The sequence below is a fragment of the Ursus maritimus genome, unplaced genomic scaffold, assembly GCF_017311325.1.
Source record: "Ursus maritimus isolate PB19 unplaced genomic scaffold, ASM1731132v1 scaffold_15, whole genome shotgun sequence".
Lineage (NCBI taxonomy): Eukaryota > Metazoa > Chordata > Mammalia > Carnivora > Ursidae > Ursus > Ursus maritimus.
The window spans coordinates 23,299,729-23,371,817 of NW_024423897.1; the positions used below are offsets into that span (position 1 = coordinate 23,299,729).

A 72,089-nucleotide genomic window follows, 5' to 3' on the forward strand; every position below is an offset into this window, starting at 1 on the left:
CCTGGGATCCAGCCCCACAATGGGCTCCCTGCTCAGCGGGGAACCTGCTTCTCCTTCTCCCCCCTGCTTGTGCTCTCTCTCTTGCTATCTCTCTCTCTCTCTAACAAATAAATAAAATCTTAAAAAAAAAAAAAGCACCCTAGCTTCACTCAAACTCTTGACACTTGCCCAGCCCCTCAAATGTTATTCTAAGTTACCTGACTCCAGCCCTTTCCTGGGCATTTTACGTTTGTTCAGATTCTGCAGAGTAATTCTGGCCGTACACTATGCTAGGCTACAGAAAAGGGCTAACGTAATAGAAAATGAATACATCCACAAGGTGGCAGTATTGTATAACTATTGAAAAGCATGATGCAGCATGGGCTCCTGAACATCCCCTTTTGTGGCCTATTCTGTGATCTCTTAAGCGAATGGCTGTTTTTATATCTTCACTTAATCTTGAAATAAATGAGCAATTTCCTTCCCAGGATGTTTTACAGTTCTCAGGTGCATGGACTGGAGAAATAAAAAAGCAGGGTTTTTTGGAATCAGAAAAGTCTGAGTTCAAGTGCAAGATGCACCCTTGGCTTATTTAGTGCCCTTGGACAAGCTAACCGAGAACTCCGATTCACAGATCTGCCTCAGCTGCCCTATCTAAAAATTTAGAACAATTGGAGTCAACTGGCTGGCTCAATGGGTACAGCATGCGACTCTTGATCTTGGGGTCCTTAGGTTCAAGCCCCATGCTGGGTGTAGAGCTTATTTTTAAAAAATAAAAATGTAAAACAATGAAGGGCACCTAGGTGCCTTAGTCGTTTAAGAGTCCGGCTCTTGATTTCGGCTCAAATCCTGATCTCAGGGTCCTGATCTCAGGGTCATGATCTCTGGGGTTGTGAGATTGAGCCCTGCGTCAGGCTCTACACTCGGCGGGGAGTCAGTCTGCTTAAGATTCTCTGTCTCCCTCTCCCTCTGCCCCTCCACCCCCTCAAATAAAAAAAACAAAACACAATGAAATTACTTCCTCCATGAAATCTTTTTTATGACATAAGATAATACAGGTAAGAGGGGCGCCTGGGTGGCATAGCGGTTAAGCGTCTGCCTTCGGCTCAGGGCATGATCCCGGCGTCATGGGATCGAGCCCCACATCAGGCTCCTCCGCTATGAGCCTGCTTCTTCCTCTCCCACTCCCCCTGCTTGTGTTCCCTCTCTCGCTGGCTGTCTCTATCTCTGTCGAATAAATAAATAAAAAATCTTTAAAAAAAAAAAGATAATACAGGTAAGAATACTACTCTATAAAATGCCTTATAAATGTTAAAAGTAATTATTATCTTAGCACTGGAGACTCAATTAGGGTGGATGTCATCTGAAAACTCAGTATCTTTAGGTTGATTCAAAGAAAGGTTCTGAGACCTTTAGATTAGCCTAGAATATTTCATTTCTGTTTCCTGTGATACATCTTAGCCTGCGGTGACCTTGTCAAAAGTAATCATCTACATAGAGATCAGTTGTGGTACTGTCATAGTTATTACACTTCTCTTATTTTTGGCTTTGGACAAGAATTGTGAAGTTCCTATTTCAGCTGACAGCCTATCTCCTTCCACCAGGAAGGTTAGCAAAAGTCACCTCTGGCTTGAATTACCTAATAATAACAGCAGCAGGGTATATCTGTACGAGGTTTATGGCTTAAACGGAGTGCTTTTACATATCCTATTTCAACTAGGGCAGAAGCTATGGCAATCAATGATACAGTGTGAGACAAGAAAATAATAGGCTAAGAAGGTCAATCAGATTTGAAATTCTAAGCAGCAAAAGAAAATATAAAAATAATTGAGTCTTGGGGCACCTGGCTGACTCTGTCAGAAGAGCATATGGCGCTTGATTCTTAGGGTCATGAATTCGAGCCCCACGTTGGGTGTAGAGATTACTTAAATAAACGAACTTAAAATATATACATTAGAAGGAGCCAGAAGGTAAATAGAAAGGGTCTTATGTCTATCATTTGCCTAGCATAGAGAACACAGAAAAGAAACAGTCATGGGAGTTCAGCTCAGGTTCAGGGTCCAACAGAAGGTAAGGAGGGGCTGGAAAGTCTGGTAGATAGCTAAGATTTAAGTCAACTGGCTTGAAAATCTGAAAGGGAAAGAGGCAGAAGAAATTAACACAGGAATTAGGCAGGAAAATACTGTTGTTTAAAAGGGATGGCTGGTGGGGAGGAGGATGGAGGTAAATAATTGAAATCAAGTAGCCAAGATCAAGGAACCAGCTAGAGAGCCAGGGACTACCGCGCCCGCGCCCGGAGGACGTGGATGTCAGCCTTCAAAAGGGTGGGAGTTCAGGCTCCGCTGAAAGTCAGAAACCAGACCCTGATAGAGCACCAAGTTGCAGAACTTCAACATGGAGAGATTCATTGAGCTGCAGATGGGCCGGGCCCACCTGCTGGAGGCAAGGATTTCAGTCAGAGGGGGGTCTACTGAGGTAGGACTGCTCCCTGCTGCCTATTCAGATGTAGAGCAGGCTCCAGGGTTTGGACCCGCCACGCAGACTGTGGAAGCGAACAGGCATGCATCATTGAACAGTGGTGTGGATTGTGGGGGGTTCTCAAAGGCTGGTGGTCTTGGGTACATCACCAGAGCTTCACCTTCCTCACACACGAGGTAAATGTAACAATAGCTGCTCTGATACAGGTCATGAAAAGCACACGTTAGTGCATCACCAAGGGCTATATAAATATGATTTGACTTGCTTTGCCCTACAATCCAGAGTTCTTTTTTTGCCCCATCAGGCCCCTGGCTCTGCTTACTGCAGCGGCGCTGGGCTTGGCCAGGAGCAAATGGAGCAGCGACGCCATTTTCTGTGATCAGTATCAGTACTTTCTGGCATTAACATGGGGAGCTGAGAGTTAACAGGATGTGTTTTAGGACCCACTCTCCTCAGGAATGGCAACTCAAGCATCTTCCAAATTTAGTCCCACAAAGGAGAGTAGATTACTAGAGTGAGTAATAATGAGTCACTGGGAGCACAGTTTCTGCCCTTGCCAATAAACAATGCAGAGGAAGAGAGCAGGGGCTGAGAAAAGGAAGGGACATAGAAATGGCCGAAACTCCAAAACACAAAATTCTTCCAAATAAAAGTAGCCAACACAAATATCCCCAAATGTCATGCATGACAGCACATTTCCAGGAATTAATGGTTTGTGTGATTAAAAGAGAAATTTTGATGCAACAAAGTAGATGGAACTAGAGGGTATTATGCTAAGTGAAATAAGTCAATCAGAGAAAGACAATTATCATATGATCTCACTGATGTGTGGAATTTGAGAAACAAGGCAGAGGATCATAGGGGAAGAGAGGAAAAACTGAAACAAGAAGAAACCAGAGAGGGGGACAAACCATAAAAGACTCTTAACTTCAGGAAACAAACTGAAACTTGCTGGAGTGGAGGGGGGTGGGAGGGATGGGGCGGCTGGGTGATGGACACTGGACAGGGTATGTGTTGTGAGCGCTGTGTATTGTGTAAGACTGATCAATCACAGACCTGGACCCCTGAAACAAACATTGTACGTTAATAATAATTTTTTAAAAATAAAAATAAAAAAATAAAAGAGAAATTTTGAAATGTAATTTGATTATCAAAATATTGCCAGGCCAGACCCACTGGACCAGAACGAGATAAGTCGGGTGGAACGGGGAATGCGAGGGAAACTCGGGCATTTCATCTCTTCAAGTCCTGCCCTTAGTATGGTTTCCAACCAGTACATGGAACATCAGTGATTTGAATTTCCTCCCTGTCAGGACATATCCCTGGCATTTAGATATGACACTGCAGAATGTTCATTGCAGACAAATGAGTTACAGCCTCAGGCATTATTTCAAAGCAAATCGGAGAGGAAGGGGCGGAGCTAGTGGAAACGGTATTTTAGGAAGACAGGAAACAAGCTTTGCTTGATTTTCACTGTTGAATCTCATTCCTTGCCAAGAATAAGACTGTGTTGAAGAGTAAAATCATTTAATGATTTCCTTGTATGAGAATCTAAGTAAGGACTTTTTTTAGGCCCCCCCCCTAAAAAAACAAAAAAAACCCACACAACCCAAAAATCAAAAACCAAAAGCCCCTACACCTACGGAGGTCATTTCACTGAGGCCCCTCCCCCACCACTAGGGAGAGCTATACCTAAAACTAAGATTTAATTATTACCCTTCTTAAATACTTTAAAAAGAAGATATTTCCCAGTCTCTGATTTGGAAGCCTCCTCTAATTTCCAACTATGTATCTATTGCTATGTTTCACTGTTAGAGAATCGGACTTTATTGACAAGTGTTAGGGAGCATGGGTAAGGACCCATCGGAATTTTATGTATTAAATGAATTTTAAGAAGCTGTAAAAGAAAAAGAGCATGTAAATTTCCTTCTCCTTCAAAATGTAGGAGTCATTTTCAGTAAATAGCACAATATATTTAAAGATAGAAAGATGAGAATCTGACTTTTCTTTCAAAAGATTGTGTCATTGAAGACTAGGAAAATATTTAAGGTAGAGTCACAACTAAAATTCAGATTTCTCTGACTAGATAGGTCAGGATACATTTCCTCATATCATTTAACCTAGTCCTTAAACACCCTACTTTTGTTTCTCCTCTCCCACTCCAACTACTTTTTAAGTATAAAATTAATTTCCATTATTCTACTATTGTTTCCATGGGCTTTTTTTTTTTTTTTTGGATTTTATTTATTTATTTGACAGATAGAGAGCACATGTAGGGGGTGCCACAGGCAGAGGGAGAGAGAGAAGCAGACTCTCTGCTGAACAGAGAGCCAGATGTGGGGCTCAATCCCAGGACCTGAGCAGAAGGCAGACACTTAACTGACTGAGCCACCCAGAAGCCCCATTTCCATAGGCTTTTGCTTAAAGTTAGGGAAACTTCCAGGTCCTCTACTACTCTAAATATAGATGGCAACAATTTACCTACATAGGTGAAGGACACATTCTCATTTAACCAAGAGCACTGAAATGCCTAACTTAATCAGTTAAAAGATTTCTGTAGTAAACTCTAGGTTAATCTAAGTTTTAGAACACTGATGAGTTGAACTCTTCCCCATCTCTAAGACCTTGCACACTAATTTTTGTGGGAATACTTGAGCTCATGCAAAATATGGGAGATATGAAAACATATGAGATTATTCTGTTTTTCCTATTTGGTTAACTGCAGTCTTGATTTTGAGAGGATTTTGACTTCATTCCTCTTACTGGAAACTAATCTTCCCTTCTCTTCAACTAAATCTAGATAGCTGTAGAATGCAATTGCTTCACTAATGGCCAACAAATGTGTCTTGTTAGCTGTGTCCATAATAGGTCCATTTTCAATTGTATGAGCACATCCTTGTAAACCACAGACTTGCAAAATTCTTGAGATTTTGAAATGGGTGGGGAAGGGAATAGGAGAGCTGCAAAGAAAAGATATCTTCTAATTAAATTTATTAGGTTTTACAACATCAGGTGGTCAGAAAAGAAAACCTAACAACCTCTTTTAAGGATAGACTGAAAAAATTAAGATTAAAATTTGTAAGGATAAATATAAGAAATAGGGGATAGCTCATGAATATGGGTTTAATCATCACAAACTATACCAAAACAGAAGATTTTATGATAGAAGGGGTTTTAAGACTCATAGCATTTCTAGACATATATCATAACCAATTAATTTTGGATGTGAGCAAATTTTGGATATAGGTACACAAATATTCATTAAAGCATTGTTTATACTAGCAAAAGTTTGGAAATAACCAGAATACTCAATTGAGATTGGTCAAATGTTGGTCCATCAGTACAATACATATTTGTAGGTTTACATTAAAAATGATTTTTGGGGGGAATCTGGGTGGCTCACTTGGTTAAGTGTCTAGACTCTCGATCTCAGGGTTGTGAGTTCAAGCCCTACGCTGGACTCCACCCTGGGCATGGAGCCTACTTAAAATAAATAAGTAAAATAAAATAAAATAAATAAAAATGATTCTTTGGAAGATTACTTAGTTACATGTGTTAAAAAACAAAAGTCAGCCCAGTAAATTTGAAGATATAATTGGCTTTATTAAATGACTCATGAATTGGGTGGCATCTCACGTAGCAAGTACAGGGCAACTCCGAGCAGTTGTACCAGATGGAAGGCTTTTATAGGAATGAGGGTGGGGCAAGAAAATTACAAGCAAAAGAAAGGAAAGGACTGTTTCAGGAGGGATCATCTTCCCTGAGGGGGAGAGTGAGGGGTCTTATTATACAGATTACCTCACCTTCCTTTGAGTGATAGAGGAGGTCCAAGAGACAGGTTATCTCCTTGGTGGTGATCAGAAAATTCCTGACTGACCAGTTAAGACTTACATTTCTGAGGGAGGTTGAAACTACAATTAGATTAGATATTAAGCCCTGGTCTACTGATTTGGGGACTTCACTCAAGAGAGGCTATTTTGGGCCTGTGGTTTTCCTTTTAACCTATGGAAATGTGTCCCAACAAATTATTAAGTGAAAAAAAAAAAACAGGTCTCAAAACTGAATGTGCATTGACTACTTGTTGTAAATTTTAAGAAATAAAATTAAATATATGTATACACATATTTGATAGATACACGTAACACACACACATACAATATGCATAGAAAAAGACTGGATAGTTATACACGGCAAAATATTAACATTTGGTGATTAAGTCTCAAGAGATTTTTGTTTTCTTTTTTTTCTGATTTATCTAAATTTTCTGAATTTTTCAAATGAATATTTGTCACTTATTAAAGTTTTTATTTAGTAATTTATTTAGAGAGCATGTGTAGGGGTGGGGCAGGGGGAGAGGGAGAGAGAGAGAATCCTAAGCAGGCTCCAAGCTCAGCACAAAGCCTGATGGCGGGCCCAATCTGTCGAACCTGAGATCATGACCTGACCTGAAATCAAGAGTCAGAGGTTTAACCAACTGAGCCACCCAGGTGCCCCAAATATTTGCCACTTATAAGAAAAAGAACAGTAAATGTTTTATACGTATATATGATCATTAAAAAGTCATTGAGTAGCATAAAATGAAACTTATCAATCTTCAGAATCTTGAAGCCACATGGATGGAAAGCATAAATAAGTTCAAAGAATGAAATTAATTGAAATAAATTTATGTTTAATGACTCCATCGAAAGAACAAAATGTTCACAGAATGTCTCAAATGTGGTTGAGTAGCTATTGTAGATAGCTATCGTAGACGGCTACTTCATAGCTATCAGACGTGCAGCAAACCACTTGTACATAACCTCATCAACAATGAGGAGGGGGGAAAAGGAACTGAGACAAGAAAGGAACACAGAAATTGCTGTCATTGTCAAAGACTAGAAAAGAGCCTAAATGGATTATGACTCAGATCCAACAGGACATTTCTGATGGTCTTGCTTTCAACCAGTCCACTAAGTCACTTATCTGATACTGATTGTGCACAAGGCAGTACAACAGTTGAACAACACCTAAGACAGTGGTTGACATCTTCTAAGACATTCCATTTTTTCTATTTGTACCAAACAACTCCGAGATAGGCAGACCACCCTTGTTTTCATTTTCCTCCTTACAGCATTTTTCTATAATTGTTGTGCTTGTCTTTATCATTTTACTCAAAATGCACTCTGGTTACCAGTGAATTTTCCTTGGGTGAATACTGCGGCTTTACAAAAAATGTTTTCAATTCATCTCGACCTCTCTAAGAACATAGAGGTAATCACTAGGGTATGATTGTCCCAATTTTCATTCCACCCCTTTTTCTAACTCCTTTGGTTAGAGGTTGGGGTTCTACTCCTTTTTTTGCCGCTAAGACCTGTGTGATCTTGGACAGACCTCTTGTGTCCTTGCAGACACAATTGGTACGTGCGAAGCCACTCTGTATATTGCAAAGCATCTAAAAATATGATTATTGAAGTAGATGACCTCTAAATTTCCCTCAAGGTCTAAAATTTTTAGTCTACATTTTTGGTTATATTTTTAGTGAATTCATGTGATCCAAGAATTGCATTTTGGCACATTTTAGAAGATTCCTTCCATTACACCAAAGCTGCTGCTGATTCAATAAGTACAGAATGATTTGTAGCTTTAATAGTAGCACCAAAAACAGGTAATACTTCAATTGCTGAGGTTGAAAATTACCAGAAATGATGCATGATTTTAAGGAAAAGGCTGAGTCATAGTCAACGCCTAAAAACTTCATTTTCTACGTTAACCCCCCAACTTTTGCATTTCTTAAATCTGACAAATTTAAATCTCTCTCTCTTTTTTTTTTGACAAATTTAAATCTTAAGATGGAAGCAACTGAAATCACATTCGAAAAGGGGACGGCTATTCATACAGCAGTTGGAGCATTTTGCTGGGTATTATCAGTGCTGGAATAGTGACTACAAGAGGCAGGAAACCAATGAGGTGTTTATATATATATATATATATATATATATATATATACACATACATATACACACACACACACACACACACATATATATATATAAAATCATCATCAAATCTTAGAGTTGGAAGGTCTTCTAAAAGTCATTTAGACTGGTGGTTCCCGGAGTGTTTGATTTCAAAAGCTTATAAAAGTTCAAAATAAACAGCAACAACAAAAAAAGGAGGGCAAACGTGAAAATGTCAGTGTTTAACTTTGACAAATAAGGATATAAACAAAAGAACAAAACAACCGTCTACCATCAGCACCATCTTATAAAAAAGGTCACTTTAATGACATGTGTAGGATGATAAAAATCTCAGAATAAAGTACAATTTGAAATTAAATAAATGAAGAAAAAAATGCATTATACTGCTTTTATTTTTCTAATATCTTTATGGAAAACTGTTAGACTTGCCCCTGTCCATACACAGACCTTTGTGAATCTCTAATCTAGTCCATTCCATGCACACCTCTACCCCCTACCCCATCCCATCTCCCACAATGGAGCAATTGTATCTTCACCACGCCGAAAAATCCCTTTAAATGTATACCCCACCTACTGTAGGGAACTCCTCAAGCTGCGGAATCCATTAAGGTTTGGAGTCTGTGATAGAAAATCAGCATAAGAGCTGCTGTCTCTGGGAACTTCAAGATGCTTACACTTGGCTTTTTTTTTTTAGACCAGAATCTAACAGCAGAGAATTTTAAGTAGGCCAAACGTGCTTTACAGTCACTAAACGAAAATGTCTAATAGTGCCGATTTGGGAGTCAGGCAGCCCGAGTTTTGGTAGTGCATCAGAACTTCATTCTAAACCTCAGGGGATCTGTTTTCACGTTCGACACATTTGGATCAGAGCTTTATGAAAAGAAGTATTTAAGTCATAATTAGAGTAACATGGAGGAATTTTAGTTAAGATATCTTTCGGGATGAACTCCATTACTAATTACTTGATCAGCTTTCAACGTTGCAGTTAAGTCTAGATTTTTTTTCCGTTTCTATTTTAATGAAATTATTTTGAGAGATTTCGTTTAAATTTTTACAACTGAGGTTTGATTCATTCATCAGGGTTTGATTCATATCACAGATGACAGCATCAACTAGGGAGCTTTCTTTTGTGATCATTACTACCAAGTCGTTTCCTCGGTCAAATTATGAAAACCAAAATGTGATCAAGATTTGATTTTTTTAATCAATCTTTAGTAAAAATTCTACTGTATAAAGGTTAACAATAACATTAACGTTTACTGTTTTAAACGCTATCAATTTTATTTTGTACTAGTTATTTACACCCTGTGTTTTTTGGGTCAGTAGTGCAGTTTTCAACATAATCAAGATATGACCAAGAAGTTTTTTTTGGGGGGGGGGATAAACACTTCTATGTGCAATTTTTTCAGGGTTGTAAATATTTTCCGTTGACGCGTCTGCCACTGTAATTATGAATCGGGTATTAGGGTTTTTTTTCCGTGGGGACCAAATGTATCAGTGGAGCAAGAACACAAAGACAGGATAATTCCTGCTTTCCCTCTTTTCCCTTCCTGTAAAAACGAGATTCTCCAACACTCCGTAGAGCGCAGAATCCTAATCCTTAAAACTTCATCAGGTAAAACGGGGAGTCCTGACCAAACCCAGCCCCGCCAGAGCTGCTTTTCTCTTCGTTTCCACCAGAGGCGATAGCCTCTCGCAAAACAGAATTGGGCAGGAATAGGCCGGAATGAGGGAGTGGCCCAGGGAAAGATCAAAGGTTAAAAAAAAAAAAACCCAAAATCTCCCCAAAGAGCAAAGGTCAAAACTCCCAAGGAAGCCAGAAGTTCCGAACTTCCACGAAGAAAGAAGGTGACTCCACCCTAACATGCTCTCGGGGCCCGGGGCCGCGCGGCCTTTCAGAGACCAGGCGGGTCCGAAGTGACTAACAGGTAGCTAGAAATGAACAGCCAACAACCGGAAGTAGAAGTGAGCCCCGGGCGGGGGTGAGGAGAGGCCACCGCACGCCTGCGCAATCAGCAGGGTTGCAGTACGCATGCGTGGTTGGGCGGTGACGGGGTGACGCTTGGAGCGTGGGCCGCGACTCTCACGGATCCGGTTCCGCCCTCCCTCTCATCGCCGACCCTCCGGGGCTAGCGCCCGAGATCCCTTTCCCAGAGTGCTCTGCGCCGTGAAGAAGCGGCTCCCGGGGACTGGGGGCATTTTGTGTTGGCTGGAGCCGGAGTAACAAGATGGCGGCGTCGGCGGAGTGACAGGGGTCCCTGCGGGCGGGAGCCGGTGGCAGCGGTATCGCCCTAAACCACCGCGCCTCTTTTCCAGCCCGCGACGTCGCCGTGAAAGCGAGCCAGGGGCGGCCGCCCAGAAACAAGTGGCCCAGCCTGGTAACCGCGAGAACCCCCTTACAAACTGCGGCCTGGCGAAACGAAGCCTGATTGAGCGGCGGTGATCAGGTTCCCCTCGGCCGATTCTGGGCCGTGTAACGCCTTGAAAGAGCCAACGTTTTCCGTTTCCTGCCGCCCTCCTCCGCAGCCTTGTTCCGCGGACGAGCCCCAGAGGCCTCCGTCCTCCCCTCAGAGGTGTCGGGGCTTGGCCCCAGCCTCCATCTTCATCTCTCAGGATGGCGAGCAGCAGCGGCTCCAAGGCCGAATTCATTGTCGGAGGAAAATATAAACTGGTACGGAAGATCGGGTCTGGCTCCTTCGGGGACATTTATCTGGCGATCAACATTACCAACGGCGAGGTAATCACCCAGGGTGGGGTTCACGACCACGCTGCGCCAGTCCTCACCCCCCGCCCCAACCCCCGAAGTGTTCGGGCTTTTCCCCACCACACGCACGTACTGGGGAGGGGAGTCCAGAGAGAGGGAGCCAGTTTTCCTGGCTTTAGGAGCCTCCCCCGCTCTCTTTCCCTAAAAGGCAAAGAACCCGATAGAAGGGTTGGGAGAACCTATGAAGTTTCCCAGCTTGTTAAAAATGTACCTTAATCGAACTTTTTAAGCTGTCGTTTAAGGCGAGATCGGCAAAATCGTATATCTCTAATCCCCAGGTTTTCCCCACTCTATGGATTTATTCTATTGGGGTTCTTGCTTTCGATCGTCAGTTTCCTTCAAAACCTCTCATTACGTTTTCTGGATGAATCATTTTCTTGCACCTTCGAGGACGTGCCGATTTCGTCACTACCCCCTGAAGAGGCCTTTGAGGCTGGTTGCCTCGTTTTATAATTACAAAGAGAGCTTTCTCTTCTGAGCCTCTCTCACTTCACCTTCTAGTCTCGAGTTGGAGCTTTGCTAATGTCTTCCCTCCTCTCCCAAGTGACATTGAATCCTTAGGGATGTTGATGCCATCATCCCTTCTCTCCCCTGCAGGAAGTGGCAGTGAAGCTAGAATCTCAGAAGGCCAGGCATCCCCAGTTGCTGTACGAGAGCAAACTCTATAAGATTCTTCAAGGTGGGGTGGGCATCCCCCACATACGGTAAGAACCCGTGAGCAAACAGGCGGTTCACCGAGGGAAGTACGGCATGGGGCAGATGGGTAGAGGCAGGCAAGAGCACCAGCTGAATCCGGGCCTTGGTATCTGAGTTACCTGGGGTTACTGTGGCTGGTGGTTTCCTGAGCACCATAAGACACCACAGTCACTGAGTGAATTTTTAGTTTGCCAACTTCGTTTAGAATTTCAGTTTGTTAACACTGCTCCATTTAGCTTCCGTCATTCTTCTCGAGGCTTTCGTTTGCAGTTAAGTATGCGGGTCATCCTTGATCCCTACGCGGCAGGGTTGTCTGCTGCTTTCTTTAGGCCGGCACCTCTGATGTTCTTAGGTTTATCCAGTGAAGTGGATTTGAAGGTGCCAAGTGACCGGGTTCGGCCAGTTCGCGTTGCTATTGGAGCTGGCTTGGGAAATGGCTGCTCTTTTGTTGTGTTTTTGTTCCAACATGTCTTCCTCCTCCGCTTAGAAAATGGCGGAACGACGTGACTCAACCGCATATTCCTGCCCTTTTCTAGGCTTGGGTTCACAAGTTACTCTTCCTTGATACCCCTTTAGCAGCTCTGAGTGGATTAAACCTTTGAAAAGCCAAGGATAAAGGTGCGGGCGGCGGTGGGGTTCAAGGAAGGAGATGGCATAATGACAGTCTGTTTGTGATTCCTGCAGCAGATGCGACGGGAAATTGTTAAATTACGCTATGCAAAATCCCTCATAGACCCTTTAAAAGTGTTCATTATTCTTTCACGAAGGGTAGTGTTGGCTACATTTCAGCCTGTGTACTAAATTTTTGTGAGTAATGGCCAAGGCAGTTTGACCACTACCGTGTTGAAATTGACTCAAAATCAGTTGTATTAAAAAGAAAGATTAATCACGTAACCACAGTGTGCTAAGTAACTTTAACCTGTTGAGTTACTTGGTCAGTAACTCCTCACATCAGGGAAATTGTGGCCTTTTGGGGGGATGGGATATTGGTGAATGTAAACAGCAATAGTAATCGGGATAAAAGATGACCACATAAAGACATCGGGGTTTTTTTAAATGGTTAATTTTAAAGGTTGTTAGTTTGACTTTGAGGTTAAAAAGCATCTTCCTTGAATAGAGGTTAAAATGCAGTGTAAAGCCAAGCCATTTTTCAAAACTCAAAAATAACATTTGTAAAAAAGAACCAGAGACAGTTAAGAATTAAGTGGAGTGATAGTAACTGTAATCTTTTTCTATTCCAGTTTATATTTCTTAAATCTTGAATTAAGGACTGAACTGCATACATTAATTCAGATGTGGAAACAACCAAAGTAATACTGTCCTTAAAAAATCTCCAGTGCTGATAGACATTTTTAATGGAGAAGTTGAATAATAAAGTATTCTATTGGTTGTAAGTGATAAATTATTTAGAAGAAACTTCCAGTTTTATTTTATAAGGTAGATTAATGTGACATCCAAGATGATGGGAGATTTTAAATGATTCCTATCCCCTCCCAAAAAAAAAACCCTCCTACTGGGAAAATGAACGTTATTCTGGAAGAATGAAAAAAAAAATTTTTTTTTCAAAGTCTTTATTAAAATGTCTAGCTGTTTATTCTCTCAAAATAAAAAGTACATTGCATTAGCCAAAAAATTTTAAATGCCTTTCCTTTTGCCTTTAAACATACCTCTTCACCCCGGGCCCCACTGATTTGCTTTCCATCACTAGTTTTTCTTAGAATTACACATAAATGCAATCATACAGTATGAGGTCATTTGTGTCTGACTTCTCTCGCTTACCATAATGCTCTTGAGATTCATCCATGTTGGGAGGTTTTAGAAATTTCACAAGTTATGTTGAATATAATGTATTTGAAATAATTTTCAAAAAATATTAAGCATCTGGCATTTTCAGTGCTAAACCCTTTTATCTGGTAGCTTTTATTTAAAGGCAGTGCTGATACAGACCAACAAGAGCCGTAGTTAATATACTGAATAAGCACATGAATAAATGAAATTAACTTGTGAGCAAAATAATAGGCATCTGCTATAAGATGTTGAGCATAGAGGGAGTTGTAGTTATAAACTGTAGGTGGAGCTAAAGAGAGATTAACCTGGCTTTCAAATTAACGCTTCCTGGGAGATGAGATGGAATTTCAGGATCCAGCTCTAAGTAAGAAAGCTTGGTTGAACTGCTTGCGGGGGGCATCCAAGAATACATTGTGGCTTCTGGGAGTAGCCTCTAATGCAGAAGGTAGTAATTGGATGAGGGTGGGGAAAGAGTAAATTTGTTTTAGGAGGGGTAGTGTCTGGTACATAGAAACAATAGTGGTTCATTGGTTGTAAAGTGTGAGAGAACTGTTTTTCTGCTGAAGTAAAAAGGGTAAGAAAGACTTTATATAAGCATTCTTTATTTGGGTGGCAACGTCATCCTGCCCCCTTAGTGTATTCCCCACTATTTCCACATCACCTATATATAGCATACAGGTAAATACTTACTTGGTAACTATTGAACTAAATTGACTTTATCGAGATTAAATGAAGCAGTCTATGTGTTATCCATTGTTTCAGATGGATATAAATATAAAAAATTGAGATTTGGGGTGTCTGGTTGGCTCAGTTGATAGAGCATGTGGCTCTTAATCTCAGGGTCATGAGTTCAAGCCCCATGTTGGATGTAGAGATTACTTTTAAAGAACAGATTGTGCTGTAATTACACTTGATTCCATCTTCTGCCCTACACCCCACAACCCCTTGAATTTACTAAGATACTTTGGGATATCCTAAAACAAGGACCATAAATGATCTAGCCCGCATAGCAGACCTGACTAATCTTTACTTAGTGAGGAATCTATTGTTATACAGAAGCATAGCATTCAGCGTAAAGAGCAAGATGAGGGTGGTGTTCAGTCTTCCTATTTTTAACTAGGGTCATTCTTTAGTTAAGAAACTGAAATCGTTAATTGATTTCTGGAAGCTCAAAAATTACTGTATTTCTGTTATAACCTTCTCTATCTTTGTGGTACTCAGTTTGAATTGAATTAACGTGATCTCTTAAAGAAGCATTTATGATACCAAGCTCTAGCTCTGTCATGTGGTATTGACAATGATCTTGGGTCATCAGTCCTTTAACCTCTTCCGGCCTATCAGTTTGCTCATCTGTGAAATGCAAAGAGGATTTTACCATGTTAGTAATTTTCTAATTCTTTTGGAATAGGAAAGAAGAATACTGGACAGAAAGGTTTAGGGTTTTCCTGCTCTTCTAGAAAAAGTTCTGCATATTGAGCTTTTGGGTAGGGTTTTATTTGAACAGAGTTCTTTACTTAAATAAGTCACTGGCCTGGTTGATCTCCGAACTCTAGCTCTGCAATTTTGAGACTTCTTTTTAGATGATAATAGCTAGAAAGCATTTCATCACAGTTTGGTGTTAGGGTCTAGATCTTACCTTTGAATCTTATTTTAGTACAGAGACCCCTCTCAAGACTCTTAAAAATCCCATCTGCTGGGACGCCTGGGTGGCGCAGCCGTAAAGCGTCTGCCTTCGGCTCAGGGCGTGATCCCAGTGTTCTGGGATCGAGCCCCACATCAGGCTCCTCCACTGGGAGCCTGCTTCTTCCTCTCCCACTCCCCCTGCCTGTGTTTCCTCTCTTCGCTGGCTGTCTCTGTCAAATAAAAAAAAAAAAAATCCCATCTGCTTCCAGTAAACTATCAATTACCATTTAGGAGGAAGTAAATTAACGGAGTATATTTTTCTATGCAAATGAATAAAGAAGATGGGAGGGGGCATGGGAGAATTGTTGCCTTGCTTTCAGCCACTTTTTTGCCCTCTCTGAATGTCAAGTATTATAGAAGATATTTATAAAGTACTAGTTAATCCTTACTCTTCAGTGTTAAAAGTAGATTAAATTTTAATCTTAGCTTTTTGGCATTGAACATACATCTTTCAAATAAGTTCTGAGGCTGTTATCAGAGAACAAAGATGAAATCTGCGCTGGATACATCTTTATTTTTACAGATCTCTGGGTGCATAAGAAATGTAATTTTTAACTCAGGGTAACTGAATCCACAATACACTAAAGGTGCTTTATATCGGCTTATAATGGATTTGTAGTTATGGAATAATGTAATGATGCTTAAGTAGCATTTGTGAGCTAAATGAAACGTGAATATGGCCTAGTATCTCACAAGTTAGACTGCTGAGTCTCTGAAGGGTTACTAGAGTCTCCTAACTCCTGTTATTCTGAGCCATTTTCACCTTTATGTCAAGGTCAGCATGGCTGCTCACATACCCCACACCTTTTCATTTGATGCTACAGAGCCATACTATGCCTCCTTCACTTTATGGCACTTGGCCTCATTCAGAGAAAGTGAAAAACTCTTCTATAAATGTAAGTAACTTATTGTTTGTGTTATTATTTAACTAGGTGCTTAACAATTTTTTTTTAAAGTTCATTTGTTTTTTGTTTTGTTTTTTTAAAGGCCTGTTTATTTTACAGAGAGAGCAGGAAGGGGCAGAGGGAGAGGGAGAGAATCCCAGTTAGACTCCCTGTTGAGCGGGAAGCCCAGTGTGAGGCTCAGTCTCAACCCCAAAGCCATGACCCGAGCTGAAACCAAGAGTCAGACACCTAACTGACTGAGCCACCCAGGTGCCTCACCTTAATAGTTTTCACAATAAAAGTGAATACCTAGTTAAAGTGATGGGTTTTGTTACTTTTTTTGTTTCCAAAACAATCTCAGGTGGCTCTTGAAGTTTAAATGACCAGTAGTCACATGACACGGAATAATGCATGTTGTAATTTTTTTTTAATGAGGTGTAATTTATATAGAGTGAAATGCACAGCTTTCAATGTGCCATCAAATGAATTCTGACAAATGTATACAGTGGTATAGCCTACACTACCTACTGAGATCAAGAATATTGGATTTTTTTAAATGCTGCTAATCCACGATAAGCTACATTTTGTGGCAAGATAGGTTTTATTTTATCTTTTTAAGTTGGTCTTTTGGATCATGTTTACATTTTTCTTTTTTCTGGATACGATGTTGATTTGTCCTTATACAAGACTATAGGTTAATGTTTTTATCACCATAAAGTATACTATATAGCTTGCCTAATAAAATAATCAGATGGGGGTCGTGAAGAATGAGTGGCAGTTGAGTTCTTTGCCTCATTCTCCTTTGAAGAACTGGAATACTGCCTTTTGATTGTCTGAACGTCCTCAGTGGGATATGTTTTAATGGGGACTTCGGAAGTGTTGTACAAAAAGATTGAGCTGGAGGGTACAGGAAGGAAATGGAAAGAGCATTATATGAGAGTCAAGAGTTAGGGGTCCATCTGTGATGTCATCTAGATTTCAATCTAAAATGAATTCTGTAATTTGTAATGTCAGCTTTCATTTATAAAGAGATTTCGTAAGATTAGTCTTAAAAGGGTTTTGGGTTTTTTTAAAGATTTTATTTATTTATTTGAGAGAGATCACACAAGCAGGGGGGAGTGGGAAAGGGAGAAGCAGGTTCCCCACCGAACAGGGGACCCAACTCTGGACTCAATCCCAGGACGCCAGGATCATGACCCAAGCTGAAGGCAAACGCTTAACCAACTGAGCCACCCAAGTGCCCCTTAAGAGTTAAAAAAAAATTTTTTTTTGATGCATTATATTAACTGATGAGATCAGGGGAACCTGGGTGGCTCAGTCAGTTAAGCATATGCCTTCAGGTCAGGTTAGGATCTTGGGGTCCTGGGATCGAGCTCTGCATCAGGCTCTCTGCTTGTTCAGCTGGGAGTCTGCCTCTCCCTCTCCCTCTATGCTCTTTCCTGCTCTCTGACAGATAAATAAAATGTTTTTTGGGGTTTTAGATTTTATTTATTTATTAGAGAGCACGCATAGAAGCAGAGGGAGAGGGGGGATGCATGCTCCCCACAGAGCAGGTAGCTGGATGTGGGACTTGATCCCAAGACCCTGGGATCATGACCTGAGCCGAAGGCAGACGCTTGACTGAGCCACCCAGATGCCCCTCAAATAAATAAAATCTTTAAAAAAGTAATAATAAATTGATGAGATCAGATAAACGGTGGCTCTTCCCATTCTTTGATATGGTAGTTATTTGTTCTAACTTCAGTGTATAGTTAGTTGTCTTTTATTTATAATGTTAGTACATACTATTGAAATATGTGAGTGGTTAAATACAGTGTGGCTAAACATTCCTTTTTCCGTGTTGTGCAAGAAAGAAAAGTAGAATTGACCATTACTCAGACATTGCACATTGTCTTATTTAATCATTACAGTAATTCTATAAGTTGGGGTTTCATATAAAGCTTGAGAGTCAGAGTGGTTAATTTGCCTAAACTCAGCACATCTTAAATGTTTAAATAGATCTTACTGCATCTTCAGACTATGCCGGTGGTTCCCAAACTTTGCTGCCCATTGGAATAACATGGAGAAGTTTTAAAAATTTGACACTTGGCTCCTAACCTTTATATATTTTGATTTAATGGGTTTGGAGTATGCCTTAGGCATCAAGAGTTATAAAAACTCCTCAGGTGATTCTGTTATTTGGCAGAGTTTAGGAACCATTTTACTGTGCCATATTTCAAGGTTATAATGGTTCTTTCCTGCCCACACCCACCCACTCCCATCTTTTCTAGAACTACAATTTGGTAAGGCTGGTTTCTTAACTTACTCACCTCCTCCTATGAATTAGGAGGTTAATTCAGAAAATCCTATACCAGGAAACATGGCACTGGAAAGTACACTGTAATCCCATATAATCAAATGCTTTAATTTCTGGAAAGTATCTAACACCAATATTTGAAACCATTTTTGTACTCCCATTCCCAGATGCATTCCTGTAAGAAAGCATTCTAGAAATTCCTTGAGGGAAAGAACCATGTCTTGCTGATAGAAGTATTTTTTATGTTTCTTAGTGTGTTGGCTAAAAAGGCACTAATGATTCGTTATAAGGAAATTCTGCTTTTATTTTTTCTACATTTTATTTATGTATTCATTCTTTAGAGAGAGTGAGCAAGCAGGGAGAGAGGCAGAGAGAATCTTAAATAGACTCTTCCCAGAGTGGGGTTCCATCTCATGACCTGAGCCGAAACTAAGAGTTGGTCACTTAACTGACTGTGCCACCCAGGTGCCCCTGTCTGTGTGCATTTACTTTTTAATGGAACCCGGTAGAGAGTTTGGCTGCTACACATTTATAGAACTTTGGGAGTACCTGATGTATGCATAGTTCCTAATGAGAATATTTATCATCTCTGTAGTACTTAGTATTTCCTCAGTATTCGGCTGAACTGACTAGCTGGCAGCCAATTTACAAATGGAAATGTGGCTGTACTAGTTCCTTCTGCTTTGAACGCTGGTGTAAAAATACAACTGTATCATTAAATGCTAATGTCCATTAATTTCACAGTGAAGCCTTGCTATTGTGGACTTTATCAGCTTAAGTAAGTATCTCTTCGTACCTCTTAGTAGTGTTGGCCTTTGGAATTTCTTTTGGTTCTTGTTCAGCACCATCAGGAAGTTACAACTTTTGTACTGGAGATTGTTTTCTTAAGGGAGACAAGATGGTGACAGTGGCTAAGCACACATCCTATTTATCATCCATGTTTCATTTGCCATCATTAAGTGTATAGTGGAGAGGTGTGCAGGTTAACCTGAAATTGACGTTATCCTGTGTTTCGCTCATCTGGACGCTGCTCTAAGTACTTATTTGTTAAATTGGCCTACTCTGCCAGACTATCCTGTCTTTAAGGTGACTTTTATGGAAAGGGGAGTGTGAGATCTGATTTATAAACTGCTTTGTTAGAAAGTAATAGCCTGAAATATTTATAGGTTTTAAGTTTCAAATTTTCCAAGTCTTAGTTATATTAGAAGTGTTTAATGTGTTGTTCTTGGTAACAACTAAAATAATGAAATTCTAAGGAATCTGGGATTTACACCGCTACTTAAATACCATTCTTTTCCATTCCTTTACTATGGTGTTCTTTATGTATTTAGGTTAGATTGTTTTCTTTTTGGCTGCTCTTGCTTGATTAAATTTTTTTTTTTTTTTTAGTAATTGATGTATTTGGGGGGCGTGGGGGGTGGGCAGAGGCAGAGAGAGTCTTAAACAGACTGCTGAGTGCAGAGCCTGACACGGGGCTTAGTCCCATGACCTTGAGATCACGACCTGAGCCAAAACCAGTACTTGGCCATGCAGCGGACTACGCTACTCAGGCGCTCCTTGGTTAAAATTATTCTTAACCATCAGACTCCACTTACTGAAGTCCTGGTGTTCCCATTTTTGAGCCTTCATAATACTAATACTTTGTATCTCTCCGAGAGAACAGAGTAATGTTAGCCTCTGCTCTTCAAATGAAAGCTCAGGTGTTCAAAAGTGTCTTGGAAACTTAACGTACTTTACAGTACCTCCTACAGTACTTTCTAGAGGATAAGCAAGTATTTCTTTTATTCATTCAACAAACCTATATGAGTGTCTATTATGTGCCAGGCATAGTTAACATACTGGGTATATTTCAGTGAACAGAGAAATTTTGAGAGATTTTGATTCTTTTTGAGCATATGCCATACATCTGGCATATAGTTGTTATTTCGTCCCTCTTGCTGAAAATTAGGAGGAGGGGCGCCTGGGTGGCACAGCAGTTAAGCGTCTGCCTTCGGCTCAGGGCGTGATCCCGGCGTTATGGGATCAAGCCCCACATCAGGCTCTTCCGCTATGAGCCTGCTTCTTCCTCTCCCACTCCCCCTGCTTGTGCTCCCTCTCATGCTGGCTGTCTCTATCTCTGTCAAATAAATAAATAAAATCTTTAAAAAAAAAAAAAAGAAAAAGAAAATTAGGAGGAAACGTATAAATCTCAGACAGCGTGACGACATGTTTCCTTAACATCAAAGGGATGGTATCCTGAGTATAAGCCCTAAACAGTACCCTGAACCATCTAGAGACCACCTTAATTGGTCAGGTCAGTGGGACCCCATTATGGTTCCCTGTGAATCCTACTTAGCATTTCTCAAACATTAACCATGCATAATAATTACCTACAGAGCTTGTTAAAGGTGCCTGTAGCACTTATCTGCAGTTTCAGGGACATAGTATGTTCAATAAATATTGAATCAGAGATTGGAGAAACAGATTGTGGGAGAAGTTGTTCTTTTGTTTTGTTTTGTTTTTTGTTTTTAGATTTTGTTTTTGGGATGCCTGGGTGGCTCAGTTAGTTAAGCGGCCACTTTCATCTCAGGTGATGATCCCAGGACTGGTCCTGGGATCAAGTCCCACATGAGGCTCCTTGTTCAGTGGGGAGCCTGCTTCTCCCACTGCTTAAGCTCTCCTTCTCTCTCTCTCTCTCTCTTCCTGGCAAATAAATAAATACAATCTTAAAAAAGATTTTGTTTTGGGGCGCCTGGGTAGCGCAGTCGTTAAAGCGTCTGCCTTCGGCTCAGGGCGTGATCCTGGCGTGCCGGGATCGAGTCCCACATCAGGCTCCTCTGCTATGAGCCTGCTTCTTCCTCTCCCACTCCCCCTGCTGTGTTCCCTCTCTCGCTGGCTGTCTCTCTCTGTCAAATAAATAAATAAAATCTTTAAAAAAAAAAAAAAAAGATTTTGTTTTTAAGTAATCTCTGTACCCCCATGGGGCTTAAACTCACAACCCTGAGATCAAGAGTCTCATACTCCGGGGCGCCTGGGTAGCGCAGTCGTTAAAGCGTCTGCCTTCTGCTCAGGGCGTGATCCCGGCTTTCCGGGATCGAGTCCCACATCGGGCTCCTCTGCTGGGAGCCTGCTTCTTCCTCTCCCACTCCCCCTGCTTGTGTTCCCTCTCTCGCTGGCTGTCTCTGTCAAATAAATAAATAAAATCTTTTTTAAAAAAAGGGTCTCATACTCCACTGACTGAGCCAGCCAGATATCCCTGGAAAAGGATTTTTTTTTTTAATAGCTTTAAGGAGATAATTGACATACATAAATTGTCACCTTTTTAAAATATACAGTTCATTGGTTTTTAGTGTGTGTAGAGTTGTGCAACCATCACCATAATCTGATTTTAGAATGTTTGTTAACTGGTAAACAAGAACCTAACGTGATCTTGTTTCACTGTCCCAACCATGCTGGCTTCTTTTAAGTTTGTTGTGAATACCAAACTTCAGGCACACTAACTCCCATCCAACCCTTTACCTGGCCATCTTCCATTTTTACTTCTAAGAATTAACCATGCTTCTTCATCAGAAAAGCTTTCCTTAGTGACTCTCTCTAAAAGATAGATTGGGTTGTCATAATTGGACCCTCTCAGCACTGGTCTCTCCTTCCTCACTTCTGTTTGTTTGTTTTTAAATAGGCTGTATGCCCAGTGTGGAGCTGACTGTGGGGCTTGAATTGAGGACCCTGAGATTGAGACCTGAGCTGAGATCAAGAGTTGGACACTTAACCAGCTGAGCTACCTAGGCGCCCCCATCATGTGTTATTTATTTGCAGGCAGCCACCGTGCTGTAAGCTATGAGAGCAGGAATTATTTATTTAGTTTTGTCTTGTTAGATACCATAAATATTGAATGGATCAATAAAGAGTAGCTTTAGTACTGGATACGGTTATGCCCATATATAAAGCACATTATTTTGGTTTTGTGTTTTTATAATTTTTTGGGTTAAGGAACAGTTATGCATCTTTGAAGGCAAAGGGCAAGAAACATGGAGACCTAAAGAACTTGAAAATGTTACAGCATTAATTCAAGGCTGTATTGTGGCAAAGGATTAGTAGTAGCAGTTTTGGAGGATTAGGATGAAGAAGGAAAACAAATTATGTTAGTTGATGGTAGTATTGCTGAAGAAAACATATTGGTTGCCCAACTTTCATATCTTACTCTGTGGTCTCTTCACCTTAAAAATTAGTTTCGAGGATGGGTAAGTTGATGGGGGTTAAAGAGTGCACTTAACATGATGAGCAATATATAGAATTGTTGAATCATATATTGTATTCCTGAACCTAATACAACATTGTATGGTAACTAACTGGAATTAAAATTAAAAACCTATTTAAGAAAAAACACCAAAAAATTGGTTTCGAAGGAGGTATTCAATATCCCTGGTAGGGATGTCCCCATTCTAACCTCCCAAGGGGGTATAGGGAAAAAATTACATCTTATCTTTTTTTTTTTTTTTTAAGATTTTATTTATTTGACACAGAGAGCACAAGCAGCCGGAGTGGCAGGCAGAGGGAAAGGGAGAAGGAGAAGCAGGTTCGCTGCTGAGCAGTGACCCAGACGCGGGGCTCGATCCCAGGGTCCTGGGATCATGACCTGGGTTGAAGGCAGACGCTTAACCAACTGAGCCACCCAGGTGCCCCTACATCTTTATTTTCATGAATTTCTAACCGAATCTAGTAAGATGGTCCCAGACTTACTTAGGATGGTTCAATTTAGGGTGTTTAGACTTCGTGATGCTGTGAAAGTGGTATGCATTCAATAGAAACCATACTTTGAATTTGGATCTTTTCCCAGGCTAGCAGTATGTGGTATGACACTCTCATGATGTTGCTGGACAGCAGCAGTGAGGCAGCTCCCAGTCAGTCAAGTGATCACAAGGATAAACAACTGGTGTATTTACAGCCATTTTACACCCATACAGCCATTCTCTTTTTCCCTTTCAGTACTGTATTTAATAAATTACATGAAATATTGAACACTTGTTATAACATACGCTTTGTGTTAGACGATTTCTCCCAACTGTAGTTTAAGTGTTCTAAGTACAATTAAGGTAGGCTAGGCTAAATAATGATGTTCAGTACATTATGTGTATTAAATGCATTTTTGATTTAGGATATTTTCAGTTTAGGATGGATTTAACAGGATATAACCCCATGAAAAATTGAGGAAAATCTGTATTTTTATTATAAATGTACACAACAGATCTCCACTAGTTGAGCGGTACCTATGGCTTTATCACTAGTAGAAATAAACAGATATTTCCATAACACACTATTGTTGCAGATACCTCAGAATATTGTTTACACTCATAACTACTTCGTAATTAATAGTCCAATTAGATCTGCCCCTATATCTCATTAATTAAAGAACATGTACTTTACTGTATCAAAATTAAATAATCTTAGTGTGGCTGAATTTCCCTATAATTGTTTTCCTTTATAATGCTATGTGATCTGTGGCACCAAAAATATTTAGAAATGTTGGTGTACGAGTTACTCCACCTCCACTCCCCAAATCATTTAGACAAGTTCTTTGTCATTGTGGCTAAATACATTTGATGCAAGGTTGGTCATCACTCAGGAGATTTCCAATACTTATTTCCTTTTCCCTTCCTAGCCATGTTTAAGTCTCAGTTACTTCCATGCTTGTTAATGCTCCCCCCCAGGCATGTGAGATGGTAAAAGTGGGAAAATCAGCCAGTTAAAAAAGGTTGAACAGTTTGAGGAAAGAATTAAAAGTGAATTAAAAGATGGAATTACTGTATCTAAAATTTCTTGGTATCACATCAGCATTACTTTGATTGCCATCCCTACAGCTAAAATTGTGGTCTTTTCTCAGTTATTTCATGTCTAAAACGGTTGTCAGTGTGGAGAAATCAGTGTAGTCTGTGTTTGTGTTTATAGTTGTAGGTATTCCATAGTGTCTGTTTATTTAAACCTGATTCTCCTCTTCCTTACACTAGCCAGATAGCATTGAATGTCTTGTCTTTAGTGAAAATGCCCTGAATCTCAAACCATTTCAGAGGTATTTCTGCAAGTTATAAATCCAGAGGATTATGGATAAAAATTCTGTGTTACTGGCCTTTTAAAATCTGAATTTTTTGCTTTTTATTTTTTAATTTTTATTTTTTTTAAGTAGGCTTCATGCCGAGCGTGGAGCCCACTGCGGGGCTTGAACTCATGACACTGAGATCAAGAGTTGGATGCGTAACTGGTTGAGCCACTCAGATGCCGCTGAATTTGTATTTCAAATGTGAAGTTGCAAGAGAAGAAAATAGATCGATGCTCTTAAATTTTTGATGGCAGGAGAAATCAAGTTTAGGTTATTAAATTCTAGGTACCTTGTATTCAAGTAAAATAGAGGCCACAAATCTAAGGAGCAATTATGGGCAAGAAAACTTCAGGAGAACGAGAGTTACACAGCAGTCTTGTTTATCAATAATTAATAGAAAACTAAGAGGTAATCCATTTTTAGTCCTGTGTCTAGTTCTCTTTCAAAAGGGCTGGAGATTTACCGTGAATCAGAATGTAGTTGAAAGTGTCTTGCATTGTTTTCGTAATGAATTCCGTTAATAAGATGGAGCTTAATAAGTACTGACAGTTTTAGGTCAGAGGTTACAGTTAGATGTCTGCAGCTTCCAGGAGTAATCAACTGAATGCAGTACCAGAAGGATTTGAGACTCAGGTATTTAAATTGAGAGTAGAGGGGTTCTGTTGTGGTTGAGCGTGCTCTTCTGTTAAAGTCTGGTAATTTAGGAGTTGGGGGGGTGGGGTGTGGCGGGGGTCAGCTAGATTGTACTAGACCAGATCTTATTTTCTACCCTCATAAAAAGGAACATAAAGATTGGATGATGATGGCTTGGCAAGTTTGAGAGACAGTGTCTTAAGAATGGAGGTGCTGTTATAGCACTGATTCAGTGCTCCTGATTTTTAGTTCAGTGAAGACTTTGACATTAATGACCTAAAGATGGGAAGATAAGCGGCACAGGAAGAAACACATGCCTGTTAAGAATATCACTTGTAAACTTTTATAATTATTGGGCTAATTTGAATCAAAGATGAGTAGATGCTTCCTGATGATTTCATACTTGAAATACAGAGTGGTTTTGTTTCCCTTGTTTTGTTTTCCTTGTGTGCCAAATCAAGCACTCCCCAGTTTGTTAGCGCCTCTAATCTGGCTTTTCATTCTTCAATTCAGCAAATGTTACTGAGCATTTCCTGGGGGTAAGGCATTGTGCTGGATGCTGGGAATACAGAGTTGTGAACAAGACAAATACAGTGGCTGCCCATGTTGTATTAGTCAGGATTCTTCAGAGAAACAGAACCAGTGGATGATTTATAGATAAACAGAGATTTATTATGAGGCATTGGCTTATACCTGTAGAGGCAAAGAAGTACCACAGATTGAGGTGTGCAAGCTGGAGGCCTAGGAAAACCAGTGGTGTAGTTTTGGTCCCAAGCGTGAAGGCCTGAGAACCATAGGCATGGATAACTGAGGGCAGAAGATGGATGTCCCAGCTCTAGCAGACAGTTTTCCCTTTCTCTGCTTTCTAGTTTTATTCCCTTTTGTTCTATTCAAGCCTTCCACTTTGGGGAAGGTGATCTTCTTTATTTTGCCATTCAAGTACTGATCTCGATTCAAATGCTAATCTCTGGAGACACCTTCACAGACAACCCCAAATAATGTTTGAGCAGCTATCCCAGCATCCCTTACCCCAGTCAGTTTGATAGATAAGATTAACCATCACACTTCTCAAACTGACAGTCTGAGGGGGGACCTTCATTAAACAAGTCTTCGTATTATTGTCCTAGTCATAGAAATGAAATACATTTGAGTGCTTTAATCTGAAGTGCATACTTACTATTTATTTATTTATTTGTGAGAGAGAGAGCACGCGCGATGTGTGCGCACGCACAGGCAGGGGGAGCAGCAGGGGAGAGGGAGAAGCAGGTTCCCCTCTGAGCTCAATCCCAGGACCCTGGGATCATGATCTGAGCCTAAGGCAGATGCTTAACCAGCTAAACCACCCAGGTGCCCTGAAGTGCATATTTGTGATGATTATACTAATTTATGGTTCTTGGAAGTCCTTAGGTCTCATTAGCATTACTTAAAATATTTCAGTCATCTATTGCTTTTCTAAGGTTTTTTTATTTTCATAAAGAGATTCTCAGGGAAAAGAAATCCCTAGTGTCAAATTTCTAACTATAACACTTTAAAAAAATTATTTATTTATTGGAGAGAGAGCTTGCAGAGCACTAGTAGGAGGGGAAGAGGGAGAGAATCTCAAGCAGTCTCTGCTGAGCACGGAGCCTCTGCTGAGCACGGAGCCCTGAGCATGGAACCCGAAGCGAGGCTCCATCTCACAACCCTCAGATCACAACCTGAGCCAAAACCAACTTTGGACCACTCAACTGACTGTGCCACCCAGCACCCCTCCAACCATGACACTTCTCATTGGTCACCATGTCATTGTCTCTTCCTTTGCCCACTCCCCGATTTCTGCATTGCATATTGATGCCAAGGCTAATCTTGAAATGTTGATTGAACTATATCATGTCCCCCACCACACTCTACTGATAGTTTGCCCAGTTATTTATAGAATTTAAAGCTCTTTAGCCTGGCTTTCAAGAGTCTATAATACTGCCCTGAATTACAAGCCTCCTCGACTTTACTCTTAATAGGAGCCTGGAATTTATTCTTGCCCCTGTCTAGCATGCCTTTGTCAGGATGTGACTGGTAATAGACCATTTTCACAAGGCTTCTTTGGATAAATTTAATTACTGTTGATCTTTTGGTTTTCTGAATTCTTTTAGCACTTTAGCGCTTTTCGTCAGCCCCAATGACTAGTGCATGTGTTATCTTACATTCTGCTTTTCATGTGTCTTAATTTTTTAACTAGGTTTATTTTGGATATGGGTTTAGAGGAAGGGAAATGAGAGCAAAGAGGTGGACCTTGCCTTCTCTTAGCATCTTCTTTAGAACTTAAGGTAGCTTTCTTATGCTTTAAGTAATGACAGTTACATAAATTTCAAACCCATTCTTCAACTTATGACTTCCTTGATTGGTCAGGCATTACTAGGTCTGAAAGCATTGATTTAAAACAAGTAAATGGAAAATGAGACCCTTGCACTTTTTTTTTTTTTTAACTTTCATCCATTAAATTACTTTCTTTTTCTGCCTGTTTTGAAACTTAGTAAGAGTAAGGTCCAAATCAGAGTTCTTTTCTTTAATCTCATAGATATTTGAGTACCTGCATTGTGTATGTACATTACTTTATCATTGTGTACTAGTATTACTAGCAACACCTATCATACTCAACATAAAAAAGGTCTAAAGCTAATACGTGGTTGGTTGGTTTCAGATTGTCTGCAGACTTACATGATCTCAGAGCATCAGGTTAGTGCTTGCTCATTATCCAGGTTCTATAAAGACATTTCAAACAAACAGTAAGGTCTGTCCTACTAGATGTAGAGACAGCACAAAGTGTCAGCACCTGGATATTGTATTGTCAAGGGGTTTGATTATGGATACAAGCAGTAGTCAGTGGCTATGGGAATTCTGTGAAATGGACCAGTGTGGAACAGGCTACTTAAGGAAGATTTCTTTGGTGTCTGGGTATTAGGACTTTGGGGTTGAAAGTAGAGAGTTAGAAGCTCATTTAGAATAGAAGTGGAAAACACGGAGGTGAGGGTAGGATTTGGATAAGTAGTAGACTGACTGTTCCTGGCTCCTGATCTGTGTGTACTAATGTCTGCATGAGTTAGATGGAACGCACAGATGGGGAGAGTGAGGTGTTAACTTTAGAGAAATAAGCTATATATTCCTTGAGACCAAAAGGAGGTATGAAAGATAGAAACACCTGTCACTTAGGTTTAAGGAGTTTTGGTACCAATCTCTATACAGCAGGAAGACCTAATTTAGAAATGCATGGTTTTTCTGTGGAGAAAAGTGGCTTTGAACATTTCTATTTTAGTTACTTTTTATGGACTGTTTATCTTTTTGATGTTGAGAATAGCAGATCTGTCTTAAACACTTACGCAAGTAAGGAAGAAAATGCCCAATGACTCGATTCTTTTCTTTAGCGTGTTTCTGAAATTCATCTAATTTTTTCCAGTTTCTAATTATTATGGGAGTATTCTGTTAAAGGCTTATTTTGCAGATGACTTCTCAGAAAGTTCTTTATGAAGTCGTGTGTAATGTGCATGGATAGGAAGTATGAATTTGTGCCTTTTACATTTCAGGTTTGTATTTGGGTTTAGATGGATGGTTGTAAAATTTGCTCAGCTGTTACAGTTTTCTTAGTGAGGCATCCAGTGGAAATCTGTCCCTGGAGAGATGACATTTGGTCTGAGGAGAGTTGATTTTTGCTTTCCTTTTTCACCTTTGACTTTTGGTGCCTTCTCACTGCCTTAGCTCTTCCTAGATTTGGTGGTTTTTGGCTTTTGTTTTGTTTTTGGTTTAAAAAGATGGTTTATTAAAAGCATGGCGACAGGACCCGTGGGCAGAAAGACCTGGTGCCTGGATTTGGTGTTCTTGTATAGAATATTTCTTTTTCTTTAAAACCTAGATAAATTAGGGGTGCCTGGGTGGCTCGGTCGTTGACCATCTGCCTGCAGCTCAGGTCATCATCCCTGGGTCCTGGGATTGAGCCGCACGTCGGGCTCCCATCTTGGCAGGAGGCCTGCTTCTCCCTCTCCCACTCCCCCCTGCTTGTGTTCCCTCCCTCTGTCCCTCTCTGTCAAATGAATGAATAAAAAATAAAAAAATAAAACCTAGATAAATTAGATGTATATCAAAAATCTGCTAATTTTAGTATTGGGCATTTATAATGGCAAGGGTTGATTTTGAAGTTCCTGAAAGCTCCCTAGCACAGAAGTACCTCTGCAGTTAAGAAAAATGTGGGGCGCCTGGGTGGCTGAGTTGTTGTTAAGCGTCTGCCTTTGGCTCAGGTCATGATCCCAGGGTCCTGGGATCGAGCCCTGCATCAGGGCTCCCTGCTCAGCGGGAAGCCTACTTCTCCCTCTTCTACTCCCCCTGCTTGTGTTCCCTCTCTCGCTGGCTCTCTCTCTGTCAAATAAATAAATAAAATCTTTAAAAAAAGAAGAAGGAAAATGCAAGAAAAAGAAAGTAAAAAAGGAAAGAACATTACCTATTTATTTTGTTCATCTTTTATCTTTTGATATTATTATTTGTTATATTTATCCATCCCTTCCTATGCCTACCTCCAGCCCCAAAAACCCACCACTGTGAGTCTTTCTTTCAAGTAAATGTTTGAATGAAGGTGAGAGGTGTTAATTCCTATTATAAGGAAAACAAAGGCTGGAAGAGAGAAAATAACAGCTGCTTTGTATACAGTTTAGGTACAGTAAGTTCTAGACCAACTCTGCCATTGGCATTTCTGTTTCTTAGGGTAGTGGGCAAGATCTCTGAAAGGTTAAGCAGAAATTTTTCCCATCAGGATACCTTTTTCTGCAAAGGGTGTGAAAATGGATTCCTTTTTGTGTGTTTGGTGGCAGTTATTTGTTGATCGTATTTGCAAAGTAGTTCTCAAGAACAGTTGGAACAGAAGTATAGGAAGGAGTAGGATTTTTTTTTTTTTTTTTTTTTTAAGATTTATTTATTTACTTCAGAGAGACAGAGTGAGCCTGAGCGGGCAGGGCAAAGGGATAGGGAGAATCTGAAGCAGACTCCACATGCTAAGTATGGAACCCGAAGCAGGGTCCATCTCAAAATCTTGAGATCAGGACCTGAGCTGAAACCAAGAGTCAGACGCTTAACCAACTTGACACCTAGGTGCCCCGAGGGTGAACTTTTTATACTAGTTCCTTGTTTTTTTTTTTTAATTTTTAAAAAGAATTTATTTATTTATTTGACAGAGACCACAAGCAGGGGGAGAGGCAGGCAGAGGAAGAGGGAAAAGCAGACTCCCTGAGCCCAACGTGGAGCTCAATCCCAGGACCCTGGGATCATGACCTGAGCTAACGGGAGGTGCTTAACCTACTGAGGCACCTAGGCACCCCTGTACTAGTTCCTTTTTAATCTTTTACTCTCATAACATGATTTTAGAGAGCATATTCCTTGTATCTGAATATGGGACCACCTATGTAGTAGTTAACTTTGCATTTCCTAGAAAAATACTAAGTTTTAACCCCACATACTCTTTTTTTTTTTTTAAAGATTTTATTTATTTGAGGGAGAAGGGAGAAGCACTGAGTGGGGAGCCCAGCGCAGGGTCTATTGCATGACCCCGAGATCATGACCTGAGTCACCCAGGCGCCCTACACACAGTCTAATTTTTTTTTTTTAAAGATTTTATTTATTAATTTAACAGAGAGAGACAGCCAGTGAGAGAGGGAACACAAGCAGGGGGAGTGGGAGAGGAAGAAGCAGGCGCATAGCGGAGGAGCCTGATGTGGGGCTCGATCCCATAATGCCAGGATCACGCCCTGAGCCAAAGGCAGATGCTTAACCGCTGTGCCACCCAGGCGTCCCCACACACTCAAATTTTAATCTTGATTTTCTTTTAAGTAATTGGCTTATCAACAAAACAACATACTAGAGCAAAATTTTAAAAAAGAAATAGCACTAAACAGTTTCCCACTGGACTAATGATTATTAATGCTTTTGCCACAGATTTTTTAAATCCTTTTTCCCTTTTCTGAATATTTTTAAAACATAAACTTGTCAAAAAGTGGTAAATCTTGTATCAGTTTTTGTTGAAGTTAACAAAGAAATTACTCCACTGGCTTTTAAAATAACTTTTTCTTTAAAAAAATTTTTATTGGCCAATTTTCTTATCAAGCAGAATCTAGATAAGTTTGAAATTTAAATGGTAGTGGTTATTTTTGGGGACGTACCCTTACCAGAATTTTAGGAACGTAGAAACTTGAAGTCATTTATTATAGTGATTCCCAATCCTTGGAATGTCTAAAATTAAAAGTTAGCTATTCTTGAGTTTGGCGGGGGGGTTAAATAGTATATTTACCCACAGTAATAAAACATTGGATCATTAAAACAGGGCTCCAATTAAAAGCACGTCATCTTTGTAGTAATATTGGTTACTTTTGGTAGTCAAATTAAGCAAAACTGTGACTCCTTTTTTAAAAAAAGAACAAGTAATTATCAATTAAGTACAAGTTGGTAGTAATAAAACTACAGGAGTTCTAATAAAAGGGATCTTTGCTTTCTAAGATTAGTATAGTCTCCTTCATTTCTTCAGTTAGGAAGTGTAATATCAGGTGAGATTAGGGAACTTGCCAGAGGTCATGGAATCAGTGGCAGATGGGTATAGAATTCAGATGCTCTGATAAGAGGAGTGTTAAGGTTACTGTGCAAGTTCTATTTTAATATGACAGTGGGACCACTTGACAGAAGAAACTCTCCTTACCCTTATTTTATGTTGGGCAGTGTATAGTCAGTCTGTGGATTCATCATCTGAATAGAGGAAGACTTAACCTTAAATAAAACCTAACTGGGGCACCTGGCTGGCTCAGTCAGTGGAGCATACCAGTCTTTTTTTTTTTTAAGATTTTATTTATGTGTCACAGAGTGAGGGAGCACAAATAGGCAGAGAGGGGGAGAAGCAGACTCCCCACTGAGCAAGGAGCCTGATGTGGGGCTCGACCCCAGTACCCTGGGATCATGACCTGAGCCTAAGGCAACCACTTAACTGACTGAGCCACCCAGGCGTCCCGAGCATACTGCTCTTGATCTTGGGGTTGTGAGTTCCAGCCCCATGTTGGGTGTAGAGATTACTTAAAATGTGGGTTAAAAAAAAAATGGTACATTTATTTATTTATTTATTTATTTATTTATTTATTTATCTATCTATCTTTAAAGATTTTCTTTATAAGTAATCTGTATACCCAGTGTGGGGCTCCAACTCATAACCCGGAGATCAAGAGTGGCATGCTCCAGTGACTGGTCAGCCAGGTGCCCCTATGGTAACTTTGAAAAATAAATAGATTAGGAAAACCATTTCATTATTAGAGCTTAAGAATTTTAGAAATTTAGTGATAATTAAGTGATAAAATAACCTTTTCATAAAGCTCTCCCTTTTCCCCTTTTATTCTGTTAGGTGGTATGGTCAGGAAAAAGACTACAATGTGCTAGTTATGGATCTTCTTGGACCCAGCCTTGAAGACCTCTTCAATTTCTGTTCAAGAAGGTTCACAATGAAAACTGTACTTATGTTAGCTGACCAGGTATGTGAAATTTTGATGAAAATAATAAATTGGGAATACTAATAATTCAGCTGTAATGTAAATTTTTATAAACCAGAGTATATATAATCCTGTGCTATGTAACCTTATGTTCAGCAAAAATTAAAAAAGTATAATAGTAGGTTGTACTCGTTCAAGTGTATTACTTTAATACGACTTAATACAGGTTTTCCTGTGGCATAGGACAGAAATGGATTATATTGGTTAACTCACCTGTAGTCTAGTTTTCAAGTTGTTCATCAGATGGAGTCTGTTTTAGTGAAGAATATAGCAGGTTTATTTATAAGATTTTTGAAGAAAGGGCTCAATATATAAACATGCTATGGGAGAGAATAACATTTTTAAAATTTTGATTGGATGTCAAAATAAAACGAGATGATACACTGGCATTTGAGGTAGAATTTTTTAAAGTATAAATTCAGAGGGTTAGAAAACTCTTCATTCTCTGTGATCAGCACCTGATATTCTAGTAAGATTAACATAAAAACTGGCTCAAGCAAATATTAGCAAATCACATTGTTTTATTTGTGGTACGTTAAGAGCTCAAACATTGAAGGTTAAGATCCTCCTAATATGTTTTAACTAACATGTGACTGAATCCTAATCAGAGTTCGTATTCTGTAGATTCTGTAACACATAGGTATTCGTAAGTGAACATTTACTCAGGGCCTTCTGCTTTACTAAGCACTGGAGGGTGCAAAGAAGAATAAGGACTCTAGTCCCTTTCCTCTAAGAATGTACAGTTTAGTAGAGAAAAATGAAAAAAATACGAGGTGCAAGGTTTTGTGATAGAAGTCTATATTGGGTACACTGGTAACAGAAAAAATGTAGTTCTGGGAAGGGGGTTGCAATAAAGCAGTGGTTTAAGGAGGTAGCAGGTAAGTCTTGGTGCTGTAGATGGTAACACTTGAAGGTAAGTAGTGTGTGCCATTTATTACCTTTTGCCACACCTTTTCCAATGAATCAATCCTGGTTTAATGATAGATATCACTTAGCCTAGGACAAATAAGTACATTAAGTGAGAGAAATGTTTTGTTTTTCTTCCTTTACTAAAGTACAAGTTGCTGCTATAACTAAAGGTGCTATTTGGACATCGTATACATCTACTTCCTTGAAAGTATAACCAGGTTAAGCTAGAGATTATAGATTTGGCTTCAGGAGACATTTGTCAAAGTTCAGAATCTGTATGGTAATATAAGCTCTAGGGAAAGTGGGGACAAATAAAAAATAGAATCCTGACACATACTACTGAGAAGAGCAAGAACATATGGGTAGAAAGATAAAGTTAGTCTCTGGATATTGAAAACATTTTCAGATACTTCTAAGTATCTTATAGAAAAGATAGACATATTTGATAATTTTGATAATTATAACTATTCAGGAAGTGATGGAAAAAAAAGTGATGCCATAGTAACGATGGTTTTTTAAAATTTGTTTACGTAACAAATGTAATAATTGTTACATGCAAAGAATTCTTAAAATCGATAAGAAAAGGACAAGCCAAAAGAATAATGGACAGAGTACAGATTGACAGTTCCAAAACAGTAAATGAGCAGACTTTTAAACTGTTAGTGAAGAAGTGAGGTCAGTACTTGTCATACTGGCAAAATTTAGAAGGAACTAATATAAGTTTGCTAATAGGAAAAAGAAAACTCTCATGTACTGTTGGAAAATGTATTGTTAGAGCCTATTTTTAAAGACAGTCTGGTGCCACCTATCAAAACGATAGCTGCTTCAACCCAGCCACTCTCCCTACAGTTGTATGGGGCTTATAGCCCATAAAAATAAAAATCACTGTAGGTAAGGATGCGTTTAATTTAAATATGTTAATAGCATTATTGTTTACAGTGGGAAAGTGTTGAGAACAGTGGGAATAATGGTTGGGGAAAACTGAATCTATACCATAGAAAATTTACAGCCGTTAAAAGGATTGCTAAGACCTATACCATTTACTTGGCAGAATTTCCAAGAAATTAAGAAAAGGTTGTTAGAATGACACATTTAACTAGTTAGATTTTGAATGTGATTACTTGTGTGGAAAGAAAACATGGGAGACTAAAATAAAACCCAGCATGTGTATGTCCCCATGTTTTATGTTTATGTTGTATGCTATTAACTTTCAGGAATGTTTAGTTAAAAAGAAGCAAACAAGAATGAAATGAATTAGGATGCTTTTATTCCAGTTTAAAACAGTAGCGGCTTATATCTTTCAATTGGTCAGTATTCCCATTCCCACTTATATGTGTGTCTTGAGTTGATGAGTGTGTGTAAATAAGAGCATGGAAATGGGTAATGCCAGGCTGTTGTAACACAGGTTACCTTGGGCAGAGAATTGGGTTTGGAAAGTTGATGATTTAGCTCTAACTGAAACAGTTCTAAATTTACTACTTTTGTAATTTAAAAATTATAAACACCAATTCTTCCTACCAGGTTAGATGTTGTTAGGTTTATAATCAATACTAGATCATGCCAAAGAATGGGGCGGGTTTATGCTTCAGTATCCATCAAACTAGACATAAATGGAGAGCCTGGTTGCCTTTTATATTTAATTTTGTCTAGCACTTGTCTTTGTGAACTCTCAATGAAGTTGTTAAAATATACCTGTGATCTTGAAAAATAATTGAGATGTTGAAATAATTGAGAAATAACTATGTTGCTTTCTTGTGTCACAATTCAAATTACATAATTGTCTCTCACCCCCTCCTTTTTCTTCCAGATGATCAGTAGAATTGAATATGTGCATACAAAGAATTTTATACACAGAGACATTAAGCCAGATAACTTCCTAATGGGTATTGGGCGTCACTGTAATAAGGTTAGTCAAATGTTTGCATGAAAGAGCAGAGTAAAAACTCCAAGAATTGCTTTGGTAAACTTTCAGTCTTTAAAAAGTCATAGGAAATTGTATTTGCTGTTGATGATTGCTTTAAAAGATTGTGCTAGAAGGACAATCAGCTAACTCTATTAACTTAGTAACTTGAAATAAATTTTCTCCCAACTTACCCAACCAAGGTTAATTATAGTATATGGAAATAGAAAATTCCCAAGGGCTTTATAATGAAATATAGTCATCTGTTATTTAATTATTAAACAGTTGTATCTGTTTTTCACCCATTCAGGTAGTAAAAAACCCCATGCACTTTTTTCCCTGAATGCTAAAATCAGATTTTAATCTTTGTCACTGAAGTGTGGGTTTTTGTAATATATGTACTTGTGCCAGCGTGGGAACCACTGACCCATCTGTCACCATGGCGTTAACATTTGCTGACTGAGCATGATCATAATGAAAATTCTTCAGTCCTTGGATTTGTGTATTCAAAAGGATAACTTTTGGGCCTGCTTCAAAAGTAGTTGACAGTTTCTTACTTGGGTGCCAAGTTGGGTGGTTTCTGCACCCCTCCTTCCCCTTTCAAAGGAAAATAAATAGTCAAGTGAAATGAACATTCATACAACAAAATTAGTATTCACTGGGGTCTCAGAATGGTTAACATACTATGGGGTGATTGGGTTTTAGATAGTGACGCATGACTGCAGTTAGAAACTAATTGTGTTGAAATTTTTTCTGCAATGATTAGTTTTATTGAGTGAATTGCTTTATTTATCGATTCAATGTTGAGCTCGGGCAGACAGGCAGCATTGGCAATGCACTAAGCATGTTATGATCTGATGATCTGATAGAAATTCTCAACTTCAGGACAACTTGGGGTTTTTTGGTTTTTGTGGTTTTTTTGTTTTGTTTTGTTTTTGGAAGGAAGATTCCCATTTGTTTAATTAAATCATTAGGAAATGTTTGGTGTTTTTAGGTCTGGCTATAAATGTTTACCTTTGTTTGCCTGTATGAATGCCAACTTGTAGCCATTACCATTAGAACTGGTGTTACTTGTTAATGCGTGAGACATTGATGTTGGTCTGACCAAGTTTTAGGAAATTAAAATTTTTTGTTGAAAGCTAAACTTCAAATAATGAAAGGTGTGTATATCTACATATAACTTACCTTGCCATTCCCAAATTGTATCTTTTTTTTTTTTAAATATTATATAGCTTCTCTCTCTGAAGCATCCAGGTTCTTAATTGTTATTGCAAAACCTGGTAATTTAATTGAAAAAAAAATTACTGGTCTTAATTCTTTGGGCAGTTTTGTCAGTTTGACCCTGATCTTTTGGCCATTTCCCAGCCCTCCTTCCCCATTTTCTTCCTGCCAAAGACCCATTATCCCCTTGCGATCTGTGTTCTGCATGTCGACATTGCAGTACATGGTTTTTGTCTTAAAATTAAATGAAGACCTAGATAATAGCTCTTTGCTCCCCCCCCCTTTAAAAATAGCTTGTTCATTACATAGTTGTGTTAGGATGTCCAGTTTGCCCTGTGATGAAACTTTTTTAGGATCTTGTGTCCTCTCTAGAGATAAAAAAAAAAAAAAAAAAAAACAAACAAAACTGTGGAGCTGCTTGCTGTTAATACAGTTCAGAGAGACCCTAGGGTAGAAGTGCAGTGTTTCACTTAAGATTCAAATTCTAAATGTTGTTCTTGAACATTTTAGATTAGTGTTTTGTTTATGTAGTTGGTTTTTAGTGTTTTCTTTCTGTATTGTAGTTTGAAAAAATGCCAGTTTTCTGAGACTGGATTCTTTGGTTAGCTTGCTCTAGTAGTTTTCTATTCATGGGGAAAAAAGAGTGGGGGGGCTTTTGAGGTTTTCTTTTTTCTTTTTTTTTTTTTTTTAAGTCAAATTTCTTACTTGGAAAATTGTTCTGAATTTGATATTTAGGAGTGACCACTCCAATCTTAGTGAATTTGTTCATCTCTTCCAGTAATCAGCCCTGCATGCTTATGAAAACCAATTTTGAGGTGACTAAATGCCTTCTACCTCTTCCTTACTGAAGATTTTTTTCCCCTGTACAGTCTTTCTTGGGGGAAGGGCAGATTGTGATACCAAATACTGCAGAGCCAAATTCCCCATTTTTGATTAAAAAATTGAAGAGCCAAATGTCACCATTGCTATCCCTGATTCAGGCAGTGACACAATATAGTGGCATTAAAAACTTGAGTATTTTCCAGAATTCAAATGTTCTTGAGCATGTGATTCTTATTTGGAAAACTGAGAAGCTACAGTGCTTGGTGGAAGAAGGATGGCATTTGGCTACCCTGTTCTTTCTCTAATGCCTCGGTGTTGCCTGTCTGCGCCGGCCATTGTTGCAATGTAAGCAATACTGTTTGATGCACTGCCACCCTCTATTGTCTGTTTAGTGTTTAGAATCTCCAGTGGGGAAGAGGAAAAGAAGCATGACTGTTAGTACTTCTCAGGACCCATCTTTCTCAGGATTAAACCAGGTCTGAAACTGTCTCCTATTCCAACCTCAATCCCAAATTCATGTGCTTTTCTTTTTTATTGTTTTATTTTGATTATTTTTGTTCTGTTTTAATTCTGGAGAATGTAGATCTTGCTCGAGCATCTCTTACGTTGGCATTATTCAGACATACTTGGCAAACATATAACATTACTAAGATGGTTTTTTTTTGTGGCTTTTGCTTAAAATTTGTAAAGTTTAGAGAAAATCTAAATGAAAACAGGATTATGTTTAGATCTCTAACATCCACATGAGGAAATGATATGTTGGTCGAGTATTGAAATTCTTTGTCTAATGGTAAACTTGAGATAGACTGTTTAGTTTTTAAAAATGTATTTGGAGTTGCAGAACTTAATGCATGAAATATATCTAAATTCAGTTGCATCAGTGCTGTATGATGAATATATTCTGCCTCAACTCTCTTCCCCTTCCCTAGTGAACTTCAGGTAAGTGTAGATCAGATTTGAGGTACAGTGTTTCTAGAATTGATTTTCCTCAGTCTGTGAATTCTCCAGCTTCAACCAAACGGCATGAGATGCTGAAAGAGCATTGTTTGCTCTGGTACTAGGAGACATTGCAGTCTAACAATATAACATTAACATTGAACGCACTTATCAATGACCAATTAATAACACATTAGACAAATTAAAGGATGCATAACCTGATGATTTAGTGTTTGGCAGGCTAAGTAAGTACCCCAGTAATTTTCTTAAAAAATTTTTTTGCGTAGGTGGAACTCTTCACATTTTCTTTTACTTTCATAGACGTTAGTGAGCTTCATTAAGCTCTTGAGCAAATAAATGAATCTTCATCATTCAATTTAGTATATACTGAAAAGGAAGTACTGGCATGAGTAATCAAGAGCGAAAAGTTGTATTTGGTGTATGAGCATACTTTGTAGTTTCAAAGTGTGTTCCATACTTTGTACCACATACATCATGTGGGTGATCATTTAATCTTTTCCATACTGCCCAGCAGTATTCCAGGTACTGTCTTCTGCTGTTAAATAGATTTCCGAAATTCAAGCTTACTAAAGAAATAACAGTTGTAACTGATTCTTAGTTGGGGGGTGGGGAGAGGGGTTGCTGGGTAATTAGGTACATTATCAAGCATCTAGTGCCCCAGTTTTGCTTATCCATTCATTCGCACATTTATATTTTGTAGCATAATCGTTTAATAATTTCCATAAAATTGATTTGTTTATTTTCTCTACATAAAGGTTAGCTGGGTTGTGAAGAAAAGTGATGTTGTGAATTTTTTTGGAAGGGCAGAGAGATGTGGCCCCTGGTTAAGAGAAAAATTGCTAGATACACTAAAAACTAAAATTAGTGATAGTGTTTCTGAGGAAAGTGCACCGCTGCTGGATGGAGTTACTACCCCAGTATGTCCCACATTAACTCATTCCCACATGCCTTTGAAGAACAGGCTGCATTCTGTGAAACAGGCACTGATTTTACATGGAACACAAGATACAGATCTTGTATCTGAAAAGCAGCTTGACCCACCAAAGAAATGAGACTTCTTTTTGCATGTGCAAACCTATAAAAAATACATTATCTTACGACTTACTGAATATTGACTTTTCCTTGGTTGGTTCTTCCTTTATATATTTACAGCTGTTTGGTTGTATCTTTGGTATCCTGTGGTGTCATGTAAACACTTCCATTATGTTTATATTTTTAAATTCAAAGCAGAGAGGGCTACTACAGAAGCTTGATAGATACCAGAAGATGAACTACCAAGAGATTTAGATTTTTTTTTTATTTTGAAAAATCTTCCTCTTCAGTTGTTTGCTCTTAAAATAAGGTAGCTTTGTTTAGCAGTGAAATTATCTTTCTTGACTCTCAGTTTTTATAAGAGAAAACTTAAGAGTTGATTTGTTTTGTAGTTTTTTGTTTTGATATTAAAGTTGGAGAGATTCGAGAAGTTCGTTTTTGTTTTCTTAAACTAATTTCATCCTTTAGAGTTGTGGAAGGAAAGAAGTCTTGTGAATACTGAGTTTTTATAAAATAAATCTTTTAAAAAGGTTGTGAGAAAATGTCTGGTTATTGAGTTGCAAATGGAGCTACTGAATGTAGACTTAGGAATGAAACTATCAGTTATAATCATGTCAGAGTTGTTCCTATCTTCTCCTCTATTTTGAAGTATTAAAAGAAGCAATCCCAGAAAATACCCTTTAAAAGAGGAGAGTCTGTGTCCTAATCACCTTTTATTTAAAACCCACATAATTCTTAGGGATGTTTTTAAAAATACTATGAAACTGGGTGTCCTTTTATGTTTGTTTTTGCCTTGTTTTCTTTTCAGTGTGACTCAAATTTTTGGTTTGCTTAACAGAAATGTATATTGCTCATTTTAATATTTGTATGCTGAGCCCATTTTCATATCAAGAGAAACTTAAGAGTGTGAGCTTTATTTCTCTTTGTGTTTTATAAGACTAACTTTCTCATAGACGTATAATAATGCAATTGCTGAGGAAGTGAATTTAATCTTACTAGAGAGCTCTCATGCAGTTGCATTTTACAAAAAATTTGATCTTCATTCTTTTATAGTAGACCATGTGAAAATAAGTATCTCGTTGTTACGTTGGTGACACAAGCTCAAACCTCTATGTCTTTCCCATCCCATGTCCAGTTAAGGCTAGGGTACAGTGCCTGCCTGGTAATAAGTGTTTTTCTTTTTCTTTTCTTTTTTTTCTTTTCTTTTCTTTCCTTTTTTTTTTTTTTTTTCTTAAGTACTCTCTATGCCCAACATGGGGCTCTAATTCACACCCTGAGTTTAAGAGTCTCATGCTCTTATGACTGAGCCAGCCCTGTACCCCTCGATAGAAGTGTTTTTCATCCTCCTAAGAGAGGCATTTGATCACATCTTTTCACCTAAATCAATCACTTTATTTATTCTTATACAGACTCTAGTAGACTAGGTGACAGGTTTCCTAGGACATCACAGATTATAAACAGGGCAGAAGGGACCCAAAGTCTACTTAATGGAAAGAAGAACTACAAAATGTAGGCATAACAGGGGAAAAAAAGTCTAGGGCTAAATGCTGTAAGGCCACATAGACCTGCCTTGTTCGATAATCTTTGTAAACATAACTTTAATAAGTGAATTTATGATCAAGACTAAAATTTGAAGATTATTTTGCTTTAGAAGGTAGGTAAATATGAACATATTTTGGGTTTTTTTCTTTTTTGATCAGAAACAGGTTTTTCCTTCTTTTAAGTGTTAATCTTGGAGAATAAACCTCACTTACTTTTAAAAATTAGCTGCATTATAGATGAATATCTTATTCCCTGTGACAGCACTAAACAGTATTTTGTTCTAAAATACTAGCCTGGATTTTAGTTAGCTCCTTTGAACTGCTATTTGTAAGTTATCTTGATATAAATAAATACTTAGTACTTTTTAAAGATTTTTGATCAACTTATTGTATTTCCCAGAAGTTTAACCTGATACATGGATAAATGTTAGTGGGAAGTAGTAGAATGTAATGCATGCTTTTTTAAAAAAATCCTCCTTTTTTGTTAATAAAAATCTTGGTTTTGTTGTCAATATCAAACTTTCAGAGTTATTTTATTTTAAATAATGAACATTTTGTTGGCATACTGAATGAAGAATGGCCTTTGTAAAATGGAAGAATTCCAGATAGTTTGTTTAGTTTTTGAAACCTCATGCTTGTTTACCAGCAGTAACAGGATGTCAGATTTCATCATGGCACACAGCACACTTGTCAACTCTTGCTATCAAGCATGTATATATTTCTCCACTACTTTTCTAAGGACAGGCTCCTGAGTGTATAGTAAACTGGGCCTGTGCAGTTGGTTCAGCTCACAAGGATCTACCACTCAAATGTATTTTTTTTTAACTTGTTTTATTGATGAGGACTAGTAGAAGCTTATTAGAGTGTTAAGTTTGTTCATGTTTTCTGCCTATGATACTTTATTTTGATATAATTGAACAAGATAGTAGAAATTCCATTTAATGAATAAAGAGCAGTTCAATTGAACAAGGTTGGAAACCTAATATCCCTTTATTTTCTTTTAAAGTTATTCCTTATTGATTTTGGTTTGGCCAAAAAGTACAGAGACAACAGGACAAGGCAACACATACCATACAGAGAAGATAAAAATCTCACTGGCACTGCCCGATATGCTAGCATCAATGCACATCTTGGTATTGAACAGAGGTGAGTTTGAAAAATGAATGTGTTTATCGGATCCATAGCAAGAGTCGCTAAAGGGTTTTTTATGATATATAAAGACGTCTCTTGGCTGAGAATTTGAAGGACACTTGTTAATCCTTTTACCTGTTGGCTAGTCAGTGCTGAGAAGCCAATTAAATGAGAGATCTTTTATTTTCTTTGTTGAAGGTTGTCTCTTGGGGAGAAAATACTGCATAATGGAAAGTTAGCATACATGCAGTTTTATCTTGATGTTTATTTTTTTGCAGCTGGAGACAGTACTTATTTTCTTAATGCTGATCTTGGACTTTTTATATTTTAGTAATTTAAGTTTTGGGGAAGAATGTATTAGTTATTTATTTTCACAAGGAAAATGGTGTCTGAGTCCTGATGGACCAAGAGGGGGTTGGTGGGCCATCTCATGTTCTACCCTTTCACTCCTACATGAATTTATAGGATCTGGATTGAGGTAAACATTGTCATGATCTTTTTGCTTTTTCTATTTCTTCTGTTTTCTATTTTTTTCTGGTTTTTCGTCTTCCGTCATCTTTTATCAGTCCGTTTTTGCTCCATAAAACAGGCATAGAAATGATAAATGATATGGTTTCAGGTTAGGGAACTTCAAGAGAAGAATTTTAAGCTTGGAAATGTTCAGTGTATGTGTGTATATATATTCGTATAGATGTTTAACTAGCTTTAACATGTTAATATATTTCAGCATCCCTCAAGTTCTTTTTTTTTTTTTTTTAAGATTTTATTTATTTGGCAGAGAGAGAGAGACAGCGAGAGAGGGAACACAAGCAAGGGGAGTGGAAAAGGAAGAAGCAGGCTCCCAGCAGGGCAGGGAGCCCGATGTGGAGCTTGATCCCAGGACCCTGGGATCATGACCTGAGCTGAAGGCAGACGCTTAATGACTGAGCCACCCAGGCACCCCCCCCAATCAAGTTCTTTTTTTATAAGCTTCTGCAAAACTTAAAAGTATCTTGCTACTTTGTTCTTCCATCTTCATTAACTTCATTTAGAAAGTTGTTGAGCTAAATCCTTTTTGCTCTTTAGAAATTAAATTGCAGGACTGTGTTGAATTTTATAATTTTGTATTCTGGAAGAAAATTTTGTTTAGAAGTAACTCTTTGTGGGGCGCCTGGGTGACACAGCGGTTAAGCGTCTGCCTTCGGCTCAGGGCGTGATCCCGGCATTATGGGATCGAGCCCCACATCAGGCTCTTCCGCTATGAGCCTGCGTCTTCCTCTCCCACTCGCCCTGCTTATGTTCCCTCTCTCGCTGGCTGTCTCTATCTCTGTCAAATAAAATCTTTAAAAAAAAAAAAGTAACTCTTTGTGAACTTTTTTTTTTTTTGAACTTTAAGCACCTTTCACAAGCCACAAAATTGCTCTTTCCCCTCACTTGAGAAAACTTCTTGTGTACCTGCCTTTCTTTCGCATGTTTTCCATAATAATTCCAGCTCATAACTTTACATTTTCTTTTGTAGCCGCCGAGATGATATGGAGTCATTAGGATATGTTTTGATGTATTTTAATAGAACCAGCCTCCCATGGCAAGGACTAAAGGTAAACAAGACTCCCGTTACCAGTGATTTGTTTTAAGAATAAAAATACATATTGGAGATGAACTCCTAAGATCACTTTCAAATGAGGCTTTCTGAGAGTGAATTTATTTTATTTTTTACCTTTTATTAGGGAAATAAAATCTGATCATTTTAGCAAGAATTAAGTTAATGGAATCCCATAGTCAGGCCTAAAGAACAGTTTCCTTTGGGACACTAAGTAGGTACCCACTGTAACCAGTAGTTTTATCTGAATGGAAATGGACATGGGCTAAATAAAGGTGGAGGCTTTCTCAACTTGATGTATTGCCAGTATGTTGAAAATGTATACTTTTATGCTTAGTAAAACTGGTTCTTCTAGAAATACTAGCTATCTTACTTAATTATCCTAACATTCGTTTCTATTAATTAGGAGTTTCACCTTGACTTTTGTGTCTGTTAATGATAACTCACCGTCCTAGAATTTAAAGGCTATTTTGATACTTTATTGGTCCTTTAATGGAAAATGGTCCCTGTATTTATTGAGTATCTGTGAACTAGACAGTTGCTCGGTGCTTGTGTGGGTAGCTCTATCCAGTATGAATCATTTTTACATTGGAAAAATATTTTGACTTCCCTTAATAATGTTACTAAATGATGCGAACTGTTTTTGGTATTGATCTACTTATACCTTTGCCCTTGTGTCGAATATGAGTTGTGAAAACTCATTTCAGATTTAACTTCACCCATTTTTACTTAAATCATGTTCTTGATAGACTCACGCATTCCTAACAGCTGAACATGTTTTTAAAGTAGAAACTCATATAAAAAGCTAACAGTTTGGGGGGGGGGTATATTTTGGTATATTGTACTTTGATTTATTTTAGGTTATGATTTCTCTTGAATCTCAAGTTTACATTTATGACTGGTGGGTTAAACTAACGAGGTTCTTCTCGGTAGTATTGAATATGTGGTTTGATTCTTATTTTCTACAGGCTGCAACAAAAAAGCAAAAATACGAAAAGATTAGTGAAAAGAAGATGTCCACTCCTGTTGAAGTTTTATGTAAGGTGAGTGTGCATGATGGCTTTTTTTTTTTTCCAATATAAATAATCCAAGAAGTTTGGAACTTTTTAAACATCCTGTTAGATAGCTATTTACCATTTTAAATGTGTGTTTTGATAATTCTAAGTATCTTTAAGAGTGGCTTGAACATATGGGTCATTTTAAGTAAGCATTTTATGTTTCTGGTTTGTTTGGGCCCTATAATTTGTTAAAAATTAGAGGAAGAAGAAGAGGGCAGGTAAAGTTTTCTAGTGGAGCCTTACCAACTTATGAAAAAATTAGGAAATATTCTCCTTATCCCGAAACTGGTGCTGGTAAAGAAAGGATATTGACAGTTGTCAGATCACAGCAATCCAAAATAACCACAATAACCAGTGTCCAACAATATAGATGACAGTTTGAGTCAGGCTCATTTCCCTGAAATCTCAGACGTTGTTCAAGAAGCCTGTAAGTTGAGAATGGAGAAGTAGCTGTGTCATGATGGATAACGATGGTCTTTTCCATTGAAAGAAAACCACACGGTCATCTCTGAGACAATTGCATACTTGAAATTATTAGGAAACACTATATATAGTTGGGTGTTAGAACATGGTGTTGAAACAGTACTTTGTGGAAGGGGGAGAGGTGATGTTTTTATGTCTCCCTGTCACAGATTTGCTTTTCCCTTCTCTAGATCTACAGTAAAGGAGGGTTTGGGTTGGGTAAGAGACTATCATCTTTTCTGAGACACTCTGGGGACTTGTTTTAAATTACGAAATACATTTTAGGTCAATGAATAAAATGTTTATGTGTTGTAGTGTACCCAAATAACTTTAAAATCTGTATACTTTAGGAAGTAAAACATGTTTTCTGTACACGACTATATCCATGCAACATAATGGTTCATTTGGATTACTGGAAAAGTCAGCCATTTTTACAGGAAAGGAAAGGGAGGGTTAGTACATTATCTGCTTCAGGGTCATGTCTTACTTTTGACCTAGAAATAATGAACTAGGTCTCTCTGGATTAGCCACATATAATTGATCGAGGCTGTAGTGAATAAGGAATATTAGTATTACTATAAGGTAGTGAGATTGTTTCCAGTCACCATGGTCCACTGGTAACTACTTACTTGATATCTGTAATACTCATGATATTGGTAGTTTTCTTTTGTTAATAAGGTTTTGCCTGTTCTCATAAGGTAGCCATGCATGAAGTAAGCTATTTGACCTTTAGTTGTAGTTGTTTAGCTCCATTTGTAATACACATAAAAGCAAGTTCATTTTGGTATATGCTGTTTACTATTAATACAGACCATGAATGTATATTAAAAATTTTAGTCATGTTAAGCATTTAACTAAAATGTACAGTGTATTTATCACTTAAAAGGTTTTAGCTGTCCACTCTTGAACAGTGAAGTAGCATAAAAATTAAATCTGTTTATATCTGTGCAGTGAGTAAAAATAAATGTTGCAAGTATGTCAGTTGTATCCCACCTTAACCTCCTGCATGTGAGAAATTTCTCAAAATTTGAAGGTTGTGGGAAGAGACTATTTCTTAGCTTACAGCCCTTCACATTCACATATACTCGAGGCAGAGTGTAGGGGTTTTTGTTAAAATTTTTTGCATTTCTACATTTTTGCTGGCAAAATCTTTCGGTGGTTAATATCTATAGGCTTAAAGATGTTTTATATACAGTTTTGAGAATCTTTCCTAAGAAACTAAGAATGTAAAAAGTTTATGCCTTATGTGTACTTACTAATATTGTTTATGAAAGAAAAATTTTAACCGCTTAAATGTCCAGTTATAGGGAACAAGTTAATATGGTGTATTCACTGGTCTGGATATTATCCAGCCATTCAGAAGCTTATGAAGAGGTTGGAAATAACACAGAGGGATAATTGCAATATAATGTTAGTGGAAGAGCAGAATATGTTAATATGCAGTATAGTAACAGTTACAGAAAAAGAAAAGGCAAACTCAATCTGTTCGTAGGACAAAACATTGGATTGATCTGTATCACAACAGCGGTTGCACTGTATGTTTGTACTCTTGGTGATTTTACTTTTCTGTTTGAATAGGTATATTCTCTTACCCCAAAAACAGTAATTACAGAGTTGGGGAAGAAAGCGCATGTTCACTGTCCTGTTGCGGTAAAGATCCTTACTGGCCTCCATTTGGTCATTTGTTCATTGTTGCCATTGAATTATTTGCCATTGATAAAATGATAACAGGTTGGATATCCAGATTATTTAAGAACATAATACTGTAGGGAAAGGATCCATGTTTCCTCTGCCAATATTAAAAAATGTACATGATGTGGTGGTCAGGATTTATGAGGATACCAAGTCATATTATACTTAGTTTAGTTCTCAGATCTTATGGCAAAGTAGTGAAACACTCTTCTCAAAAACAGTTTTTACTTGTATTTAAATACATTTATTTTTCTGCCTTAAATAAATTTTTTTGTTTTTTTACTTTGTGTTTTTAACTCTTGAACTTGTAGGGGTTTCCTGCAGAATTTGCCATGTACTTAAACTATTGTCGTGGGCTGCGCTTTGAGGAAGCCCCGGATTACATGTATCTGAGGCAGCTATTCCGCATTCTTTTCAGGTCAGTTCTTCAAGTATTCTTAAGACTGTAGTCTCTAGTGAGGGAAATGGGTTAAATCCATCCAACGCATCTGTTCTGACAAGTAGCAAATAAAAGCAGGTTTAACCCATATGAATAACATATTAAGAAACTGAGTTTGGAAAAAAATAATGTAAAGAAAGAAACTTGAGTTTGGCATGTTTCCGTTGTGGTGCAGATGTGCTTGAAATTATTTTAGTTTGGGATGGAGAAACAGTTGACTCAGACTCCAAGTAGAATCTAACTTTTCCACGATAGTTGCCATTCATATTAGATAGAAATGATTATTGGTGGCCCTTGTAACTCTCCAGCTTTGCTACAGAACCCTATTAACAAAATTAACAGCAGTTAAAATAGATAGTTATGTGATCTGTGATTGTGTGGAGGCAGGCCTCAGACTCTAGGGTTCCCAAGGTGCAACCCAGAATTGGTCTCGAGCAGAGGGGGAAATAAAGTACATGTGGCCCAAAATCTTAGTTGGAAGAGGATACGAATTGGGGGTAATTCTCTAACCCCAGAAAAGTCTTCCTTTCCAAGCCAGCAGCTTACACATCTCCTTCACAGGCTTTCGTTCATATGCTTACTCTGATTTGTTCTTAGAAGGTACCTCCTATTTGGATGGTTCCCTAAATAATTGACCGCTTGACACTTCATGTTTTTGTTGTTGATGCTGCTGTTCATTCCCACTCCCTGCCTCTTTCAAGAAAGTATTAAAAGCAGCTTCTTTCTGAAAGATGAGAATATTGATTCTTAATGAATATATCAGACCGAAGTGGTGACACCATTTTCCTTCAGTTGTGACTTGTAAAAAGTGGAATTAATGAACTGAACAGTTAAAAAGTCATGTATATGGAATGAAGTCTTTTAGAAGCTACATACTTACGAGAAAATACTATCATGTCCTTAAAAAGTATCCTTACTGTCTTGAAAGCTCAGTAGAGTATTTAACTAGACTCTATTATTAAAGGATTAACATATATCATTTTATGTTTTCCAGGACCCTGAACCACCAATATGACTACACATTTGATTGGACAATGTTAAAGCAGAAAGCAGCACAGCAGGCAGCCTCTTCAAGTGGGCAGGGTCAGCAGGCCCAAACCCCCACAGGCAAGCAAACTGACAAAACCAAGAGTAACATGAAAGGTTAGTAGCCAAGAACCAAGTGACGTTACAGGGAACAAATTGAACAAAAAATTGGGTAATTCATTCATTTCTAACAGTGTTAGATCGAGGAGGTGGTTTTAAAATAAGTAAAAATTTGGCTCTGTGTTTTTAAAAAAAGACGTCCTTGGAAAATTTGACTACTAACTTTAAACCCAAATGTCCTTGTTCATATATATATGTATATGTATTTGTATATACATATATGTGTGTATATATATATATATTATATCATTTCTCTTGGGATTTTGGGTCATTTTTAACAACTGCATCTTTTTTACTCATTCATTAACCTTTCCAAAATAAACATTTGGTGTTGGGAATATGGTATAATCAATCAATCCAAAATCCTAGACCTAACACTTGTTGATTTTTAATAATGAATCTGGTTAGCCATGGTATTTGGACTTTCTTTCAGACTAACAGTGTTAAGATTTTTTTTTTTTGCATGTTAATGCTTTAGCATTTAAAGTGGAAAATTGTGAACATGATCTAATTTCAGAGGTGAGTCTGGCATTGCCCCCGAAGTGTCTATCTTCTCAGTTGCAGAGCATCTCATTTGCGCTCTTAAATGCTCAAATAACTGAAAAGCTCGACACATCTTTCCTACTCAAAAACCAGATCTCTCTTTTAGTTGCTATTTAACTATGTAAGATTCTTAATTTCAAAACCGTTCTTTTGTTTTGGGCTTTATTTTATAAAATCTTGCAAATACTCAGGGTCTGGGGGTTCATTGTGGAATTGAATCCTGCAGTTAGGCTTTGCAAATTGAAAAGAAAACTGGGGCAAATGCCACTGAACTGCTAGTCTATTTCCTTTCTGTCTGTGGCACTCTTGGTGCTACTGAGGAGTAGAACTGTTAGGGCACAGCTCCATTCTTGTCACTGTTGCCATACAGTTCGACTCCTGTGTTTCATGGTTTTTGTTTGTTTTTCTTTCTCCCCTTTCTGGGGCTTACCTCCTGATACCTGCCTACTTTCTGGAAGTGGTGGGCAGGTAAGGTTTGGTCTTCAGTTTCTAATTATTTAATTTCTGAATGACTGCTCTAGTCTGAATTTAGTCTTCTTTGGTCTATATTTTTAGGATTGTATTTTAAAAATTTTGTGATTTAAAAATAGACTCTAATTTGAGGATACTTTTCAAGAAGTATAATTCACTGATGTCATCCTCATCCCAGCAGCTCATCTATTAGGAATGAAGTTGAGATTCTTCTCTTCCATGTTTCTGTATTTGGGAAGGATTCATAGTTGAAGGCTTAATGTAATGGGGTTTCTTAGATGATGAAATTTCAGCTCAGGATAGCAAACACTAATGCTTGCCTTTGCGTCTCAGTTGGGACTTAGTTGTCCCTTTTGAGTGTTTTAATCATTGTATGGACTAATCACAGTGCCAGGCTCTTAATGAGGTAGGTTGCTAGCTGGTGTCTCTAAGAAATGGTCCTACCAATGTAATGTTCTAAACTTAGCACTTGATATACCTGACATTTGTAGAGTATTTGCCTTTTTCATAAAATGAAACCAATTTTTGCCTATAGCTAGCTGGGATAACAGGATCATCACGAGTTGCAGTTTCTAGAACTAAAATTAGATTGAAATCTCATCTGACTTCAGGCATTTCATTTCATTTCACTTCAGGCATTCAGCAGCTTTCAGAAAGAATTCCCTAATTTTGAGTTAGTTCCATTGTTAGTTTACTGTGTGTCCCTTTCTCAATAAACAAGCAGAATTTTTATCCTGCCTTATCTAGGTCTTAAAGATGAGAAGTTGGATCCACTGAGTTAGTATGTTTCCTTGGAAAGAAATTGTAATTAAACTTAAGTTTAATCCTTAATTTTGTATTGTAACTATTTTTCATAAAAGCAAGTTAAAAATCTTATAAGGTGTTTGGGGTACCTGGCTGGCTCAGTCAGTAGAGCATGTGACTCTTGATCTCAGGGTCATGAGTTCAAGCCCCACATTGGGGGTAGAGTTTACTTGGGGGGGGGAGGAAGAAGAAAGAAAAGAAAATCTTACAAAATTTTCATAGCAGTGTTAGACCCAAGGTTTATACAAATTACGTAAACACCAACTTGTAAAATAAGAATTGGACTTTCCATAAAACGTATCACTTACCATTGATTACTTTCAGAGAAACATGTTGAGGTAGTATAATTTGATTCCAAGTGAACTACTGCTTGCTACTAAAATGTGCCATGCCACAGAATACAGACAACAAAGTTGTATTTGATCTTTGACTTCTGGAAAACATTTATTTTGGTTATAGAGCTTAGTGCCCCGAACAAATATCACATGAAACTCCCTATGTGTAATGCTATGAAAGTATATAGCAGGTTTGAGAGTGGCATGAAATGAGTATGGGGAGCCTATTTCCCTAACACCAACCCCATTATCTGTGCCATCTGTTAAGAAATCTTCTGTGAAGTCTGGAGTTTGAAGACAGTCGCTCTAGGTTACTTTTTTCCTGATTACAGTCTCTACTAAGGGTGTTTAAAAGCATATTCTCTCAGGGTCCACTACAGTCGTTTTTTTATTCAAGGAAGAGCTGATGCAGCTCAGTTCTTTGCTGATTCCAAGAAATCCTTTCAGTGATGATATAATAGTACATTTTTCTAATTAAAATTTTAGAAGATGCTTTTTAAATACATTCACGGAGTAATACTCTGAGGTTTTCCACAGAGAACTGAGTTTCTTAAATGAATCTTGAGCAAGTAGAGCTATATATTGCAGGAATATCTATTCCTGAAAAAACCCCAAATGGTGGTATCAACTAACCTATTTTATATTATTATTTCTATTTTTTGAAAAATTTATATCAAGTGTTCCTTCCATGGAAAAGTGTAAGTTGTTTCAGCAGTTCACTAAGAATGTCCAAAGACTCTTTAAAGTCTGCCTTACTCAGCTAAGATGGGCTTATTACATGTGATAGACTTCTTTCCTAATTATTTTTCTAAAGAAAAGATCTTTTGAAATATTCCATTCCAAAGCCCATCAAAAGACTAAGAAACAAGGCGTTTCTCGTAAAGCACACTATGATCTCTATTAATTTGCAGTGCTCATGTGCCACAAGATTAGAATTACTGTTTTTATACATATTAAAGAGAAAAATAAAAGATTCACATCTGAGGCACTTTGAAATTCATTTCACATTCTTGTCTTCAACTATATGTAATTATCAGGAAAGTACTTTTCAAGACATTTAAGAAGTACTAAAGGAAAAGGAAATATTTTTAGGATATTCAGAATGCATTTAAGGTCACCATTTCCTTAGTTGCGGTGAGAGATGGGGAGAATTTTGGAAGGTAGTGAAGCCAAAGTTGGATCCTCACATTCCTTTTCTCATCATCTTAATCCATCTGTTTACTATTCCAGCCATTGATACTAAGTGTAGTTTTATCATAATATATGTAGATGTCAAATTGTTGACAATCAAAAGATAGAAATATTTTCCATCACATCCTCCTACCATGTCCATGGTCTTCCTTGAATTACCTTCCAGTATTTACTGGGATTCACTTACCATTTATGTCTAGCTTAACTTTTTCTGACTTCACCAATTGCTGCTAGGAACGTGGCTGGTCACTCAGCAACGTAACCCAAATCACAGGGGAAGACCTTGAAATATCTGGAGACTGATCTTCTCTGAACACACTCAATCTAAAGAAGTGCCAGGGACCTGCATCTGCTTGCTGAAATTTTTGTCAGCTTTTTTCACTTTGGACAGTACAACTGAAGAGAAGAGAGTTCAGTCACCCAACAGGAAGTGAAGAGAAGTGTGCAAGAATTGATCCGTGGTGATCTGAAGCCCACATCTCCAAGGCTTGCTGGACCTATCAGAAACTTCAGCTTGTCAGATTGGATGAAGGGGTACCACACAGAAGACCTAGAAGAGTACAGCGTTGCTGTGACTCAGTGGTGTATAATGCAGACCATCCACCAGTTGGGGAAGGAATCAGTTTTAACAGGTATTTTAAAGTTTAACAACCTCAGAATTCTTTAATAGGGAAGACAAAAGAAATCAGGTCCTTAGTCTGGTTTTTTTAAAAGGCAGTTTAGCAGTAATATGTATCTTGTATACTTAAGTTGTCATTTATTCATAGTGATAAAAATAAAACCTGTTTTCTTTCCTTCCCAACTTTTAATACATTTTTAGTTTAGTTAGGTAGGAAAAATTACTGTAGTTGTTTTTGTTTTTCTTCTTTAACTTTTATAGTGCCAGTCCGATTCAGAATTGTCCAAGCTTGATTCTGATTTTTTATGCAACCAAAAAACCCACACAGGCATGTTGTAGTAAAGTTGACTGATAAATGACATTGCATTGTGAAGATGAATCTTGTCTTCAAACTACTTTTAAAAAGTTACATTTTCTACTCTGAAAGAATCCAAAAATTTCAAAAGCCCATCACAAACTTCCAAGCCATACTATTATACAAATAGCCCTTTGAACTAGTTTGTGGTTCTATTAAAAAAAAAAAAAAAAAATCAGGGACATCTGAAGTGAATTCACAAATAAGAGCCAGTATATACTCTTCAGATTTTGGTGGACTAAGGGGGTAGAATCTCATTAATTAAATAAATACAAACATTTTTTCCCTTTTGCAGATTTGAAAAGAAACTTAAATGTAGCTATTAACTCAGTGGTCCCAGTGATCATCCAACTCTGTTTTAACTTTGTTTTTTCCTCTTTTTTAGGAGCAAAGGGATCCATTCCTTATTTTAACTGTTGTTGCAGTGAAGATGGATTTTGGGACTTTTAGAAGCCAGAAGCCAGGAGAGACCACCAAAACAGAAGATAAAAATCAAGAACTCATGCACACTGGGAAAAAGCATGCTTAGTACTTGAAGATTGAATGTTGAATACCTGCTGAATGCTCCCATTGAGATTTTTCTTAAACTTGCAGTAACATCTTAGGACAGTTCACTGGAGAAACATTGATCCCTGGGCGGAGTATCCTACCATTGGCCAATCTGGAGTTTAATATGGATTTGACTGCTCTTTTCTACCAGGAATATTTTTAGGCTAGCCTTTATCTGATCCCTAAGCAATTGTAATCATTAACTGACCCAGTAATTCTAAAATATCAGATTAAAAGATGAACATATACAATTCTTATCTAGATATAATTTTTATCCCTATTAAAGACGCAAGAGTTTTCTATATTTCGAGTGACAATATAACAAGTTTTCTTTTTAGTTAGTGACAGTGGTTTCCATTTTAAAGTTGTTTGGATATTCAACATAGTAATTAAATTGTTCAGTGTAATGTAATTGCATAGCAAGCTATGATAAATCATTGTAGTAGTTGCGTAAACATTTTTCTTTATCATATTTAAGAATAATTGCGGGACTTCAAATGGTCATCAGGGTAAGGGTTATTTCTCTTTAGCTAATTCATAGTTTTAATCTGCTTTATAATACTCTGTATTTTAACATTGGAATTAGATTACAGAATATGGTCTTTAAATTTTATTCAGGTTTGGTTTGACGGCCTTTTCTTTTTATAGCTTACCTTGGTATTTCTGTTTAGGAATACACACCAAATAGATAATACTCCGTGTGGTGAAGTACATTTTCAGAAAGTTTCATTGTTCTTCGTTTTTGACATTTGTTTTATGAATTTAGTACGTGGGTAGGCAACAAGGTCTATTTTGTCCCTACTCCGTTAGTGTGGGGGGAGAGAGAAGTGTATGACACTTACTTGTTTGTCCTCAGGTCTTTAGCCCAATATATTTTTAAGTGTATGAAAATGACTTTCTGCCCTCAAATGGAAAAACTCCTGGTTAGCAAGTGAGACAGTATTAACCAAGAAATGATGCATAAATGTCTGGTATTATCCTGGAAAAGGGGGGCATACGTGCATGCAAAGTAAATTATAGAAGCATATTATTTATCCCACAAAGCCCATTGGAGATGGTCCAACAAATATTTGAGAAGCACAAAAAAGAGAGAAGTTTATGATTAACAAAAACATGGTTTCAGTGCTAAATAAGTGAGAGATGGGAGTGAGCTAGAAAGAGCTATAATGAGGCAGGTATAAGAGTTGGCAAAGGAGTGCACCAAGGGTCATGGACACCTCGAAGGATGGCTGTTGGTGAGAGGAGGAGGTACTGATGGGATTTTCACATTGTTGAGAAGTAGGCATATTTCCTTTCTGCCTTTAGCAATAGATAAAGCTTGTATGTAATAAAGATCATCATTTCCTCTAGTGGTCTGTAGCCACAGATGAAACATGCAGCTATTATTGCCTGAAGCTGTCTTCTATTCAAACCTGCCTGGATGTGGAAGTCTTAGAGTCTAGTTACATGGGAGGAGGGTAGTGTTTATAGGGTGGGAAGGCTTAAGAAGTAAATAAAGCCAAAAAAAAAAAAAAAAAGAAGGCCTCACTTGTTTATATTTTCAAATCTGGGGCAAAGCCTCACCTTTTTAATGTAATTGATGGAAGTAAAGAATTTTGAAAGGTATATGGTTTCTGTATAAAAATCATATACTTACCAGGTTTGTGTTCTGTGGAATAATTCAGTTATATGTTGAATACATTTATCATTAAAGTGTATTGTTCCTTACTTGTATCAGAATAATGTGCAGAAAGGTTCCTGCACATAGTATGATTAAAACATACATACTTTCTTAGTTTTTAAGGCAAAGCAATCTATTTTCCATTCTTTTGCTAAATATTTGAACACATAATATGCTCTAGGTACTCGAGATACGGAAGTAAACAAAACAGGCTCATTGGAATCACCAGTAATTCTCTAGCTTGAGAATTGTATGCTGACTGGGAAGACTGATTTCACTGTATACTACTCCTACCTAAAGGCATCCAGAATAGAAAAGGTTTTTGTTGTTTGGAAAAATTGAGCTAGTCATTTTCAGATAGATGAAAATAACACGAGTCACCATTCTAAAGTAATTATTAGCTCAGTTTCACCCAATTTCCCAATTTTGGGTGTAGTTTTTAAAAAATATTTTTTAACTTGGAATTTTAACATTCTTCTTTCTCTTTTGATTTTTTTTTTTTTTTAACAGGTTTCTAAGCATGAATCAAGGAACAGAAGAAGCAGAGCAGATGATCGGAGCAGCATTTGTTTCTCCCCAAATCTAGGAATTTTAGTTCATATGTACACTAGCCAGTGGTTGTGAACAACCATTTACTTGGTGTAAAGAACTTAATTTCAGTATAAACTGGCTCTGGGCAGCATTGGTGATGCCGTGTCCGAGTTGTAGCCGCTGTAATTGTGAATATTAACTGAGGTAGTGAAACATGGTGTCCAGTTTTCTATTGCATTTTTTCAAGTGGAAAAGTTAACAATGGTTGACACACAAATTGGTGGAGAAATTGTGCATATGCCAATTTTTTTGTTAAAATCTTTTATTTTGAACTATACTGCTTTGAGATCTCATTTCAGAAGAACGGCATGAACAGTCTTCAGCCACAGTTGTGATGGTTGTAAATGCTCACAATTGTGCATTCTTAGGGTTTATCCATCCCTGGGGTTTGCAAGTTGTTCACTTAAAACATTCTTAAAATGGTTGGCTTCTTGTTTGCAAGCCAGCTGATATGGTAGCAACCAAAGATTCCAGTGTTTGAGCATACGAAAGACTCTGCCTGCTTACCTGTGCTAGAAATAACAGCATCTAAAGTGAAGACTTAAGAAAAACTTAGTGACTACTAGATTATCCTTAGGACTCTGCATTAACTCTATAATGTTCTTGGTATTAAAAAAAAAAAAGCATATTTGTCACAGAAATTTAGTTAACATCTTACAACTGAACATGTATGTATGTTGCTTAGATAAATGTAATCACTGTAAACATCTATATGATCTGGGATTTTGTTTTTATTTTGAAATGGGAGCTTTTTTTGTTTACAAGTTCATTAAAAACTAAAAACTGTTTCTGTAAGGAAATGAGATTTTTTTTTAACAACAACAAAAATGCCTTGCTGACTCACTATGAAATCAAAATCTCCCCAATTTTTTAATAGACTACTTCAAGCCATTTGTTACATACTATTCCTTTGCAAATCATTTTAGATTTAGTGTTATAACTTTTCCTCAGATTTTTTTATTTAAATTTTTTTTTTTTTTTTTTTGTCTGAAGGGGAAAGGCATTCTTTTCATTTTTCCTTTTTTAGTGACTTGCAGGCACAGTACGTAGCGCTGCAGCTGCGGGGCCTGGCGGTGGGACTCCTGCAGCCTCAGACTACACAGCTGGACTGATTCTGAATAGGAATGAAAGCGTTAAAGGGTTTAACTACCATTTTGTAGTTTTTCTTTAAATTCCTTGTTAACTGGAGTTGAGCAGATGGATTCTTAACCTTGGAGAGCATCCCACCGGGTGAGGTTCATAGGATTGCTGACCCTCCCTAAGCCCCTGTTTTTTCCCTCAGTTATCTGCGCTTCCTCTCAGTCTTAAATGCACTCTTTTCTTGCCTCTCTCTGACCCAAGAGAAAGAAAAACTTAATTGACAGTAATTCTTTCAATAGTGTAATTTATTCATTTATAGCATGTCAGGATAAATTAAAAGACCCTTTGTCTGAAAATGCTGCCAGAAGCCTGTTGTGTAAATGTAGGTATTTTGTAAAAAAATAACCTTGAAATTGTACATTGACACATGTTTGGTCAGATCGTGTCAGGTTTAAGTTGTTTTATTTCTTTTTTTCTTTTTAAAAACTACTTTAGCAATAATTAATCCCGTGATTACCACATTCTGCTATTAAAGGATCTGTTAGCACCATCACGCTGCAGAAATCTTAATGAGTGCGAAACTTTTGGGGTAGGCAGCTTATTTGTTTCTTTTCTATCCACCCATGTCAGTTAAGGTATTTGTTTCTTGACTAATAAACCCTTTGATACTTTTAGCCAGAAATCAGTCTCATAAAGCTATTTTTGAGTATAGTTTGTGTAAAATAAAAATGTTTAGCTTTGGTAATAACTTTTCCAAGCTGAACTCCCTCTAGCAAGATATTTTTCAGTGCTTTTATTTACTATGCACTTAGACTATGCACTTTTTCTGAAATATTTTTGTAACACTTAACTTTTTTGTATTTTTGCCATTTGAAAAGGTTGTGGTGTAGTTGGTCTGTAATTAAGTTGCAGATTTAAAACTGCTGTTAGCTTTGTAAATCAAAATATAGGTGTTTTTGTCCTGGTATATCTTCATTCCATCTGCAGCTGGAGCTGGAATCCCATTGATCTTCTAGCTACCATTCATTTTCTTCACAGTTCACAAAAGAAGAATGTGAAATTCAGTGAATGCTGTTACTAATCCTGTCGGGAGATGAATCTCATTTCACCAAAATTAAATTATGTTTTTCCACTAAAATGATGATACAAGTTGAAGACACATCACTCTGAAATTGGAAGACCTCACCACTTAAGGCTCCGCAGTGGCTTACCCAGCTGAACTCTAGGTTACTACTCTTTGTTCACCCATTGGGGGTGCAGTTTTTTTTAAATGTTGGGAGATGGCCATTCTAACTACTGTTGAATGTCTCTGTTTTGGGAAGGTATAACAAGAAAATAAAAAAGAATATATATGAAGGGAGAGACTGGTTATCTCCTCCCATATGGTTGTGCTCATGCTACTATGGCCTGCAAATGACATTTTGGAGGTTTGTGTTTACTATTTTTTCCATCAACAAATAGCAAGAGATTTTCCTATTTCTACTAGTCCTTGCAACACAATTAAAATGTTTGAAGCAGAGAATACTGTAATGATTATAAACTTAATTCCATTGTAATAAAAATACCGAACAAGATTTTAGAACCCGAGGCAATAAGCTAGTGTTTCCTAACATTTGCTGAAATACAGAGAATGGGTTCTTCTAGCTTGAGTAGAGTGAACCGTGGGACTTGTAAGAAGGGTGCCCTAAACTCCCTGGTCCTGAAAATAACAGTAGTCTGATACAGCCTCTTCTGGAGCAAATGGATATGTAGCAATATTTAGGTTTTCTCTGTTGTTAAATGGGTAATCATTTGATCAAAATGTGAGGTCTGTATGAGGTGTAGCAAGGTGTCAACAGTTTATCTCAGGTACGCGGTCCCCTTTAAAGTGAGACTGTGACTATACCTTGACGGTTTGTGTACTTAATTTTTTGAAATGGCCGGAGGTGGTGATGAATCAAGTAAGTTGATCTAATCAGGCTGTGCATTACCAAACAGTACATTGTTGAAGTAAAATGACTGGTTTTCTGAAATGGCTTGTTAGACCAGTTTTGAGGACATAGGCAAAAGAAAATGTTGAGCAATAGGAGAGCTGTTAGACTTAGCTGTCCGAAGCACATTTCAAGTTGTGGTCAAGCAGCATTGTGTCTTGCTGAGACTGTGGACCCACAGTGACTAGAATTTCACAATGAGAAGGAAAACTTGGCAAGTTGGAGAGACCTGGGAATTCACATTTCATTCGGTGGTTTGGTCTCAGCTCCTTTTCAGCCTGGCAGGGTGAACTGGTTCATTTTACCTTCTCCCTTTACCAAACCAGATCCTTTGAAGAGGTTTTTTGAGGAACTAATAATGTTGGCTACTGTGTACACCTATCTGGATCAAAAATTATAAAGACATGTTATAATGGTTTTAAGTACTAGGAGCAGTTCATTGGTGTCCGTACAACCCAAGGCTGGAGCCAGAGCACCTGACTCCTTAAATGACTGAATGGAAAGAAGAGCAAGGTGGAGACGGATGAAGTGTTGAAGTGACCAGTAGGTTAGATCCATGTCCTTCACAGGCCAACCGGAGTATGTATGAGTTGTAGTTAGAAGTGTAGACAACTGTAGGAGCAGCAAATGAAAAATCTGGAAGATAGGACTAAGTATGGAAGGGAGAGAACAGCTGCAGGACCTTTAGGGATGGATACAATTCAGGTGCTCTTTGGAAGGATCAGAAAGCACTCTGACGTATCAAATGGAGGTTGGCAACGCATTTAAGCTCTGGGGAGACCAGGGCCATTCCGTGAAAGCAAAAGGGCTTGGGAAACCTGTGAATAGGAAACTAACCTATTCAGAGAAGTCCAGGTAAAGAGGCCTTTACAATTCACTTTAGCATAGAGAATCCCCTTCCCTGGGGGAGGATTAGATTATCCATTGGTAGTGAAAAAAAGATAGTGTGGAATCTGCAGGTTATGCTCTATTCTGTCAAAATCATGAAAAATACTGAAGCATCTTACTGAAGGAGACATTTGAGAGGAATTTATGCTTCAGGTCCAGATCTCAGTTCTCCCAACATGGTGTCTTATTTGGAAGAAGTGGGGAGAGATTCCATATTAGGATGAAATTTAACGGCTGTATGAAACTGCTTTGTTACGCCTCGAAGCCACTTTTGTCTATAGTAAAATTTAGGTGTTTATATATGCATTTCTTTGATGCCGTTAAAGATTTGTTAGACTGGTAGGGAGAGAGTCTTAAGTAGACTGGCTGAGTGCGCGGAGCCTGATGCTAGACTCAATCTCCAGACCCTGAGATCAGAATCTCAGCCGAAACCAAGAGTCAGATGTTAACCTGCTCCACCGAGGTGCCCCTTCGATGCTACGAAAGATGTTAATACAGGGGCCCCCGGCTGGCATAGTTGGTAGAGCATGTGGCTATTGATCTCTGGATTGTGAGTTTAAGTCCCATGTTGGGCATAAAGCTTCAAGAAAGTTAATACGGGTTGTTTTAGCTTTATTCTTGATTTAAGAAAATTTTTGTCCGTTTTCATTGATAAGACCATGACTTAAACAGTTACCGCCAAATATCATGGTTCAAACATCAACAAGGCCAGAACTAGGTCCTCTCAGTGAACTGAATCAATACCGGCAGAAATAGCCTGTGTTTTAGGTGGGCCTCTCGTCTACAAGGTGCTGTTTAAGCTTTTTGTTTCTGTTACTTTGGTATCATTTATTAAGCACCTGGCTGGCTTGGTCCTAGAGCACGCTATTCTCCATCACCGTTGTGTGCGTTCAAGCCCCAGGCTGGGCATAGAGTTCACTTAAATTGCAGGAATAGTACGGTGATTCCCCATTGTGCTCAACATTGTTTGCAGCGTGCACCTTTATTGTTTGTGTATCTTCTCTTTAAACGTGCACTTTTAACATTTTAATTTTTTTAGAAGGCGGGGGTGGGGGGATCCTAAGTAGGCTCTGTGCCCAACACAGGGCTCCATCTCACAATCCTAAAATCATGACCAGACCGGAAATCGAGTCAGAGGCTTACCTGACTGAGCCACCGAGGCGCCCCTGTACCTAAATATTTTAATGTAGATTTGTTTAGGAATAGACATGCTCATATTAACCTTGGTACAATTATCAAAATCAGTACATTTTAAGATGGACCCAATTTTCTAGTCCAGCCTGTTTTCATCAGTTATCCCAAGTGTTTTTTGTAACACTCAAATTGTCCACGATCAAACACAAGGGCCATTTATTGTACTTAGCTTTGTCTGTGTAGTGTTTTTTAATTTGGAACAGTTTCTCACCCTTTTGTCTTTCATGACTCCTATTTCACGTGTGTTTTATTTTCCAGCCGTGCTCACTGAGGGCCTGGAACCCGTGCTACTACAGTAGCAGTGAGCACACTGAGTACCCAGATCTTGATTTCTAAATGCTGAAAGGAACCATGGCTCCTTAGAAAAATTTCCAACTTCAGGGCTGGGGTAGAGAAAACACAAGATGAACCTGGAACATTCTGTTGTGCCAGAAAGGAAATCTCAAATGATGAGTGCATGTCAACACTAGAGCCACTCAAAAGCTTCTTACTGGCCAACTGTGTATCAAGTAGATGAAAGTATTGGTTACAGAATAACGTGAAATGTTGATGATTTCTATATTCATATAAAAATGGGGAGAAGGGAAAGCTTTTAGAATATCAGCTAAGAAAACTAATGCATTTGAAAAATCATTTTACGAAAGGGAGAAAGTGCAAGTTTGATGAGAAGGAACATTCACATTGTCCTAAAAGTATTACTTGCCATGTAATAATATGCGTTATCTGCCAGGGGACATTCTAAAAAATACATAACCTGGACATTGAGTTGGAAAGGTGGTGTGATCGTCCCCATTTTAAAGATTGAAATACTAAGTTTCATAGAGTGTCTTGTAGAATTAAGGAATTTGAATCCATATAGAACTTTACAGCTGTCAAAATAATGTGCAGCATCTGACTTCATCCTTCTAACAATCATGAAACAGTTACTATTCTTCCCATTAGAAAAAAATTGAGTAGGGATGCCTGGGTGGCTTAGTTAACCGTCTGCCTTTGGCTTGGATTGTGATCCGAAGGTCCTGGGATCGAGTCCCACGTTGGGCTCCTTGCTTAGCGGGGAGCCTGCTTCTCCCTCTGCCTGCTGCTCCCCCTGCTTGTGTCTTCTCTGACAAAATTTTTAAAAAAGGATTGAGAAGAGGATTACTCAAGATGTGGCATCTGTTAAGTTTTACACAGCCAGGCCCCAAATCTGATTTCCTTTAATTTTTATATGGTTAAACCTGGTGTCTTTCCCTTTTTAAATTTTATCACCATTTGAAAACCAAAGGCTGCTAATATTAACCATCATTTATTGAGTGCTATATGCCAGGCACCTTTCCAAGTATGTTACATGTATTAATTTGCCCAATTGTCACAGCTTCCCAGTGAGGTAAGTCCTGTCTCCCTTTTATACTTTTGTGGGTCCTGAAGCACATGGCTGCAGGGGGTACTTCCATTCTCTTGGATTCTCAAACAAGAACTTAACTTCCCCCTTTAAAATAACTTACTATGTATCTTTAAATTAGTATCAAATAGGATGGCATCCTAGGAGTTTAAAAAGCCCAAAACGATGTCGTAGAAGGTTTTCATAATTCATCTCTCAACTTGGGGTGTTAGTAGAGTTTGCATTTAGGACCAAATAACTAGATCTTGTTTTCTTCGGTCTTTTAGCAATCAGTTGATGGAAGTGAATCTAAGAAAATGTACAATTGTGGTGAAATTACACAACCAAGACTAGAACCCAGGCCAAATTTTTTTTTCCCTGGTCGCACTCGCTATTAAACCAGAGCAATTCTTTTATATATTGCATTTATCAACCAGCTTTTACCTAGTTATCACCAAGTACCTCATCCGGTGCTAATGATAGCAAGAAGAAAATGGCAGCCAGTTTTGCTACTCACCAGTCTTAACTGAAAATTGAAATTGGTTTTTTGAAGTCACTTTAAAATGATTAAAATTTAAAATTAAGTATCAGTGTTGGATAGTGTAGATACGCTATCCATGTCTAGTGACGAGTGGAATGCATTAATAAAATTGCATTCTGTTAGAGAAATTTGGTCAAGTTATTTTTTCTTTGAGGTGGTGAATGTTTCCTGTATGTTTTGGGGGCATTTTCATGTAACCAGGTTTGTGTAGGTTATTCTCCCCGCAGTACTGTAGTGCTTTTATAGCCTGATAATGGCATTTATAGAGTATAACATCTTAGGTAGAAAAAATGTAGCCCTTTCTCAACATTACCATATTAAGTCTGCAATGTTGCTGATCCAGAGAAGTAGTTTGAATAAGCACTGGAAACCGTTTCTGTGGGGTGTCAGGCAGCCATACACTGGTTCTCCGCCAGTGGACAGTGGCGCAAATCTGGGTGGTGATGAAGCGGTGCATTAGATGTTTAGGATTGGGAGAAAGGGGGAGGGGGGTATTTTTAGAAACTGCTCTCAACGTTGCTAAGTAAATATTTTTTATTAATTGCAGAACTGGTGTGCACTGTGGCAACATGCAACTCCATTAAGACTAATGTTTTAGTCTAGGTTTAGAAGCACAGTAAAACTAAGCCTCTAGATGGTGGGTGTATGTGCGCGCATGTGCGAGTGTGAGGATAAAGACCAAAAAACATGAAAATATTCTTGACTATTAACATTTTTGACCATCCCGCCCCCTGCAAAATGGTGAAGAAAGTGTAAATTGCTGCTGCTTTATCTTGAATTTTATATAACAACTGTGTATGGGTTTTTTTAAAGCCTGTGTACAAAAGTGCAAGTTGTGCACAAACAGTAATAAGGATTAATTTTACTCACAAATAGATTAGCAGCTAAAGAGTATTTACTGAGTCTCTTAAGTGCCAGGCACTGCGCTACTCCCTGGGAATTCAGGAGCGACAGTTCCTGAGGCTACACAATATGGGATGTTACCAGAATGAGTGCAATACCAGTGAAGCAGATGGAAGTCAGAGGAGATAATCTCTGCATTGCATTTTCAGGGATGAGTAAGATTTCATCAAGCGCAGGAGACTCCTCACTTTGAGACTAATCCTGGAGAAATGGTAGCCACACACCCTCACGTGAATAACTTAATCTGGCTAAATACTCCTTTAGCAGAGAGCCAGCAGTGTGCGTGCTAGAGGCTCACCTCTCACAATGAGATTACCTGAGTGATATGTAAGCTGCACGTAGGTTTTTACAAAAAAGTTGAAATAATTCAAAACTAAAGACAGTTGAACTGGAGTACAAGCCCTTGCATTGCAGATAAGGGGGAAATCTGAGCACAGTAATGATGAGAAAATGACCTCATGTGGTAGGGGCAGAAGAGGAAGACACGGTGTGGGCAAGTCCAAGCAGCAAGCATAAACTGAACTTTAAGGATAAAGGTGTTGAGCAGGGGATGTTGGGGGTGGGGCTGAGATAAGGTGGTTTTCTGAGCAGACAGCAGAATATCCTCAACCCCTTGCATCAATCCCACGCCTGTCCACAATGTCACGTGAGTGGTGCTAATAGTTGCTACAATAACCTGAATTGGTGGAGAGGGTTAGGAGTCCTTGGGTCCTGCTCCATACTGAAGCAAGTCTTGTTGGGTTTCAAGGCTGATAAGCTGCCCCAGTGGGATAAATGTATTCAATGTCTTCTTAGGTGCCATTTGTCTGTCTTCAATTTCTATCTTTAGAGGAGAATATGCTGTGTTTATAACTGAACATCAGGAAAGACAATATCGTACATTAATTTTATTCTGAGTGTGTACTGTCACCCAGGAGAATATTAAGCTGAATGGGGGATTTTGCTGCTTGCAAAATCTGGAGATACCCAATGCTCTGCTTTTTTGTCTCCAGATACTATATATGGAATGGTAACAGACTAAGATGGGTAAACAGAATAACAATACATGGAAAGTAAAATCATTGAAGCTTGAAGTTGTGATCTTCCTTTGGAATAATACCCTGTTCGAGGTCACAGAGCTGATTAGCAGCAGGGCTAGGAAAGAATCCAGCTGGAACCCTTTTGCCACTAAACTGCTACTCCAGGCACAGGGCAGTGATTGTCATTAGTATAGTTCTGGGGACCAATAGCAGTATGTGGGAACTTGTTAGAAATACAAATTCTCATGCCCTGCTCCAGACCGACTGAATCGAACTCAGGATGCAGCCCAGCAATCTGTGTGTTAAGACTCCTCAAGGGATTCTCCTGCTCACTGAAGTTTGAGCAGCACTGGCAAAGGAGAATGAGACCGAATGGGAAGCAAGGAAACCTGGGAAGGCACCTGGGTGTAAGACCTATGATTCGTTTCCGTTTCCTCACCTATAAAAAGGGAGTAACCCCTAGATAGTCACCCTGCTGGTGGCTGTGAGTATGGAATGAAGTCAGAGACACCGTATAGGTAAAAAGACTTGCCCCGGACAAGGGAAAGCGGAAGCATTCTCTTCTTAGTTCTTAGTTCACAAAAACCGATTATGTGCGTCTCTTCCCAACTCTGATTTGATGGTGTGTTGGTAGCTAGAAATGAGCTGTGGTGGGAAACTGGAAAACCTGGTATCCCAGGACTTTCCTGTTTATCTACAACAGGTTCCAGATGACAAATCTCATCACGTTTCTTTGTCCTAGTTTGTAACCCTCAGAACTTGAATTAAAATTACTTATTAAATGATCGACATAAAATCCCTCTAAGTTGCAAACTTTTAAAAAATGTTAATTTGGGGGGAAACCTGAATTACACGTGTTAACAGGACTTCATTTTCTATCAAAACCCGTTATCCGTGAACCCTGTGCAGCCCCACATTTTGTGTAACTTGAAGGCATAGGGTCGGAAGTACCCCAAGCCAGAGAAGTAGATTGTTAAGTTGTCACCATAGTGACCATAGATCGTTGAAATCCCAGGACTAGGTGAGCTTTTCCAGACTCCATTTTGATCTGCAGGTGAAGAGTGTCGAACACACAACCCCGGGGGCACACAAAGGGAAAGGATAATGAACACCAAAGAATAGGAGTCCTCACAAAGAGGGGCACCCTGAACGTCAGCAGTGCCATAGTGAGAGGTCAAGAAAGAAGCTGCATGGTTTATTAGTCAAGAGACTTCATGCCAACTGCTGCAATGGCCAAACTTGAGAATAACAGATTTATGCAAGATGGATCTCTCGCATTAAGGAGAAATACACCTGGCCATCCAGGCTGATGCAGAAGGGAAAGATGCTGGAGACGCGTCAACAATGAACGGCCTCAGAGGGAGTGGTGTGTATCACTTTTTTTTTTTCTTTCATCAACCAGAACCAGTCAGGCCCACTCTATCTGCAAAGGAGGCTTCCAAATGTAGGGGGAGGATAGGTGTTTAGATAGTTCTAATTTTCTTGGTCACAGATTGTTTGCATGTACTGTTGTGGAGAAAGATGTGTCAGAAAACGGCCTCTGGTTGTTTGTACCATCAGGTATCCAGGCTAGGTTTTCCAGGAAGGCAGAGCCCGGAGCCAGTAAACTCCCATGGCTCTCTGGCATGGATTCCTTGCCTGTCTTTCAGGGCTTGTCACATAGGAAAACAAGCATGCAGTCCCCGTTGCTAGGAAATCTATAAACACAGCAAGAAATAATCTGCCTGTCTGCTGAGGGTTTAGCATTGCAACTCTCCCATAAATGACCAACAGTTGTTTGACCTTTGGGGGGGCTATATCTCTGTGTTGGCATAGCAATAAGAAAGGAGAGCGTGTGCGTGTCCCCTGCTGGAAGAGGAGTTTCTTTTAGGGTAGAAGCGTAATTATTTTTTTCCCTTTGTATTCAGAGAGTCTAGCACAAGAAGGTGACCAGGTAAACTACGGTAGAATATTCGTGCAGACCGGGGTAGTAGTAGCTTGCTTTCAGCAGTGGTATGCCGTCGATTCATTGGGTTTGGGGTCCATTAAAATCCTGAATTACCTCTTTTTTAAGATCTGTTGCTAGGACACATCTATCTTGAACCTATGCAAATAATAATAACAATTAAAAATGAAGTAAATTTTTTGTCTATATGATTTTATACATTTTTTTCTAAGTGAGCTCTATGCCCAACATGGAAGTTGAACCCACAACCCTGAGATCAAGAGCCCCCCGCTCTACCGACTGAGTCACCCAGGTGCCCTGTCTACATGCTGATTTTAGATTCAGAGCTTTTAAATGGTTCTCCTATCAATCAGTACTACCCCCAAAAGGGATCAACCAAAGCTCCCCAGTTTCAGCTTCTTGAAAATAGAATTGTAATTCTCTCCCTAACTGTAAAAGGGATTTTATCAATACTTGCTCCAGGGTGTGTGTGTGTGTGTGTGTGTGTGTGTTGCACTGTGTTTAAACATGTTCCCAAAAGGTCAGTGTTGTAGGCCTACCTAAATCTGACAACTTTAATTCTTTTCCTTCCTCCAAACTGTGCTGATCCTTCCAGAAGACTCTGAAACTGAAGTACTTTCTTACGCTTGCCTATTGCTTCAGAACCTGCCATCTCTTCTGCTTCCCCAAAATCCATGGAGGTTGAGCTGAACACTTACTTGAACCTGGTTGATAGCTGGCTTTGGAGCCCACACTTGAGGTGGCTTGTTACTTTGGTTACACTGAGTGCCCTGTGATTAGCCACAGTCAGCGTGTGATAAAGTCTCCCCTCTGGCCGTCGTGCCCCTTGAGCTCCAAGGCCCATGCATTACAGTGGCTCGCTGAGGATCAGGGCTGACTCACCTTGTCTCCACAGGAGTCTACTCTTCTGCTTCCCCAAACCTGCTCTTCCTCCTATAATTAACTCTCTCTGGAGGAATGGAACTCCCAAGCCCAACACCTGAGAGCGATCCTTGACTCCCTATCAAAGTCCAGCTCCTCACTCTCCTTCCTGGTTCTGCCTTCATTGGGCCTTTATCATCTCTTATCTGAACCACACCAGTAGCCTCTGATCCAGGCTCCTTGCCTTGGATCTAATCTTTCCAGTCCATTCTCGACATCATTCTTCCTGGATGTGCCACGCCCCTTTCCGCCTCCTTTCAGGATAATGACCAGACCCCACCATCCGTCTCCTGCTTCCCCAACCTATCCCAGCTCCACTCTTGACTTCTACCCTCAGCCCCAATCTCCAGCCCAACACTCTGCCCTCCAGATGCAGTCGCAGTTCCCAGGACTCACTGTGTCATCGTGTCTTCACCTACTTCTCTGTGCTAAAAATGCCTTCCGCTCTCTCCTCCAATCTGCTCGCTAGTTCAATTCAAATATATTTCTAGAAAGCTTCACCGATCCCACCAGAAGGGCTGACAACTCCCTCCCTCTGTGCCCTCACCGCAGCACCTTCCTATGTTTGCCGTTGTATTTCTGCGATTACTCAGACATGCATTCCTCCCTCACCAGACCGAGAGCTCCTCAAGACCTGGGACTCTCATTTCTGTCTGTAGTCTTCGTGCTCGAGGAATGGCACGTGAGTGGTAGACGCTTCCTGAATAGTTCTTACTGATGGACTCATGGACAACAGCAGCTCAGTTAGAGCTAAGATAAGACTGTCTTGGAGATAGGGGACAGAAGCTCAGAAATCTATAGGACACAGGGTCTCAAAACGGGCATATGTTTCACCCAGAGATGTGTTTGTTCTTCTCCAGGAGCATAGTAGGGAGATGGGGAGAGAACACAAGGTTTAAATATTAAAAAATAGCTAAGATTCTAAAAATGTTATTACATTTTTTTGATGAAGGGACATTCATAATCATAAACCATTAGTATAAGATTGTGCCTTTCAAGTGTACATTTAAAAATATGATCCTGAGGTGCCTGAGTGGCTCAGCTGGTTAAATGTCTGATCTTGGTTTTGGCTAGGTCATGATCTCAGGGTCCTGAGATCGAGCCCCACATCAGGCTCTGTGCTCAGCCGGGAGTCTGCTTGTCCCTCTGCTCCTCCCTCCACCCACTGTCTCCAAAATAAATTTAAAAAAAATATATATGACCCAGTACTCTTTGTAGGGGGCAAACTGAGGACTAGAAAGGAGGGACTGGGGTACCTGACTGGCTCAGTCAGTAGAGCGTGTGACGCTTGATCTTGGGGTCATGAGTTCAAGCCTCATGCTGGGTGTAGAGATAACTTAAAAAAAAGAAAAAAAGAAAGAGGGAACTGACCACACTGAGGCCACAAAGCAAGTTAGTGGCACAGTGGTTTCTTCCCTCTTAATTCTGTTTTCTGGTCACATTGTACTACAGTTCTTGTGCGAACTGGGTTTAGGTCAGAAAACGGGGAGAGCAAATGGTTCTTCTCACTTCTCCCAAGATAAGGAGCTGGGAGTTAGGTAAAAGTTAGCTCCTTCCTTCCTTTCTCCCTTCCTCCCTTTCCTTCCTTCCTTCCTTCCTTCCTTCCTTCCTTCCTTCTTTCCTTCCCTCCCTCCCTCCCTTCTTTCTCTCTTTCTTTCTCTCTCTCCACCCAACATGGGGCTTGAACTCACAACCCCAAGATGAAGAGTCGCATGCTCCACCAGCTGAGACAGCCAGGTGCCCCTTAGGTAAGTTTCTTGCGAAAAGTGCAGTGTGGTTGGACATCTTGGTTGCCCCTGCTGACTTTTATCTTCATACTCTTTAGCTCACAAGTCTCCTGAAAGACATTTGAAAGGTGGTGTATCCCTTTGTACGCTTTTAAGCTGACATCATTTTTTTTAAACTATACCCATACGTAGTTGCAGAGGGTGTACTTGGAGGGTTTTTGCAAGGGGCTGCGCATCAGCTCCTCTTTCTTGAGCACCAGTAGAAAGCAATTTTGACATTTTTATCTTCAATTATATCCCAAAAGGGTGTCAATAAAAGGCATCTGCAACGTGGCCCCTTTCACGTACAGCTATGTCGGGCTGGGGCATTTGCTGAGGACCTGGAGCCACACCTTTCCGGGGGAGCCTTGCTCGCCATCATCCTTGGAAAAAGTACGTGAACAAATTCTGGTCAGAAATTTTACGTTATTCTTTTCTCTCCTTCCGACTCCTATCTCCATCCCACTGTCACCGCAAGATTTTATTATACATGCTATTCATCTTCATGCCCTACTGTCTTTTAATGACCACCATAGTATACTTTTCTGAAATAAAAATATGCACTTAAATTCCAATGTCAATTTTTTTGAAGTAAACTCTACGCCCCACGTGGGGCTTGAACTCATGACACTGAGATCAAGAGCTGCACGCTCTATGACTGAGCCAGCCAGGCGCCCCTCCCATTTTAATTTTATTTTTTTGTGACTATAAACCTGGAAGTGTTCTTTCTTCTGGCTAGAGATGCCATTGCAGTAATTATACCTCATTGATCAAAGCCACAAAAGTGCTCTACAAATACTGATAGCAGTTAGGGAGAGTTAAATTTATTTAGATGGATTTTTTAAGTGCACATTCACATATACATTCATCGGTGTTATTTATTCCTAGATGGAGACAGGAATCACCAGCAGTACTACCCCTAGTACATTTTAATCCATGCATGGGTTTTGAAGCCTTGCTTACATAATCGGAGCTGGAAGGGGTTTGGTTATTGCAATGCCACTCAATTCTTTGAATTCTTTCCAAGATATATGCCAAAAATTCCTGAGGGATCTTTTATAAGAAATTAGTGAAAATTTCCATTAGATCTTCCTTCCATGGTGTGTCATGGCAACCTCTTCTCTAAGGCTGTTTCCTTGAAGGAGCTTCCAGAACAAGGTAGAGCAGTTGACAATAGGCCCCCTGGCTGGAGTCCCCCCAAGAGCAGAAGCTGCCACAGGCCTCACGGTCCTAAGCCCGCAAGGAGCCACCAACAGTTCTCTTCCGGCTCCCACCTACCCCTTCCCCTTCCAGGTCTGAGTCTCTGGGTCTGGTGCCTGAAACTCCCTGGAGCTGAAAGCCAAGATTGTTTCCTGCCTCCCACTCTTAACAGCTCCTCTCCCTGAGCTGACCATGTCCCCAGGACGAACGCTCACCCTCTGTAATTAGCCACTAAATCTGGTGATCTAAAATGATGGGGCTGCCCTTACAACCAGCATCAGCAAGGAGATGGCCTCTGCAAGCTGGCCCGCCACACTCCCGTCCNGGGTTCAGCAGGCTGTGCTTTTTAAAAGGCACGTTTGCTGAAAGCTTTCAGTGTCAGCTTTTTGAATCATTTACAATGAGCTCTTATACAATGTAGGCAACTAGCAGGCTCTACCCCATTCACTAAACCACTCGAGAAAATTGTGTGGCGCTAGCCCCAACTCACCTCTGTTAGCATTTTAGTTCAGGGCATTCACTTTGCTTTTGTATCTGGGCCTGCCTGGCTCCCTGCCTCTCTCTGACCGCATTCATTGTCTCAGGTTTCACCAGGACCCTCTCCCTGCCTTGCTCCCATTTCTAATAAAGACGGAGTCACAACATCAGAGCTGTGTACATCTGTAACTTCTTGCATTATTAACCTTTGCTCTGAAACAGAAACAGAATCCTCTTTGCTCCTGGAAGGCAGCTTGACGCCTTGGAAATAGAGCACAGGAGCTGAAGGAGGCAGATGCCAGAGTGACCCGACTTCACTCTGCCACTGACAGTGAGCCAGCGTTGCTCTCTTCTCCACCAGTGACACTCCGTCCTGCCACCTACACAAGTGGATGCGAATGTTTGCTCTGTCTTATCCTCCTACCCAGGATCACGGGGAAATTCAAAAGCTTTGTTATGTCAGCCGGCGCCAAGCATACAGTTACTTGTTGATGGATGTTAGCGGCCGTTGTTAATATCCAGGAAGATGATAGTCCCCAGAATCGCAGGCCTGTTTCATGAGTAAATCTTTCTCATGATTTCAGGGAACATGGTAGAACAGGCAGATTTTTTTTTTAAAGGTTTTATTTATTTATTTGAGAGAGAGTGAGAGCTAGAGAGAGAGCGAGTGAGCACACGCAGAGGGAGAGGGAGAAGCAGACTCCCAGGTGAGCAGAGAGCCTGACATGGAACTCGACCCCAGGACCCTGAGATCGTGACCTGAGCAGAAGGCAGACGCTTCACCAACTGAGCCCCCCAGGAGCCCCGGGATCAGGTAGATTTTGATGCAGGACAGCTCGAATTGGTAAGCAGACCCGGAGGTTTGAAGGGTTATCTCCTTAAGTCCATCATCCTGGTGGGAAAAGCAAGGGTCGCGCTGCTGGGGCCTGGGCTGGCAGGGTAAGCGGGTGGAAGGGCTGCTTTGCCAGCTCAGACCCACCCAGCTGGTTTGCAGGGCGCTTCTCAGGGCGAGTGGGGCGGTGCCCAGGCTGCGGATGAGTCACGGCAGC

The 72,089-nt window shown here is 39.0% G+C and overlaps 1 protein-coding gene across 5 annotated transcripts; it reads left to right on the forward strand.

Annotated features, from left to right (window-relative positions):
• Positions 1-10,501: 10,501 nt before the first annotated feature.
• CSNK1A1 (casein kinase 1 alpha 1) lies at positions 10,502-58,216 on the forward strand. Of its 5 annotated transcripts, none has more exons than XR_569088.2 (11): positions 10,507-11,151; positions 11,776-11,882; positions 32,625-32,751; positions 35,486-35,584; positions 42,158-42,297; positions 43,781-43,859; positions 44,830-44,904; positions 47,385-47,491; positions 48,507-48,655; positions 52,237-52,634; positions 53,362-55,042. XR_569088.2 is itself a non-coding variant. In XM_008692525.2 (10 exons), exons 1-10 carry the CDS (start codon positions 11,029-11,031, stop codon positions 48,658-48,660), a joined length of 1,095 nt encoding a protein of 364 aa, XP_008690747.1. In that variant the 5' UTR covers positions 10,502-11,028. The 5 variants fall into 5 exon arrangements, 3 of the variants coding, with proteins under 3 accessions (XP_008690747.1, XP_040486361.1, XP_040486360.1); XR_005834853.1 differs by having other exon boundaries at positions 10,508-11,151; positions 48,507-48,619; XM_008692525.2 differs by lacking the exons at positions 52,237-52,634; positions 53,362-55,042 and adding an exon at positions 38,014-38,097 and having other exon boundaries at positions 10,502-11,151; positions 48,507-48,660.
• Positions 58,217-72,089: the final 13,873 nt, after the last annotated feature.

Excerpts from the sequence above, each read along its gene's own strand:
- CSNK1A1 (XM_008692525.2), top strand. The coding sequence starts at position 11,029 with ATGGCGAGCAGCAGCGGCTCCAAGGCCGAATTCATTGTCGGAGGAAAA. Across the intron at positions 11,883-32,624 it reads GTGGGCATCCCCCACATACG|GTGGTATGGTCAGGAAAAAG; the intron begins GTAAGAACCCGT and ends TTATTCTGTTAG. Across the intron at positions 44,905-47,384 it reads CTGTTGAAGTTTTATGTAAG|GGGTTTCCTGCAGAATTTGC; the intron begins GTGAGTGTGCAT and ends TTGAACTTGTAG.